Source organism: Littorina saxatilis, linkage group LG2 (assembly GCF_037325665.1).
Source record: "Littorina saxatilis isolate snail1 linkage group LG2, US_GU_Lsax_2.0, whole genome shotgun sequence".
NCBI lineage: Eukaryota > Metazoa > Mollusca > Gastropoda > Littorinimorpha > Littorinidae > Littorina > Littorina saxatilis.
This window is the reverse complement of record NC_090246.1, coordinates 22,018,023-22,089,786: the sequence shown is the minus strand read 5'-3', so window position 1 is coordinate 22,089,786 and position 71,764 is coordinate 22,018,023. Positions and strand designations below refer to the sequence as shown.

At 41.6% G+C, this 71,764-nt stretch overlaps 5 protein-coding genes across 17 annotated transcripts in view; 2 read left to right on the top strand and 3 right to left on the bottom strand.

Moving 5' to 3' along the window:
• LOC138958489 (SPARC-like) overlaps nt 1–5,092 on the top strand; it is a 62,145-nt gene extending 57,053 nt beyond the window's left edge. The window contains exons 8-10 of the mRNA XM_070329660.1: nt 2,233–2,351; nt 2,705–2,853; nt 3,941–5,092. Coding sequence (XP_070185761.1) covers nt 2,233–2,351; nt 2,705–2,853; nt 3,941–3,999 — 327 coding nt within the window. The 3' untranslated portion in view covers nt 4,000–5,092. The remainder of the gene's footprint in view (nt 1–2,232; nt 2,352–2,704; nt 2,854–3,940) is intronic.
• A 354-nt stretch (nt 5,093–5,446) lies between these two features.
• On the bottom strand, nt 5,447–20,289 carry LOC138958483 (eukaryotic translation initiation factor 4E-like). 2 transcript variants are annotated; one of them, XM_070329656.1, is made up of 8 exons: nt 20,193–20,289; nt 19,549–19,715; nt 14,107–14,170; nt 13,425–13,538; nt 12,709–12,848; nt 12,026–12,080; nt 10,751–10,838; nt 5,447–8,137 (listed from the first exon to the last, which is right to left on the bottom strand). In XM_070329656.1, the coding sequence occupies exons 1-7, from the start codon at nt 20,217–20,219 to the stop codon at nt 10,779–10,781; spliced, it is 627 nt and encodes a 208-aa protein (XP_070185757.1). In that variant the 5' UTR covers nt 20,220–20,289; the 3' UTR covers nt 5,447–8,137; nt 10,751–10,778. The 2 variants fall into 2 exon arrangements, with proteins under 2 accessions (XP_070185757.1, XP_070185756.1); XM_070329655.1 differs by lacking the exon at nt 10,751–10,838.
• On the bottom strand, nt 16,968–19,068 carry LOC138958485 (P2X purinoceptor 7-like). Its single transcript, XM_070329657.1, has 4 exons — nt 18,718–19,068; nt 18,369–18,464; nt 17,948–18,085; nt 16,968–17,207 (listed from the first exon to the last, which is right to left on the bottom strand). The coding sequence occupies exons 1-4, from the start codon at nt 18,870–18,872 to the stop codon at nt 17,045–17,047; spliced, it is 552 nt and encodes a 183-aa protein (XP_070185758.1). The 5' UTR covers nt 18,873–19,068; the 3' UTR covers nt 16,968–17,044.
• A 16,798-nt stretch (nt 20,290–37,087) lies between the features above and the next one.
• Nucleotides 37,088–64,418, bottom strand: LOC138958490 (nucleolin-like). 3 transcript variants are annotated; one of them, XM_070329661.1, is made up of 15 exons: nt 64,306–64,418; nt 61,732–61,824; nt 60,146–60,190; nt 57,632–57,653; nt 55,365–55,745; nt 54,634–54,780; nt 52,869–53,000; nt 51,414–51,587; nt 50,003–50,029; nt 48,487–48,631; nt 45,886–46,028; nt 41,694–41,826; nt 41,145–41,308; nt 40,087–40,172; nt 37,088–38,253 (listed from the first exon to the last, which is right to left on the bottom strand). In XM_070329661.1, the coding sequence occupies exons 1-15, from the start codon at nt 64,327–64,329 to the stop codon at nt 38,146–38,148; spliced, it is 1,824 nt and encodes a 607-aa protein (XP_070185762.1). In that variant the 5' UTR covers nt 64,330–64,418; the 3' UTR covers nt 37,088–38,145. The 3 variants fall into 3 exon arrangements, with proteins under 3 accessions (XP_070185762.1, XP_070185764.1, XP_070185763.1); XM_070329663.1 differs by lacking the exon at nt 52,869–53,000; XM_070329662.1 differs by lacking the exon at nt 60,146–60,190.
• Nucleotides 64,419–70,398: 5,980 nt separating this feature from the next.
• Nucleotides 70,399–71,764, top strand: part of LOC138958482 (nucleolin-like) — a 15,861-nt gene continuing 14,495 nt past the window's right edge. For all 10 annotated transcript variants that reach the window (XM_070329654.1, XM_070329651.1, XM_070329650.1 and 7 more), the window contains exon 1: nt 70,399–70,554. In XM_070329654.1, coding sequence (XP_070185755.1) covers nt 70,525–70,554 — 30 coding nt within the window. In that variant the 5' untranslated portion in view covers nt 70,399–70,524. The remainder of the gene's footprint in view (nt 70,555–71,764) is intronic.

The window sequence follows — 71,764 nt, the reverse complement described above, 5'->3', positions numbered from 1 at the left end:
GATAATCATGACACTGAAGAATCAAAAAACAAAATGGTAGGTAATTGGCACGTGTATTATTGACAAAACAAAACGTTACATTTACGTGTACGTCGACCCATAGCTGTGTATTGACATATCTCTGGTCTACCCACAGCTGTGTATTGACATATCTCTGGTCTACCCATAGCTGTGTATTGACATATCTCTGGTCTACCCATAGCTGTGTATTGACATATCTCTGGTCTACCCATAGCTGTGTATTGACATATCTCTGGTCTACCCATAGCTGTGTATTGACATATCTCTGGTCTACCCATAGCTGTGTATTGACATATCTCTGGTCTACCCATAGCTGTGTATTGACATATCTCTGGTCTACCCAATTAAGGTCTTTGGAGTAGACAGACAGGCAGACACTTATGAAACAAATTATGAACTTATCTGAAGATCGTGTGGCTACTCGCCGGCTTGCGAAATGACGGCGAAGTAAAACCTTTGGGTCGACGCTCTAGTTGATGTAACGTTTTGTTTTGTCAATAGTAAGCGTTCCCGGCAATTACCTACCAATCTAGTTTTTTGATTCTGAATGTTGGCAGTCCATCTGTTTTTGGATTCATGACACCGAAGAAGTAGAGCTAATAATTTATAGGACTCTGAATTTCCAGGACCATCAGACTTTTAAGAGAAAGCTGATGATAGGCCCTCCCCCGCCAATCCTATAACTGATGATAGGCCCTCCCCCGCCAATCCTATAACTGATGATAGGCCCTCCCCCGCCAATCCTATAACTGATGATAGGCCCTCCCCCGCCAATCCTATAACTGATGATAGGCCCTCCCCCGCCAATCCCGTATAACTGATGATAGGCCCTCCCTCGCCAATCCTATAACTGATGATAGGCCCTCCCCCGCCAATCCTATAACTGACGATAGGCCCTCCCCCGCCAATCCTATAACTGATGATAGGCCCTCCCCCGCCAATCCTATAACTGACGATAGGCCCTCCCTCGCCAATCCTATAACTGACGATAGGCCCTCCCTCGCCAATCCTATAACTGACGATAGGCCCTCCCCCGCCAATCCTATAACTGACGATAGGCCCTCCCTCGCCAATCCTATAACTGATGATAGGCCCTCCCTCGCCAATCCTATAACTGATGATAGGCCCTCCCTCGCCAATCCTATAACTGATGATAGGCCCTCCCCCGCCAATCCTATAACTGATGATAGGCCCTCCCTCGCCAATCCTATAACTGATGATAGGCCCTCCCTCGCCAATCCTATAACTGATGATAGGCCCTCCCCCGCCAATCCTATAACTGATGATAGGCCCTCCCTCGCCAATCCTATAACTGATGATAGGCCCTCCCCCGCCAATCCTATAACTGATGATAGGCCCTCCCTCGCCAATCCTATAACTGATGATAGGCCCTCCCCCGCCAATCCTATAACTGACGATAGGCCCTCCCCCGCCAATCCTATAACTGATGATAGGCCCTCCCTCGCTAATCCTATAACTGACGATAGGCCCTCCCTCGCCAATCCTATAACTGACGATAGGCCCTCCCTCGCCAATCCTATAACTGATGATAGGCCCTCCCCCGCCAATCCTATAACTGATGATAGGCCCTCCCCCGCCAATCCTATAACTGTCACTGATGATAGGCCCTCCCCCGCCAATCCTATAACTGCAGCACTCCAGGGCTGAGGTGCACGGACCGAAAGTGGGCGCCACCCAAACGGGTGAGAACAAACCGCGGGGTATGATTCGTTGAAATCGGCACAACAAACTCTCAAATTTCAAACAATCCAACACCGCAGTTGCTCCACCCAGTTGGTAAACCGGCACGGTTGGCCTAGTGGTAAGGCGTCCGCCCCGTGATCGGGAGGTCGTGGGTTCGAACCCCGGCCGGGTCATACCGAAGACTTTAAAATTGGCAATCTAGTGGCTGCTCCGCCTGGCGTCTGGCATTATGGGGTTAGTGCTAGGACTGGTTGGTCCGGTGTCAGAATAATGTGACTGGGTGAGACATGAAGCCTGTGCTGCGACTTCTGTCTTGTGTGCGGCGCACGTTATATGTCAAAGCAGCACCGCCCTGATATGGTCCTTCGTGGTCGGCTGGGCGTTAAGCAAACAAACAAACAAACAAACAAACAAACCACTCAGTTGGTAACGTTCTCGTGCACCTCGGCCCAGATAACCAAACCCTTGGCAGGCATGTGAGCATGATGACCTGTGATTTGCGTACAGGCGCAGAGAGCTGAGATCCCTGACTACCTTGACCTTCTGGAGAAAGCGCGTCACGAGGGCAACCATTCTCATGCCGTCATCTGGAAGTTCTGTGACCTTGACCAGGACCCACATGACAGGTGAGGTCACACACGTGTGTGTGTGTGTGTGTGTGTGTGTGTGTGTGTGTGTGTGTGTGTGTGCGTGCGTGTGTGCCAGTGTGTGTATGTGTGTGTGTGTGCAGTGTGTGTGTTCCATGTCACAAGTTGTATTTCGCAAAATAAACCACAACTCGCCATTATACCCATGGTGGCTTCTTGATTTTATCCACAGAGATTAACTGAGCTAAGATCATTTTGCAATAACTAACCAGGTGTTGATTTGATTTGAAAAGTGTACAGGACAGTTTACGCCGCGAGAAAGAGTGTGCCTGTAAACGTTGCAAGAACTAACCCAAGTGTTTTTTTGCGTTTTTGTTTTAATGTGTACACAGATTCGTGACTCGCCGTGAGCTGATGTACACCGTCCAGTCCCTGAAGGCGCTGGAGCACTGCCTCATCCCCTTCCTGGACCAGTGTGACGCCAACGCTGACGGCCAGATCACCCTCAAGGAGTGGGGAACCTGTCTGGGACTTCAACGAGGTACACTGAAATGTATTACTTGCTGGCCCTTTTGGGACCAAAGGTGTCCCAACATTGCACGTGTCCTTTCAACAGCCCCTTACTAGCAGGTACCAAAAGCTTGATTTTGCAGCTACCACTAGAGTAGCCTTCATGGATTACGAAGTGCATCTCTGTGGATCTGTGAGAGGTGGGTGCCCTTTGCTAGTCAGCAAAAGGGGGTCTTATCAGACGGGCTTCATGGTTTACGAAGTGCATCTGTGAGAAGGTTGAAAGAGGGTACCTTTTGCTTGTCAGCAAAAGTCTTATCAGAAGGGCTTTCATATTACAGTTGCCACTAGAGTAGCCTTCATGGATTACGAAGTCAAGTGCACCTCGATCTGTGGATCCGTTAGAGAAAATATTCACCTTTTCCCCGTGTTAACCACTATGTTAACCACTGTTATGTTAACCACTGTAATGTTAACCACTGTAATGTTAACCACTATAACATAATATCCTTTGAGTTAGAGCATCCTTCCTCTTGTACACATAACTCGCATCTCCAGCCTGGCTGCTTCCTGTGCCGAGTAGGAATTCTTAGCTGAATTAACTTTGTATAGTCTGACACCTATATCAATCTGCAAAGTTAATTATGCAAAACACGCACGCGCGCACACACACACACACACACACTCACACACACACACTCACACACACATACACACACACACACACATACACACACACACACACACACACACACACACTCACACACACACTCACACACTCACACACACACTCACAGCCAGGCTGCTGATTTTGGGTATTAGTTCAAATGGACGGATGTTCTTATTCCCTGTAAACACCTCCGGGACAACCTGTGTCTGGCCTGTCTGAAAACACCTCCGCGTGAGGGGTTTGGCTGCCAGCGCGGTGAAGATAAAGAGGGAACATTTTCTCTGCCCGCGCGGCAGCAAGCAGGATGTTTCTGAACTGTAAATGTTCAGGTGAACTCAAGAAGAAAAATACCTGTCATAATCGTTCTATTTTTTTTTTTTTTTTCATCAAAGAAATGTATTTTACAACTCCAATCTGAGACTTTCAATCTTGTTTTTTTGTATTGCAGATTCAATCCGAGATGAGTGCAAGACAATCAGAAGGGCAGCTGGACGAGAGGAGAAGTAGCTTTAAACATGCACAGACCAGCTGATTCTGTGTTGATCAGCGTCCTGCGTGCACTCCGCATCCTATGCGCCAAATACGAGTACACTCTTTCATCTGTACACAAGCAAATTCGTTAATAAAAAGATTGCAAGGAATCTAGTGAGGCCCAAACTTTAGGTCACCATTTCTCGCTCTTAAAAAGTCTATTGCACGAAACGAGCTTTTTCTCTGCGTTCCATATCGAAAAATCTTAATCGAAAGTGTTGTAGGGGTAGAAATTGCATTTACAGTTTGAAGTATGAGCAAGTAGATGTTCCTGAGATGTGTTTAATGAAAATGTGAGATGTCACAATGATGCTGTATCAGTCGAGGGCATGTTATAATGCTGTGTAAAGTGCTTTTGAGCGAGAAAAAAAAATGTAAGTTAAGATTGATGTTATAATGTCAATGACATGTGCATAGAGTTTTTGTGATTGAAACTGTTTTATAACTGTTCTTAAAACAGCTTGCAGATGAGTAACATTTCAAAGGCAAACAAAACCCTACTATGTCGCCTTCATGTAGATCCTTTCTCTGCTCCTGCCATGATAATCATGTTTGCCACTGAGTGCATAAATGAGGCAGGAATGATCGCCTTTTCGGATTCAGATGCCCCAAATACATGTATGCGCAGTTTTGTTTTTTGCTGTTTGCGCTTTAAAAATTAAAGACATTTATTAAGAAGTAAGTGTTTTTGAAATCTGGAACTCCTCATTTCCTGATTATAAGGTGCATATGTATACATCTACAGAACATCGTTGTTAAACTCTTCCAGAATACTCCACGGCAACCCCTCCCACCCACACACACAGTTATATCAATGAATCGTTTCAATTGAGCTGGTTCATTGCCTTTGATTTGTTACTCAACTGCAGACTGTCAAGGTTTTTATGATGGCTCCAGAGTGTGCTGACAAACGATGGTGCTGACTGGCTACATACCACTGCCATTTTTTTCTCTTCCGATTTCCTATGTTTTGAATGCTTGTGAGACTGTCTGCGCTTCAGTTCTGAAAACTTCATAATATTATATTGTTTGTTACAAAAATAAAAGTTCTGTTTCATTGTAAAATAAAGTGTGCTGGTGTGTATATGAGTGTGTGTGTGGACACTGGAGGGAGAGAAAGCCTGTTTAATGTGTGTGTAGTTAATGTTCATGTGTGTGTCCTGTGTGAAAGCAACAGCCAAACTATATTTTTTCCAAAGATAATTGTAAAGACATCAGAAAAGAAATGCAGCTGAACTTTTAACTGCTTCTAAGGCAAATTATATCAGTTGAGTACATCCACTGCGAGTGATTAGAACCAGTCAGTTCAAAGGCTGATATCGTTCTTTTTTTGTGTCTCATCAGTGCTTACAAAGCATTTACAAATCACAGAAAACGTACATTTTTCAGTCAAGCACACATAAAGTTCCAGGAAAGATTCAAATGAAAGCATGAAATGAAAAAGTTTATTTCCATACTTCAAATGCACTGATGAGAAACAGATACAGGATCAAAAGAACATTTTTTCAAATATAATCATCTGTACACCAACTTCGGATGATAAGTTATAAAATGTACATACATCACTGAAAATCTCGCATGCAAAATTCAAGCATCAACAAGGGTTAACCAGTTGCAATCAAAACAAGGTAAACTGTATGTATGTGACACACATTTCCAAACTAGGATGTCAAAACAGGATAAAAAGGTCTAAATTATCATAATATTTAAACTTCATTTCACAAATAAGAAGAAAACTGAGTCTGCCAGAACACTGTTTCAGTTCAGCTGTTATTTGATGATTACAACTATACTAGTCAAACAGAGTGGAGTTTTAACTAATGTGAGATGAAACAGAATAAATATTCAATAAACGTCAACTCTTATTTACCCTCAACCCTCTTACACTCAATTTCTCAAGTAACAACAGGGAGAAAATGTACCACATGTATGCAAACATCCACAACAGTTTAACATAAACCTTGTGAAGGCTTTTATGGCATCGCCACCCACAGATTCATATCTTGATTACTTACTGTCTTGTCATCTATGCATTATGAAGTAATGGACCGTCAGAATGACAATAATGAATATGATTTTTTATGAGATGAAAACGCTGACTGAAGATTACATGGAGCTATATGATATGTACAACCACACATTAACCACCAAAGAATTTTAAAAAAGTTCATTTCAACTGAACAGTGAACCACATTACCAAAAATTAAGCAATTTAAATGCTCAGAACATTCCTTTTTGCGTTCAATTATCTCATGGCTAAAACTCATAAGGAGAAATGCATACTGAAGATGCTTTACAGACTTGAGACACAGTTGCCTAAAATGATTACTTCAAGACAAATGATATTTCACAACGCCCATTTAACTGACAACTGCATCTTCATTGTATTTCCACAAACTGAAAGGGGTTGGCTGTATAACCTCTAAGGTAAATTAATTCTGACTTTTTTCCAATCTGACACAAACCTCACAGTTGAACTATGTTGTTGAACCATGTTGTTAAACCAAATAAAAAATATTGATACCTAACCTGATCCTGACTTTCTATCTTATCTTTCTTTCTTTATTTGGTGTTTAACGTCGTTTTCAACCACGAAGGTTATATCGCGACGGGGAAAGGGGGGGAGATGGGATAGAGCCACTTGTTAATTGTTTCTTGTTCACAAAAGCACTAATAAAAAAATTGCTCCAGGGGCTTGCAACGTAGTACAATATATTACCTTACTGGGAGAATGCAAGTTTCCAGTACAAAGGACTTAACATTTCTTACATACTGCTTGACTAAAATCTTTACAAACATTGACTATATTCTATACAAGAAACACTTAACAAGGGTAAAAGGAGAAACAGAATTCGTTAGTTGCCTCTTACGACATGCTGGGGAGCATCGGGTAAATTCTTCCCCCTAACCCGTGTTTTTTTCTTCTATCTTATGAACACCTCTAAACAAAACAAGCTGACACACTACATAACATACCTGACATGAATGCACTTTAAGAAAATCAAATATCTGCTGCAAATTCGCTTCATTTTTTTTTAACAATCTACAGGGGAAGTATCACACAAGCATAATACAAAATACCCTCAATTCAACCATGGAGAAAAACTCGGAGAGTGTCTTTCTAACAGGTGCATTTTGGTGACATCCTAAACTGTAAACAGTACAAGAATGCACTATTGGCAACTGTATACTATCCCTCCACGAAAGTTCACATATGTACACGTTTAAATAGAGGTACTTCCCTGTACACGACACCAGAACACATCACACACCAACATGTGACCTACAAGCCCACTATCTCACAGCAGAACGGATGAAATAGTTAAACAGCAACACAACTGAGGACATAGCAGGTCTTCCCTTACTTGAAATATGAAATAAAAATTTAGGCTATACCACCAAAACAATCAACAATCAAACATTTTTCAATAAACGCATCCATTCACCTAGAAGACATTCACAACCATTGTGATAATATAAGAACCTTATAACAACGAACCGTTCTTTTCTTGTTAAAATCATTCATCAAGTAGAGCAAAAACTGAGAGGGTAAGACAAACAAAAATGTAAGAATAGAGCTTATTTTCTTCTTTATTAAATAATGTTCTTCCGTGGTAGTTTGCCACTGAAGTTTAATAATCTCTACCTCTCTCTCACCCCTAGTCCAAATCAAAACCATCACTTTTAACTTACATTTAATCTTATACCCAAAACTAAAAGGCAGTGAAATAAATCCAAAAGAGAAGGGAAGACAACTCGTGCTTTAATCCAACCATCAACGTCAGAGTGACAATGACCCTACCAGTACACCACCAAGTAGCGAGCAGTCAGTCAATCAGAGAAGCTAGGGATAGTTACAGCAATGTGAAGCAATGGCATCCTCCCTGGTTACAAACTCCAGACGCAGCAACGACAATGACAAGTTCTCACACTCAAATCCAAGTTCCAGACACACTGCAGCACTCCCTCTTCCGGGAGCAAACGTCCATCCACGCATAGCAATTTGGGGTGAGAACACAGTCCTTGGATCTGTAGTCTCGCTCCCCAACCTTCATTACAGCTGGTAGCGGTTCTTCACTGTCGATCCTGCTTTGGAGATGGTGTCTGTATGTGCCTGCAAAAACACAAGCCAGCAACATTGGTCAGGTTTCAAGTTAAAAGTTAGAGCATCTTGTATACTGCAACTTCATGTTGTTTCATTTGTAACTGTAGGCCACAGCAGCATTAGCACAGAGAGCTGAATTTTTTTTTTTTATATATTTGGTATTTAGTATATACAGTGGAAACTCCCCCTTATACGACCTTACAAAATCTGAAAAAAAATCAGGTCTTAAAAGGGAGGTAATAAAACAAATGGAGGTAAATTTACAGAGACAATGAATAGAACCTCCAAAAAATAGGGTGGTAAATAGGAGGAATTCTTAACATGGGGGTCTTAAAAGGGGGTTGTTCCACTGTATTTAATGTCCTTCAGGAATTCCCTCAAGGAAATTCTGTCAGCTATCCCTGAGGATAGTGTGCCGGGACAGAATTGCACTACCCAATATTTTTTCTTTCCTGAATGCATGTATTTGTGTTTTCGAAAGCCCGAGACTCTCACTGTGACATTGGGGTCTTTACGGTGCGCATGCGCGCACACACAGGGGGTTGTTCGGACACCGAGGAGAGTTTGCACACAGTTGATTCGGAAAAATAAAACCCATGCCCATATCGACAACTGCTTTTAAGGTCAACACCGCTACCGACTGAGCTATCGCCCCCGCCCAGTTGTACAAAGTTGCATCCATTTTCGAATGCACATGGAGTAGAACCAGTAGTTAAGCTTTTTCAGATAGTGTTGTTCGAAACATAAAAAGCCCTGTGATATAAATGGTTAGGAAGACCAGCTCCATTTTTTCCCCTTCTCTCAAACCTAGGATTCTGGCTTGATATGAGTAAATCCGTGACACAGGACTGCAACTCTGTTTTGAACCTGCATGTGGTTACTTTTTTTCTTAATCCATTCTGTAAAGAAATGGCATTAAAGAGGTTCCATCTGCATGAACATAGTTACCCATCACCTCAACAATGTGAATGAACATACCCATCACCCTAACAAGTTCAATACTGCTCTGCTTGAAACGGTGTAGCATTAAAGAGGTTCCATCTGCATAAACATACCCATCACCTCAACAATCTGAATGAACATACCCATCACCCTAACAAATTCAATACTGCTCTGCTAGAAACAGAACTGCAAAAAAACAATTATTAAATAGTTTGACAAAGAAACTGCAAGTAAAGTTGAATAGATCAGCAGTGGCCAGCAATTATGCCCTGGATTAAAAGTGAAGGGGTTGTATGGTGTCCTCTGTTTAACTACTCAGCAGTAACCCGTAAGCAACACATGGATAAGAAATAAAGGGAGTGCACTGTATGTTTTATCTAACAAATCGGCAGCAACCGCAGGCTATGTCCTGGATTAGAAGTAAAGGGAGTACACTGTGTCTTATGACTAACGAAGCCATTTTTGTGTAGGCAAAGGCAACTTCATGAAGTCTGCTTTGCAAAAACTGCTTCAGAAACTTTCAGTCCTGGTACCAGCCAAAAGGGAAGTAACTCCATGCGTACACCTATGCATAACTGGCAGTTGTCTGGAACAGTGCAACATTTATATCCCTCTCGATTAGTTTACATCACAAATTGTACTATAGTACGTAAGAAAATGTGAAATATAGTACTGTTTAGCCAGTTCAGCACCGTCTCAGCTCGTGGTGTGAATATTGTGATTTTGAGTGGGATTCAAAAGGTCATAACGCTGGAGCAAGAAATACTAAGAGTAAGTACTTATTTGGTGTAATAAGGGTCAACTAAAGGCTGGTGAACAAATTGATCTATTCGGCATAGAGTCCGAGTTCTTCATAGATCTTGAAGTGAACAACACTCTTCTGCCAAAGAGGGGAGAGAAAAAAGACGAAGTTGCATCTTCGGAAGGCAAAACCTGTGAAGCGAAGTTGCTCATCAAAGTACTTCACCAAACTTATGATTTCCCATCAAAAAAAGACTTTGTGATGTCTACTTCGGGCTTATTTAAGGACTGCCTTTATCCTAATCTGACCACAAAACCAATAGGATAAAAAAAAACTGACTTGACTGCACCAGACCCTGTTTGGATGTGTCAAGTCTAAAATTAATATCAAGCATCAGTGTCCTGCCAGACCTGCAAGAACAAGAAAAGCAAATGCTCATACGACTCACTTTCATTATAAATAATATGAATGTCTATACTAATAATCAATGATAAATTGTTCTTCTATAGCGCTATTCACCACCACACTGCGGTCTCATAGCACCTTACAATGACCAGAGCAGCAGACACAAGTTATCTGCTGCTCTAGCTCCAAAAATAATTTCATTTTTTGACCCAAACTGTGACCTTCAAATTTGACAACGGTCAACCATATTTGTGTGATGCCTGAAAACCCTACAAATGTGTAAAATTTTAAAGCTCTAGCTTCAATAGCCTCTGAGAAAATCTTCACGTTAAATTTGTTTGGTTATGCTGCTTATTACAAAGACTCTTCTGATTACTCAGACAAGTCAAAAAAGTATCTCACAAACACCAAACACCTGGTGGTACTTCACCACTACTGGCCCTCCACCCAACACAGGACTTGCTGGCCGAACTCCTGCTGAAAAAAACCTTTTCTATGACTGTAGTCAAAGCTGGACACATGCGAAAGATTACCATGCGGCACTGTCAAGAAAAACAGCCGTCACATCTCAAATCTGTTCTTCAGTGGTGCCCTTCCCCCAGCTATTGCGTCCACGTGGGCCTAGGAAACACAACACGTTCACACCATTAGAAAATTACATGTGCAACCCTGATTCCCAGTGCTTACCCTATACAATCCGGAGTTAACAAAAGAAAAAAAAAGTGTGTCCCAAAGCAACCAAAATCCTGTGCTGACATTATAAATATTTTCAGCTGTTCATCCTTTCCCTTAAACTGATAATCATCATTTCCTTGTAGCATTAATCAATGGACTGGAGAACGAAAGAAGCATCATTTTCATGAGCAACATTTTTAAACAGATTAGGCAGGAATCTTGGCATCAGCGCAGGCCAATAAAGCCTGCAAAGAAACAATAGATTAAAATAAGATTTCAATGTTAGCTTACTTGTTCGACCCTCCACCAAATATTGACAAGAGTATATATATATATTTACCAAACCTAACTTTCCAACTTTACTTCTCTGACCAAAAAATATTAACTACATGTAATAGACAAAAAATGCCATTCAAAATCCAATTGCAGTGTTCCACATCACGTACAGCCAAAGGTGCAGTACTACTTGATTCCAAAAGTTAGGTAAACAGTTTAGTAAAGAGGTACAACATTTATTTGCACAGAAGGTATGAAAACAAAATGTACAGTGTTTGTGCTTTGGAGGTATGAACCTCAATCTGTGCAGCTGACTAAAGCGTGATCTTAAAATACAAGGCATCCACTCATATCAGGTCCTTGTAATTGTACAAGGTATTGGTACTAAACTTCTGTTGCAGGACTCCTGAGGCAATCAACTTAAAATGTGTCTTTCTTGTCTTATCTGTATGGCTGATCGCTAATTTCTGTCAATTGTCATTATCGGGACAGTGCAGCTCCCATATACCTGCACAGATCCAAATTGGCTTTCAGTCATACTTCAGGCTTCTATCCATTTAAAAGATTGCCAAATTTCATTGATTTCCTCGCAACGAGTTAAACACTGCAACTTTGAGACAAATTATTTTTTATCATTGTACTGGACGGTTAATGCAAGACGGAAAAAAACCGGGAGTAAGCAAGGCGGAATTACCCGATCAGGTCCCGCACATGGACTAATTGCGCCAAAAGCCAACACGGAGGTCGAGTAGTTCATAAAAAACAAAACCGTCCATCTCTTGTCAAGAAGTATGAAACCTCTACATATTTTGAGGATGTGGAACACTGAATATGTGAAATATACTTTGTTACATTACCTGGTATCCCATAATGCAGCTTTTGGGCATGTTCATTCGCTCTCTTAACGTTCTCCTGCAAAAAGAAATACAATGCACCTGTTAGAGGAAACACCAAGGACAACCTGGCCCACTGACAAGGTTTCACCATAGAAGGATAATCCACGACGCTGCTTTCTATTCTGACAAACTACAAAGTGTGCGTGCGCTTTTCTGCATGCACATGTTATGTGTGTGTCTGGGAACAGAACACTCCTATCTCAAAACATCTGAGCAGCAGCTGGGGGAGGGGGGATGGAGAAGAAATGGAGGAAACAATGAAGATATCCACACTGAAGCAGACAAAAAATACACCCCCTCCCCCACTTATACAGTCTTTGATTAAAAACCATACTTTTTAAGGGTCTCTATTGTATACATTAAAACACAATTTTAAGACTTCATGTTTCAAGACATGATTATCGGAGATTGTCTCTGGTTTAGGGGGTAACGCTGCAACAGGTCCTGGCTTTGGTCAGACAAACGTAAAGAGGGATAATGTTCCTTGATTTGTATGACAACATTTTTTAATGAACCAGGGAGAAAAATACACACAAACTGTGACTAAAACGAAAAGATCAGTTGAAGCTGCCAGTCCACCTCAAGTAACTCTTCAAAGCCAGTCCCATAACTAATGTTACAAAAAGTCGTATCAGGAGCCTTACCCAATTTTGAGGATGGAATCTTGTCGGTTGAAGTCTCTCGTCCAGATGCCCAGTTTGTCTCCCTTGTTTCGGATATTTACAACAGCACCACAAACATCGTCACTTTGCTCTTCAAAAGCCTCCCCAATCAGGCACAGCAACTGTAAGAATAATGCACATTTTTAAACACGCTAAATTGTTACAGAAACAAAGGCTCACTCTAAACTCAGAAGCAGAAGTGGTTATTAAAACACCTTTATTGTTTTTAACCTCAGAAATGAAGGATATTCCCATCTTCACATGAATAACTCCAGTGCACACAGGAGAAAATAGCAATAAAGGTTTCTACAGCTGCCTAAACATTAAGCGACACATGAGATAATCTCAAAGAGAGAGAGCTGTTTCTCTTTGGGCCAAGGAATTTGAACCTAGAAATTTGTTATTTAGGCTGATCAACACGACATCCAAATCATCAAACTGTGATGCAAGAAATAGTTACACAATGCAGTAATGATCAGCTTTGACCTAATGCACACTTCCAGCATGTCCAATTCCAATTGTTCCAGTAAAACATATCCTGTGGATGAAGTATCTCCAGGTACATGAATAATAAGGTGTTCAGCCTCACTTTACATTGAGACGGTTTTTCTTTTGTATGTCTGGGAACACCACATTTAAACTAAAGGCGGTCATTCACCCATGGTGACTCACACATCAGTAAAGCCAGGTGTTCATACCATTTCTTGCCAGACGTTGTCAAGGTCATGATGCCTCTGGTTCTTGTTCATGTTCACCAGCCAGCGGCCGCCCCTCTTGTTCTGTTCATCTTCCCACATAGGCTGGATACCATCCTGCCATGCACAAGCACACACAAAAACACTTATGCTGTAGAGATAAGGCCAATTAACCAAGGAATACTTAAATACTCTGAAGCCAGTATTAAGAACTAGCCTTACTAGGTTAAACCAGTCTCCTGGCAACAAATACTGAAGAAGATACCGGCATCCTACTGCCTAGAAGAAAACTGTATGGACTACAACAAATTCAAAAGCATCATTAGTTACACTAATCTAAAACAATGAACTGAATGTGAAAGAATTTCCTGTGGATTATTATGTAACAGTAACAGTAACAGAAAGCTGAATATTTCTGGTACTGTAAATCAATTCTTTGTCAAACTCAAAAAGAAACTAAAAAAGACAAATTATCATTTACTGGCAAGCAATCTTAAATCTTACATCTTAATCTATGGGGTGTTTAAAGATTAATAGCTGTAATGTAAAAACTGCGCATTGTACTTATAGGTTGCCTAACGGAGATGCATACAGGAAAAGTACTTATTCTTTTATTAAATAAGAAAGCTCTAGAGCTGGAAAATCAAGGGAACAGAACTTAACATTAACAAGTAACTCAAGTCACCTTGAAAACAGAGTAGTCACATCCAGAAGGCAATTTGCTTGCTCTTTGTATGTGGTTGTACAACCTGAAACAAATTGAAAGTGTACATCACTACATGTATATCAATGGTCATAACTTGAACTTGACGAAGTGCCAGAAGTATTACTATCACTGATCAGAATCAGTCACTTATCAGGATTGTAAAACATCCACACACTGAAAGAGATCTGCAGATTCTCTGCTGGTTTCTTTAAAAAAGGAAAGCAGCAAGTCATTTAAAATGAATGAATAGTAACAGCTATTGTGTTTTCAGTGTAGCAATAGGGCCCGATATTGAGACGAGACAAGTATAATGCCGACGAGTCGAATTATACTTGTTCGAGTCTAAATATCGGACCCTATTGCTACGATGAAAACACAATGGCGTTTATATAGCTATTCTGACATTAAATTCTGTGTTAAAATCATGTTTTTGTCAGCAACAAGTACCAGAATGGTCCATGTCGTTGATTGCAGACGACGGTTCCCTTTCCGCATGAAGCCACGGAAATAACCGAACACTGAAAAACCCACGGACATGTATTACGGAGAAAACTCGAGATAACCGGATGTTTAGCATTTCATCAATATGCTAGGAATCATATGACGTCATGACGTATCATGCTTGCCTACGTATATTGTATGTTCGAAAGTCTGACTTCTGTTGGGAATTCGCGTGGTGAAGACTGCGGTAAATCTGTAGATGATAAGAGAACAAGGATTGTCTCAGAAGAAACGACTAAATGTTTCAGACCAGTAACTTCATTTCAACATTGCACTATACAATGGACGTTCTATGTGACAGGAGAGTTTGCTGATTTTGTGTTAAACATTGGAGAGATCGTCTGTTAGAATCAGAGATAGGTCGCTTCAGATTGCAGCTTCTGGAAATTTGCAAGGTTTGTTGCCTGTTAAAGTGCATCTAAACCCAAATTTTCAAACAAAAACTCTTATTACCAATGCAAACATACACTCATATGTGTTCCATCCCCACCACTCAAAAGGCCCAAAGACGCGAGTAGCTCACGCAGCGAGTGGGAAAACCCCGTCAAAGCTAGCAGCGTGCCAGCCTTCTGCTGAAACAAAACGATGATGCTAAAAATAGATTTTCTCCACTGATGACGTAGTAAGGGGAGCAGCCGCCACAGCTGCGAGCACTTGGTCTTGGATCAAGCTGCCAGTGGTGTTGTTTACGGCTGTAATATTACCTCGGCAAACAAGCAAGGAATAATTAAAGTACTCAGGGGTTTTCTAAAGTCCCTCACTGACATAAGGAGAGCTTGGATTAACTTTGTGAAAACTTCCAGAAAAGATTTTTCACAACCAAAAGACTACCAAGTTGTATGCGGACAGCATTTTGCCGACGATGCATTTGCAGACCAGTTCACAGCACCCTTGTTCGAATTCGAACTCGGTTATCGTCCAAAACGGAGGTAGAAGGAGGATGCTGTCCCGTCAGTGATGCCACTAACGTGCATCGATGTTCAGAAGAGATTGAATGCAGCAAAAAAAGACAGTGGAGACGGTTGACGTAGAATCTAACCGGAGAAAGAGGCGACGGAAACGAGAAGTTATGAAGGCAAGTGCGGCTCGATTTTTTTGTGTACCCCAAACACACCTCCTTCTCATATACTTGGGAATGTACTGCAGGTAAACAATGCTCTTCTCTAAAGATGGGTGAAAGTATGAGATAGACAGAGAGGGTGAGGGAGAATCAGAGACAGGAGGGAAGAAAGGGTACATTATTTATAATATATGAGGTTATACATGTATAAATGTATACAAGTTTTGAATTTGAAAGTCATTGATTCAGTGCCTTTGAATTGTTGTCGTGTTTTCAGGCTGTTCCTTGCAGCTCTGCATTACAATGAAAATGGGGACATAGGTGATGCGCTTGATGAACGAGGAAGGAAATCCACATGTGATAATGTATATGAACATCTAGGGTTGTTTTCAGTATTGTTGATAACATGTTTTGTTTGATTAAGGGTATTCAGCTGGTATTTCCTTGTTTTTCACTACCTTTTTTATTCATGTTTTTGATATGCCTTGACCGACGAGGTAATTTTATAGACGAAAAGGAATCGGTGTTTTATTTGTATAACTGTGTTTTAATTTTAAATGTTTCAAGCGCAAAAAGCATAATTGTAAAGTTATGATGTTTCGCTATATAAATGCTCATTTATTATTATATTATTATTCCCAAAAGCAAAGAAAGGAGAGTACAGTGTGAGAAAGTCCAAAGGGCCACCAACTTACGGTAAGTTACACGCAGGGTAACTACAGACTGCTGTTTTTTAGCACACACACACAAGTAAAGATACTAATCTTTTCTCATACTCATATTTTTGTTCAGAATTCTGGAAATGTGCACAGTATGTAAACACACACACACACACACACACACACACACAACTGCAGAGGGGAAAAGGCACAGAGAGAAAGATTACATTTACAGACTATCAATATTTTCCCAGTTGGGTATCCCCTATAACTGCAGCATTCTTCTTAGTTTATGCATTTCTGCAAGCATAAAAACTGAACTTGGTTCAGTACTGATAATGTCTTTTCACGACTATCTCATCCTGAGCTATTCATCGTTACATTTACAGGTTACGTGTCAAGACTGTGTCAACATCTCTGAGAAGCTGACCGAGAATCCAGGGGACTCACAAACTTCTCTCCCTGCGAAATTTCGTGACATACCTGACTCTTTGGCCGCTGCATACCACCACCCATTCAGAGAAAAAGCTGCTGCAACCTACAGTACAAGATACCCTAATTAACTGATCCCACATTTTCCCACCGCTGTTGACATCAACCACATACAGAACAAAATTCACTTGAATGGGATTACTGTTTTATTTTATAAGTGATGCATTTTATTCTAATTAAAACATACATTTTCATTTTACTATTTTCATGGAAGCTCGGGCCACTCAAATCCTCTGTAAGTATCCTCGGAAGGAAATGCATTTCTGATGGCCCGTACCGCACATGAAGGTAGAGGTATCCTGACTTTCCTCCCTAGCACACCATGACACCACCTCACCAACTGTCGGTATCCTATGTAGCGGTTCTTCCTGGAAAATAAAAAAAAGAATCTGTGACATTAGGGTTTGTTGTGTACTCCAGCAGAGGGTTCTTAAAAATCGTGTGGAGAGTGGAGGGCGGAACACTTGTTCCTTGTGTATACAGGATTGACTAATGAGGGAATGGCTTGTTTCATGGTTGTGTGTGCGTGTATGTGTGATATTGTCTTTCATGACAAGATCCCTGTAAATCTTTAATTTTACCTCACTTCTATGTTTATAAACTAATAAAGATATTTCCAAAAATGGTGTTTTCTTTCCAGCATTAAGTTTATCTTGTTTCACACAAAGAGTATAAACACTGATTCACTTGTGGACTTCAGTGTGGAAAGATCTCAGGATACAATTTTCATTTTTACTGTTGATACTGATGAGTGTTGTGTATACTATTTCTGCACATGTTTGTTTGTTTTATAATTTGATTGTTGTTGTCCTTGTTTTTGTAATTGACCAACTTCCAACTTTGTCATTTATTAAGAGACGAAGATCAAGGATTGCTTTACACCTGCTAATTTAAACAAACAATCTTCTGTCACCTTCTTCTTCAGGCGTGTGAATGAATGGATGAATATGTTTGTATGTCATGTGGAACAAACCTAGAAGTGTCTGCCACAACATTTTAGAATTTCCAGAATAGTTTTTACAATGTCACAAGTAGAAATAACGTTAATCCCAACTCATGAAATTAAAAAGCACATGTTTGGTAAAGAAAGATAAGATTTGTCACTTACTCCTCAAGAGTAGCCTGGAAAGTGCCATGCTCCTGTCGGTACTGGTAATATGCTGTCTCCAGCACATCTGTGTTCAGGCAGACGCTTTGAAAGGCTGGGAGCTGCGTGATGCATGTAATGCCAGGGTCTTTGAGAGGTCTGCAAATATAACACTATTGTTATAACTTATTTTTAACTATAAATTAAGTATAAGAATTAAACTTCTAAACGCCACGATGAAGTTTAAAGGCTTTACAGACTAGTACATGTACTAGTAATGAATAGCCATTAACCTCTACATCTATATATATGTTAAATTTACAAAAGAGTCACACCTTCCCTTTGCTCTTTTCATAACATGTTATAAAAAAATTAAATAATGATACTTTGATAGCCTCATTCTTCCAAATCAATAACATGCCCAGTGAAAAGATATACATACCTGCGACTGTTCAGCTTCTCCATGATTTTAGTAGACTCAGTGCAGCAGTTGCATTCCTCCACTTTCTCCATCACCACACAGTTGCCACATTCACACCTGAAAGTAGCACAAACTTCACTTGAATCATTCGTCTCCATTCTTCGACTAAGTATTGTGAATGTGCACATGTGGGAAGTATTCTTAGATTTCACTTGAAAGAAACAATAAGATTAATTCCAAAAATGTAACTTGCCACTGCTCTCTTCAGAAAGAAAAAAACACCGCTAGAAACGTAAACAATGAGACTTTCGCCTTCGTATCATCGTATGACTTACTCAATCTACACGGTAAACGTGAATTCGTTACTCACCAGTCTGTGTTCCCAAGGCGATATACGCCGTTGTTGTCAGCAAAATGATTATTTTTCTCCACATTCCTCTCATGTTCTTGTGCTGGAGGCTCGAACTGATACGGTACAACGCGATTGTTGTTCCACAAGTTGCCTGCACCACGAGTGTCCGCCATTTCGCTCTGTTCCCCTCAGTACGTCACAAGTTACCAGCTGGCGCTTCGGTAGTTCTCGGGTTTTCTCGGCAAAGTCCGGATTAGCAAATTTAGCTCGCATGTCGGTGGGCGTTTCCTTGCGAACGACTAAGCGCTGAGCGGTTTCAGTGCCGAAAAATGCCATAACTGGAAACCCTATTCACACACTCAAAACTTTGTTTGGAGGGTTTAGACGCACTTTAAAGAACTGGATTTTACACGTAATGTATGTCATGTACAGTAAGCAACAACAAAAACACACACAAAGCAAATGGCATCGTCTGTCGACTAGTCACAGAAACAAACCTGGCGAGGTATGCGTGTACTTTATACACGTGGAAGAAACCGGAACCATGCGTCTTTGTTATTGACAATATCATGAATATGCTTTTGGATATTGAGAAAAATGGCCGACTTCCGTAGCATTATGCTTTGATGATCGGAAGAGACCATCTAATCACAGCCCCCGAATTCCCCCACGTGTTCATCAGAATAGCTATATACATGTATACTGAAACGAATCATGCCCATGGATCACTCATCAGCCAATAAAAAAAGGCATGTGTTTGTTCTGGTTCTGGTATGGTACGTCACAGGAGCCAAGTTGACTATATTTGTGAGTGAATACAACTTGTAACTTTTTTAACATTGAACTTACGCCCAGAAATCCTCAACTGTGGAGAAGGTGGTTATAACACGAAGGTTATCACACCAGTCCTTTGCTTTGTCATTTTTGAAGAACCACATGGCCCATCTGTTCTGCAGTGGATGTTTGATTAAATCCTCTGGTCCTGCTAGTGCCATCTCCTCCTCCACGTCTTCTACCTGCCATGAAAACCCAGCATTTTAACTTTATGATCACAATCTTCAATGAATGTTTTTGTTCTATCGGTCACGTTGTCCAATAAGCTAGTCATGGTAACGCCGTTGGAAAAGTCCGCCTCGGACTCGAAGGCCACACACAAACCATGGCCGGTCTGGTGTTACGAATGATCTTACAAATTAAGAACCAGATTATTTTCAACATCAGAGTAATTTCTTCTTTTCAAGTTCCATCGATCAGTGCAAAGTTTAATCGTGACTGTAACTTAGTAGAAGTGGAACCTTGAGTCAATGTGACAATGAGTGGCTTTGACTTCAGTTGAGTAAAATGTAGCCATACTGACGGCAATTTCACCAGAAAATCTGATATATACCGAATCAAGGCCGCATCAGAATGATACGTAGTGTAATAATGATCAAACCAATCTTAATAAACCATAACAAGTATCTGAGTGGTGAAAATCTTAGTCGTCGTTTTACCTCCTTAGGTGTGTCGCTTGAAGCCATGTTGCCTTCCAAATGTAGTAATGGCAGGATGTCACGTGGGTACCGGTAAACGACAACGAGGCTCTGTTTGGTTGGTTCACCCAGAGATCTGTAGCAAGTGTGGTTCACCGATAGCGCATGTATGGAACACGAAGAGGGTCAAATGCTCGAGCAAGTACTCGCGCATTTACTCGAGCACTTTCGAAACTGCTCGAGTAAATGCGCGAGTACTTCTGAAAATGCTCGCGCACTTTCGAAACTGCTCGAGGAAATGCGCGAGCACTTTTGAAAATGCTCGAGCAGTTTCAAACTGCTCGCGCACTTTCAGAACTGCTCGAGCACTTTCAAAGTACTCGCGCATTTAAATGCGCGAGTACTTTCTCGCGTATTTCCGAGAAGTAACGAGCGGGTAAAGCAAAAACTTGTCGCGGAATGATTATACGTTCTAACGTTGCCATGCGAGCGACCTCTTGAGACACCGTGCACATGAGCCGAGGCGAGCCAAAGCCAAAAAAGTTAACAATTTGAATTTAAAAGTACACTGATACTTACCGATCGACCATCCCAGTAGGTCTGTCCGCCAATTCCCTGATGCGATCGTTAATAATCCCAGCGACCGCCCTTCCCGCCTCCATGACGACTACAGATGCGTCGTTTCAGTAAATTTTCCGGGTCAAGTTTTCAATAAACCCAACCAATGACTTCGGTACAACTCGGGAATCTCCGATTCAAAAGTACTCGCGCATTTACTCGAGCAGTTTCGAAAGTGCTCGAGTAAATGCGCGAGTACTTGCTCGAGCATTTGACCCTCTTCGTGTTCCATACGCATGTATGTTCTTCTTCTTCTGGGTGGAAACTATCCTTCGCGGAATATGACATTATTCGGTTACACACACACACACACACACACACAGACACACAATTAAAGTCTGTTGGAACACTGTGTTGTCAAACTCGGAACACATACAAACACACCCTGACTCTCTTTCTAGCTCTGTCTGTGTCTCACACACTGACACAAGGCACACACTCTCAGGCTCAGACAAACAAGCACACATTGCCACACACACAAGATAAATAAATACGTCATAACATTTTGATTAAGCCATTTTATGTAAAAGTCTTTTTTTCAACATTATATTTTGATTTTTACCAAGGAAATAACAAATCGGATAACAATTTAAGCCTTAAATGTAAAACAAAAAAGATAAATAAGGGCTAGGTCTAAAAAGGACTGAAAAACAAAACCTTAAATAAAAAGAAGGAAAAAATAGGCAAAGAACCGATTTCGCAGACAATGTCCTTTGTCTTCTACTGTCAGCGCAGTCATCGTGTGATTACTGTGTGCACTTCTGGCACTATAACATATCCTCAGGGGAGTTGGTGCCACACATGAAGCAGTACCACGAAATTTCGCAGCTTCATTTGTACCCCTCTTCTGGTGACAAATAGATATAAAAGGGCTACCTGCCCCGCAATTGACTAAATGTAAAAATCATTACGCATAAAGTCTCAAAGCAAATAACTAAGAACAGATTTAAGAACTGATTTTGCAGACACACTAAAATTGCTAAGTAGGCCTACATATTTCGAAGTCCTTTTGTCCGCTGCTGTCAGCGCAGTCCTCGTGTGCCCACTGTGTGCACCTCTGGCACTGTATCATGTTCTCAGGGGAGTTGGTGCCACACATGAAGCAGTACCAAGTGCTTTCCCCCGGGATAGAACGCATCGTCGAGAATGATGTTCTCCTTTTTTCCCTCTGATCAGAAGATATTCCCCTCTTGTTTCTCTAAGCAGAAGATTTTGTAGCTTCATTCTTTCCTCTTTTCTGTTGACCTGCACGCCTTTTTGCAAGTGAAATCTCCAGCTTTTGCTTGTAAGGAGAAGATTGTTTTTTCGTGATGATCTCTTCGACGAGCTTGTGGTTGTGCGTGGCAGGACATCAGCAGCAGGTAAACTTACATTTGCTGCTGACACCAAGCAATCATAATGACCAGAATCTCCATGTACAGTGTACAAAACAACGATGGGGGTGACGTTGGCAAATTTATTTCAGCTTCAAGAATGCTATTGATTAGTTCTAGTTCTATCTCTGGTGTTAATGTAGAAGGTCTTCCTGTGAACTTTACTTCTTCTTTTGCAAATTTGTTTGTTTCCTTCTAAATTACTTTTAAGAGTTGTGATAGTAACACCATATGCTCTTGATGCGCAACGCAAACCCATATCTCCGTTTTTCACTGCCGACAAAGCGCAGCCCATTTCTTCTGGTAACCACCGCCGTTCGGGTCTCATAATACTGTCAAACAAATCAATCAATCATTCAATAAAACTTATAGAAAGGAAAAACACAACAAAACCGAAAAGAGAATTGAATACGTGAATAAAACAGCAGTGTTCTGTTTATTGTTTGATGAGGGTAAGATGGAACAGAATGCGGCAAAGCTGGAACACTGTTCCATGTTTGCCCTCTCTTATGTGTTCCATCATTGCCGCATGGCACCTGCATGGATTTCGCGTTTTTCTGTTGGATACACGTGACGTTTCAAATCTTTTTTTCCGTTCAAGTTATTGCAAATCTATGAAGGTTTATCACAGCAATCAACATTTTACGTGAACGTATATAGATAAAGAGTAATAATACGAATTGTAGACGGTAGAAATAAGAAGAAGAAGGAAGAAAAGTTTAAAAAACGTACCATTTTTTTTTGTTTTGCCGCGATAGTCATTTTTTTTGCTGGAATAATATCAAGGAATGTCACTAGATATTTCTGCAAAACAATTGTTCATGAATTGTTCCCCGTTGATCGCATATTGAGGTGTTCCAAGTTGGCCGACTGTTCCGGGATTGGCGACTTTCCCTTAAGTGTCTTCATAAAAACACAAACTATGACTTTCACACTGATCTAAGCTAAAACTGATAGGGGAATAATTGCCGGTTTTCTTTGTAGACAGCTAAAAACGTCTTTTGCATACCTGGTTAATTGACAGTGGCCGAATGTAAGGCGTGCATGCGGGTTTTTTTAGTGAAAAATGAAGGTTCAACGTAAATTTCTCTCAAACATGGATTTGAACTACAAATATTCCTCTATTTTTACTTTTTTGCATATCAAAACAGTGGAGGCGAATTCAGTATTAGAGCTCACAGTCCTGTGTTATAGCTGCCTTGTTTTGTTTAGCGTGTGCACACTAGCCCCTGCTCGTCAAGCGTTAAACGGTTTGTCTTTCGCCGCTAGCCTGCAGGCGAGTTGGCGTTGTTTATCTCTGGTGGCCACTGTTTATAATTCAGAATCTCGGAACCGAGTCTCAGTAAAAACTCTTGGAGAAGTCTGCAAAGCGAAGACCAGAGCTTTTTTGCTATGTATGTGGGGGTTTTGCAGACGACATTTTGAAGCATACGCGTTGCCATGACTGCATCAAAATGTTGTATTAAAAACTTCGATAAAGTATCTCAGTTGCACATTTTAGCAAGGTCAATCATTATGCTAATTTAAAATCGCTTCAAGCACTTATTGATTAAAACCAAAACTGTGAAATATAATCTGCTAACACTTTCTTTTATCTATCTAGAGAGTATTGCCAGGATGGTCACGTGCTTCCGTCTTAAATAAACGGGATTATGTATGCCACAGTATGGATGAACCGAGTTGCATTCACTGAAGTGGCCGTAACACAGGTTAAATAGCAATCTGTTTAACAGAGCTCTGTAAAGCACACAATCTCCCCCCCCCCCCCCCTCCCCAGCCCCCCAAACAGATTAACAAAATAAAAGAAGATGATTTTAGAAACAGCAGCCGGAGAGAGGCCCGGGGGGGGGGGGGGGATTAAAGATTGGAATTTAATTATAATTGGATAGATCCGCCGCACTGCCAAGAAAAGTGTACAGTGTTTCACCCACTTTCCCGAAAATATATGCATCTGTGTTAAAATTGTCAAAATGGAGTTCCAACTTATCATCAGTGATCAGACATAATTATGTAGATAGATGATCAATGTAGGCTATATTATATCTCTGTTATCATGCACTACTGACTCAACAACACAAATACTTGCTGAATATAATATCTCTATTTGAAAGCATATCCAAAGGAACCTTTTGTCTCTGTTGATAAATATCGAAGTTCATTGCATTATCTTTACTCTAGACTTGTATTCAGTTTCTCTGTCAGAGCGGCAAAGTATCGTCTGCTACAGACACCGACCCAGCAGTAAGAAAGCATAGGCTCTAGCTGAATACATTTTATTTTTTTCTCGTCAAAAGTAGAAAATACATTCATTCGTAAAGAAGAACTAGGGTTTAGATGAAAAGGTTAGTCAGTGTAATCTATATATATATACGACTTGTGTCTGTGTGTGTGTGTGTGTGTGTGTGTGTGTGTGTGATTGATCGCCATGCACGGCCAAAGTTCTCGATGGATCTGCTTCAAATTTGGTGGGCTTATTGACAGAGACCCCGGACACAACCTGATCGATGAGATATTTCAACACGTGCTCTCAGCGCGCAGCGCTGAACCGATTTTCGTTTTTCACTGCACGTTACTATTTTTAGATCTCCCTTCCTTCGTGCGCTGGCGTCAATCGATATTCCCGTTTGTACGTTTATATTTAGAAGGTCACTGCACGTTACTATTTTTAGATCTCCCTTCCTTCGTGCGCCGGCGATGCCGGCGTACACCCGGCAAAGCCGGGTCCCCGGCGACGGCCGGGTATTCGGCTCTACTTCTTCCCGGCGAAGCGGGTAATCATCTAGTATCATATATATACCAATAGATTAAGGAAGATTTTTTCAAGAAAGTGCCGATTGTGTTTTTTGTGGTTAGGCCTATCTTTTATCGCGAGTTCCGACAGTAGCGGCTCGGTTACTGCGGACCAGCATAACTGAGTTCACACAGAACTATTCTCAGCTGCACTCAACATGGAAAAAACCCTGTGTTAATTGTTTCAAGACAACCACATTTTGTAACACTACTTTGAAACTTCTGCTTCTTGTCATCATTATAATCATTGCAAGGGCTCCAGGAACTGAGAAATGTTAAACACACTTAAAACCACGTAAATGTTACAGGAAGGCGCCTTTACCGCCTATGCATGGTGCCACAGATTTCAGCAGCTAGCGGCCGCCGTGACCTTGCAAGGCGGAGCATCGAAATTTGCGCGGAATATTCAAAAAGCTTAAACCACACTCACTTTTTTTTCTTGAAAACAGCATAAATATTGTTTTAAGCGTAATAAGTTTAATCTGTATGTATGCTGGAGGTGTAAATGCACTAACATGCATATTTTGTTGCTTGTAAGATGTAGTGTTCACTTACAGTTACAAAACTTTGACAAGTTTGGTCTTTCGGTTGGCGGTGTAGGGTAGGAAACAGCAGTATTTAACTGATTTCTTCCGCATTGAATGTTTCTTTGTGCAATCAGTATAGAAGATTGCAGAGAGTGTATTCTGATGATTTAAAATGTGTGTTTTATTATTAAGCAGCCCTGACGGTACTGACTATGTCTCTTTCTACTAAACTGACTCAGTGTGTGACTTCTTAACTGTGCACATTTTCAGCCAGAAATTCATTTCTCTTCCTTGTCTTGCTTGCAAATTTGTTCTTTCCTGGCCGAGCGATAACATAAACACCCTGCCAAGGGTTGTGTTCTGCGATGTTTTAGAGCTCGGAAAGGCAGCAGAGGGCTTGTCATCAGCTTTTTCTAAATGGATTGCTTGAGGGCTAATAAGGATCGGATACTGCTATATCAGTGGTGGTTGTTGACATCTTGTATATATACAGCTTGCTGAATCCTAATGCATGGGCCAAAGAAGGAAATTCGGCTCCACTGATTTGATATGGGTAAAGCTATGATCATCTGTATCAATTGCGTGCTTCAATGCGTCCTCATTATGTCATAAGAAGCAACCAAAACAAGCAAGTGGTGTACGTACGTTTTGTTCCGCGCTGGGCCCCCTGCATTTGTCTGTGTTCCGCGCTGGGCTTGCTTTTGTTCTGGGTGTCCAGCGCGGAACAAAACTCGACTGACATGGGTTTTGGTTTTACTTCTCGTGCCTCAACGCCTCGAAGCAGGTTCGGGAAAATGCATCAGCATAACAGCAAGAAACTATAGAACCAACTTATGATACAGAAAAGCCATAACATGATACCGTTGCCCAACGAATGGTTGTGTGATGCGCCCGCAGCGTGTTGGCATACATACATGTGCTTGTCACATCCCGCTTTCAGCCTTCACCGCTGGCTAGCCAAGCTGCTTGCAGCACCGGCGAAAAAGAGAGCAGCCTTGCGTAAGTCTCTCCCTGCCAGTAAGCCTCTCCACAACAAGTCCTATGCAAGCTTTAAAGCAACCCTCCACGAGGTGTTGGGTGGTAACTGGGGGCCTTATGTCCCCAGGCAGAATTGCAAGGGCGCGGAGGAGGTTTGGCCCCGAACATGCGGCAGTGCAGGCCCACCGGTGCGTGGACACGCCCTGGCGCCCATGAACCAAACCCCCAGGTATGGGTTACCTACAAAGACTCTACGTCCCAACGGCTGACCAGGCGGACGAGGAGAGTGTACTCCCAACGGCTGTGAAGGCGGAAGAGGACCCTTAGTCTCACATCCCAACGGTAAAACAGGCGGACGAGGAGCTCCCAACGGCTGTTTTAGCGGATGAAGATGCCCCATGTTTTTGCTGCTTTCACAAGCGCCGGGTTGGAAAGACTCGTCAGCCCTGATAGGCAGCTTTCCTAGGAGAAGGACACTCGGAAGTCAAACCCGGCCAGATGAGGGCCGATAACCGTGTGAGGAAACTTGTCTAGGACAAGGAAAAGTCCAAAATCACACCCACGAAGGCCTACCGAAGACGGAAGACACTGACCTTCAGGGTGAGGTGAGAACCGAGTGTCTACGCATCACCGACAAATATGGTTGTGTCTACATCATTGAAACGTGATGGTGTCGTCTCTGTGGGCAGCCAGGCAGAGACGGTGCCGGGCCCCCAGCCTCAAAGGGGCCCACCCTCAGCGACTGGTATCTCTGACCCCCATCATGTAGCTGGTACGGGGCAGAGTAAAGCGACCGGCTATAACCTCAAGATCTGTCAGTGGAATGCTGAGGGAGTCCGAGCCAAGAAGCTCGAGCTCCAAAACTTCCTCAAGAACCAAAACATCGATGTCTGCTGTATACAGGAGACTCATCTCAACCCAAATCATCGCTTCTCCATCAGAGGCTACGAGACCTTTAGAAGAGACCGAGATAATGGGCCAAAAGGAGGACTTCTCACCCTGGTAAAGAACACCCATCCAGCGGCGGAAATCTACTCTGCAGGCGAAGACACAGAAGTCCTTGGAATTAAACTTCTGCTAGAAAGCAAACCATTGTCCATTTTCAACATCTACTCCCCACCACCAAAACAGGTCCGACTCCAAGCTCTTCAGCCTGAAAGAGAAAGGTGGATAATTGTTGGAGATTTCAACAGCCACTCTCCCAGTTGGGGCTACCCGAATCTTGACCACAAAGGCGAAGAGGTGGAAGACTGGATTATCACCAATCAGATGGTGCTCATCAACCACCCTGATGACCCCCACACCTACTACTCCAGGGCGTGGCGAACAACAAGCTGCCCAGACCTTGCCATCGCAACGGACGATGTAGCCAAAGTCACGCGACGACAGGTGGAACAACAGCTAGGAGGAAGCGACCACAAACCTGTCACCCTCCACATTGAGCAAGACTCTAGGCCTTCCAGCAGAAAGCAGTGCCCAAGCTGGAACTACAAAAAAGCAAATTGGACAAACTTCCAAAGCAAAGCAGAAACAAACTGCAAAAATCTCAACTTCGGGCAACATCACCTAAACAGCAAAGTAGAGTTCTTCACTGCAGCCATCCTGAAAGCAGCAAAGGACTCAATACCTAGAGGCAGAAGGAAGACCTACACCCCTGGTTGGAACAACGAGCTCCAACAACTCCACAACACCGTCACCGAACTCAGAGAGAACATGGAACAGTCCCCTACAGACCAGAATACAGCCTCTCACAACAAAGCCAAAGCAGAATACACACGCCAGAAGCTTCAACAAACTCGCGCAGCATGGCATGAAAAAACCTCTTCCCTAAACCTGGAAAAAGACACAAACAGGCTGTGGAAGCTCACCAAGCTGCTGAACGAAGACAACCCAGAACGTCGGCAAACTGTCCTAGAGTCAGACGGGGAACTCCTCACACAAAAGAAAGCAGCCAACCACCTGGCACATCACTACCAACATGAGAGCAGTGTCAAGCTTCCACGAGAACGGACAAGACTGGCCAGAACACAAATACAGGAGCGGCAGAACCAGAGACCAACGGATAGATGCATGCAAGAAGCCATCAGCATGAATGAAATTGAAGCCGCCATCAAACAGCTTAAACCCAAAAAAGCACCCGGACCGGATGGTGTCACCAATGAAATGCTAAAACACCTCGGACCTCTTGCCAAAAGAACACTACTGAAACTCTTCAATGAGTCATGGAAAACCGGCAGTGTTCCAGCCATATGGAAGAAGGCAACCATCATCCCTATCCACAAGAAGGGAAAAGAAAAGAAGAACCCAAACAGCTACCGACCAATCAGTCTCCTCAGCTGCCTGGGCAAACTCTTGGAGAGAGTGATCAACAGAAGGCTCCTTTACTTTCTTGAAGACCGTAACATTCTGTCACCAACACAAACTGGATACAGAAGGCACAGAAGCACAGAAGACCAGCTAGCCCTCATTGCCCAAGACATAGAAAATGCGTTCCAGGAAAAGAAAAAAGTCGTCGCCGTGTTCTTTGACCTGACGAAGGCTTTTGACAAAGTGTGGAGAGAGGGCCTTCTGCTGAAGGTGCTTGAGAGCGGGGTTTCTGGAAGGATGTTCAGATGGATCCGGGGCTTCCTGCATGAACGATCAGCAAGAGTCAAGTTGGACGGACACTTGAGCCACAGTGTGAAGATGAGAGAAGGAGTTCCCCAGGGAGGCGTTATATCACCAACTCTCTTTCTCCTGTACATCAACAACATCACCACTGTTCTCCCCCGCCATGTCTCCAACACTCTGCACGCAGATGATCTTGCCATCTGGAGTACAGCAGACCTGGCCACATCTGCAGCATGCAGGATCCAGACAGCTGTGCACGACGTACACCAGTGGACAGAAGACTGGGGTCTTCAGGTCAGCGAAGTCAAAACTCAGGCTACTGTGTTCTCCCTCTCCACCACCAAAGAGAAAGTCACCATCAAGCTCGGCGACAGAACCCTGCCCCAAGTTGCGACTCCCACTTTTCTCGGGGTAAAACTGGATCCACGTCTCTCTTGGAAGCCCCAGATCGAAGACATGGAGAAAAGGGGGATCAAGAGGCTTGCCTTGATGAAGAAGCTCTCGGGAACACATTGGGGGGCCAACTCCAAGATACCGAAGACTGTGTACACAGGAACAGTTCGCCCAGTGCTGGAGTATGGGGCAAGTGCTTGGGCAACCGCAGCCAAGACGCACACCAACAAACTGGACCGGGTCCAAAACTTTGGCCTCAGGATAATCCTTGGGGCCATGAAATCTACTCCTATTGCCGCAATGGAAAAGACAGTTGGAGTTGAACCCCTTGAGAGCCGACAGCGAAGCAAGCTTCTTGCACATGCCGAAAAGATGAAGAGGCTACCAGACCACCCCCTGCATGACAAACTAAAAAGCCTGACAAAGAACAGGCTAAAACGGAAAAGCTTGAACCATCTTGTCAAGGAAGAGCAACGCATGCAGGCTGACATCTTGACGGCAAACATCGAACTGTGCGAGAAACTTGATCCAACCAACTGGCCCCCAAAAACCCTTAAAGCTGAAGTCAGAACCACCATCCCTGGCATTACTGTGAAGGGAGACCAGAGTGACGCTGTGCTGAAAGCTCTGACAATGGAAGAGATCGACAAGCGCTACCCTGCAGCTAGATGGACACACATCTTTACCGACGGATCAGCTGAAGACGCCACAAGAAACGGAGGATGTGGCGTATTCATCAAGAAACCAGGCCTGCCCCCAGTCTCGGTCTCAGCATCCGGAGGGAGATTGTGCTCCAACTACAAGGCTGAAGTTCTGGCACTCCACAAAGCCACAGAGACAGTCCTGCAGTGGGAAACCCGTCCCAAGAAAGCTGTCTTTCTTTCAGACTCTTTGTCAGCACTCCAGGCCTTGTGTTCGGGCAATCCAGACTCGACCATGGAACACCTGATGCAAAACATCAACACACTGGCCCAAACCACAGCGGTTGTCCTGCAGTGGATCCCTGCACACACGGGGATTGTGGGCAACGAAGTGGCGGATCGGCTGGCAAAGGAGGGCAGCAAAACTGAGCAGCAACCCTCTAATCTCACTTACAGTGAAGCCAGGACCCTAATCCGAAACAGGCAAAAATCCACCTTCAAAAAGAAAAACAATGGATATAATCCACACGAAGATGCCCTCCATCAGCTCACTCGTCACGAGCAGACCATTGTCTTCCGCCTCCGGACAGGCCACTGTGGACTAAACAGCCACCTAAAAAGGATCGGCATCAGACAGTCGGCCCTGTGCCATTGTGGAAAGGCGGACCAGACACCGGACCACTTCCTGCAGACCTGCCAACTCCACTGCAGTGAGAGGAAACATGTCTGGCCCACAGGGACATCGCTGCACACCAAGCTATGGGGCAGCACTCAGGACCTGGAAATGACAGCCCACTTCGTCAACATCACGGGCCAAAGAATCTAGACACAGCCATCGTCGAACGCTGAAGAAGAAGAAGAAGATACCGTTGTTTATCATTTCTTCATTTTGATCAGCTTTTGTGCCCAAAAACCGACAACCCGCACGTATTTCAAGCCGATGCGGGTCACATAATAAACCTAGTCAGATAAAAAATTTAAAAAACACCAATAGAGAGACAAATTACTTAGGTTAGTGCTAAAAACATCCGTTTCAGGAAATGAGTTTTTTAGAAGACATAGTTAGTACTTTAGTGTAGACACTTCCGTTTGCATGACACCAAGCCCCAGCTGAAAACGGAGTAACAACGAGCCCAACTGAAATAAGGCGGGACACAGTCCCCGGTGTGAGTTATTCTGCGGTGAATAAAGTTATTCAGTCCCAAAAATGTGATCACTGATATTATATAACATTTAGACAGAGCTGAATGATCTCTTTGCCATTGTACAGGGTGACCAAAAAACAATGCAACCCACACCGGCAAATGCGAATAACTTCTATATCTGTTGACCGAATCACTTTATGTATGTTTAGGGAACATATAGATCAAATGGTCTGACTTTTGTGCAATTTAAAAATAAGTTGCCAAATTCAGGGATCGGCCCGTCAAAACTGAATAGCCTACGAGATTTGAAATTGAGCGGTAGCCAAACTAACGCGATTTAAGCCCTTCAGATTGTTACCTTTTGGGTAATTCGAATGACATAGCCTATACCTTAATCAATATTAGACAATCAATGACTTGAATACAGCAATTGCATGCAGGACCAAGGCATCTCCCATTGATGAATGCGTTCATGTCATTGATGACTTTTGTGCGACATTGCGCAAGTGTAACTTTCAACGAATGGGTTAATTTATCCAGTCACGTCATTTGAGTTTAGCAAATATTTTCATACTTGTTGTGCATAAACATCAGTTCGTCCTCGACCATTCAACTAAGTTTAGAGTCTGTAGGTAAATTGTCCGACATTTACCTTTTCTCCAAAATATGTTCCAAATTACACCTCCTGAAAATTGTCATTAGCACGAAAGCTTTCCTGTATAGGGGTTCCCCTGAATCTGTCTGTTACGGCTTTTTTTCAGGTCACCGATGCTCTAAGGGGTGAAGGGGGTCTTTGTGTATACTCAGACATTCAGATAATCCCAAAGGTAAAAGTCTGGAGGGTTTAAATCAGGTAAGTATTGCTACCGCTCAATGTCAAACCTCGTTCTGTTGAGTCGATCGCCGAGTTTGGAAACTTTTTTTGAAATTGCACAAAAGTCAGACCATTTGATCTACACATTTGCCACATTCTGGAAGGGTCATGCGTAGGCTGAAGTTTATGTCCCCCAAATATAAAGTGATTCGGTCAGCAGATGTCGAAGTTATTAGCATTTTTGAGGGTTGCATTTTTGGGGGTCACCCTGTAGTTCTATTCCTTCCTATACTTACTCGGCGCGGGAAGCGACGGCGTGGCGTGCATACCTGTCAGTTACAATCAAACCTGTCTATAACGACCAGTCAAGGGACCGACCAACACTGAGTGGTCGTTATGGACAGGTGGTCGCTATGGAAAGATGAATTATATAGGTAAAGACTTGTCGAATATATCTCTTTTGTGGTGGTCACGACGGACAGGTGGTCGCTATGGAAAGATGAATTATATAGGTAAAGACTTGTCGAATATATCTCTTTTGTGGTGGTCACGACGGACAGGTGGTCGCTATGGAAAGATGAATTATATAGGTAAGGACTTGTCGAATATATCTTTTGTGGTGGTCGCGATGGACATAGATGTGTCTATACATATCTCTGCGATGGACAAGTGGTCGTCGTCGAGAAGTGGTCGACAAGGCAGGTCCGACTGTAATAGCCAAGCTTGGTCGAACCTTTATTTTTTTATATTCTTTTGCAGGGAGCGTTCGGGCATAAAGTATCCTTAGCGGATGATGACATTATCTGGTTATCCCACGGAAAAACAGAAACGCCGCAGAGAAACAGTTTTGTCTGCGGAATAACCGAAGTTTTGTCCTCACCTGCCGCAGCAATTTTTTTCCGAAGCTTTATTTCTTTATATTCTTTTGCAGGGAGCGTTCGAGCATAAAGTATCCTTAGCGGATGATGACATTATTCGGTTATTCCACGAAAAAACGGAAACACCGCAGAGAAAGTTTTTTTCAGTGGAATAACCGAAGTTTTGTCCTCACCTGCCAAAGCATTGGGGTTTTTTCCGAAGCAAATAGTGTTTGGAGCTTTTTCCGCGGCTTATGTTGCTTTCACTGTTTCTTTGGAATAACTTGTTAACATTTTTTCCGCAGAAAAAAAACAATGCTCAGACAAAGAAGCGTTCAAACCTCTTTTGCTTTGGAAAAATCGATGCTGAGGCGAATGATGACAACATTTGGTTAAATTCTGTTTTTTCGCGGCATTTCTGTTATTCCGCAGTAAAACTTTGTCTTCTTGTTAGTCTCGATGCCGGGTTTCTCTGGATGCTCAGTCGTCAGCCATGTTGTTGTTATGCTTCATGCTCTTCCCGCTGTTGTTTTTACCCAGGATGCTCTTTCTGTTATTACCCTTCATGCTCTTCTTGTTTTTATCATCCTAGAATCTCTTCCTGTTGTTACCCAAGACGCTCTTCCTGTTGTTGTTACTCTAGATGGTCTTTCTGTTGTTACCTTAGATGCTCTTCCCGTTGTTGTTTCCTTAGATGCTCTTCCCGTTATTACTCTATAGATGCTCCTCCTGTTGTTGTTACAGTGTAGCTTAGATGCTCTTCCTGTTATTATACTCCAGATGGTTTTCCTGTTGTTGTTACCTTAGATGCTCTTCCCGTTGGTATTATTCTAGATGGTCTCTCTGTTGTTGCTATCTTAGATGCTCTTCCCGTTTTTATTATTCTAGATGGTCTTACTGTTGTTGCTATCTTAGATGCTCTTCCCGTTGTTAATCTTGTGTCGATACTATTTAGTTCTGCCTTGTTATTAGCCATTGAGTATAACTGTTTTATTATTATTGCTTTGTTGTTGTTCTTTGGCCATTTACGTTGAATGACTTGTTACACATCGACATTGATAGTTTTATTCTTCTTCTTCGTCGTTCGCTAGATAGTTTTATCATAAGAGCAGTGTTTAAATGTCGAAGCTGCTTTTCCCATTTTTACCCAAGAGACCGACTCTATATTGTGTTATTGTATTTGTCAGACTTGATTGTACCAAGTCCCTACACATGTTGTAATGCGCTTAGAGCCAAATATTTTTGTTTTTTGTAAGGGATAGGCGCAATATAAATACACTTTATTATTATTATTATTATTATTATTACTCTAGATGGTCTTACTGTTGTTGCTATCTTAGATGCTCTTCCTGTTGTTGCTATCTTAGATGCTCTTCCTGTTGTTGCTACCTTAGATGCTCTTCCTGTTGTTGCTACCTTAGATGCTCTTCCTGTTGTTGCTATCTCAGATGCTCTACTGGTGATGTGTGACATGATGACTAACATAAAAGTGAATGTATCTTTTAACATTGGCAAGTTGCAGTTTGTTATCATTTAGAATCTATGGAGTACATGTATGGTGTTCTTCAAGTATTCTGTTGACTGATTTGAATACTGGGCAAAAAATAATAATTGTAAAATGTATTTTGCAATGCTGTTGCATCTTTTCTTGTCTTTTTCATCTTTTCTTTGTCACCACACACACAGTGTATTTCTTGCTTTGTCATTTCCATCTTTTCTTTGTCACTACACACACACAGTGTATTTCTTGCTTTGTCATTTCCATCTTTTCTTTGTCACTACACACACACAGTGTATTTCCTGCTTTGTTATTTCCATCTTTTCTCCGTCACTACACACACACAGTGCATTTTTTTTGTTTGTTTGCTTAACGCCCAGCCGACCACGAAGGGCCATATCAGGGCGGTGCTGCTTTGACATATAACGTGCGCCACACACAAGACATAAGTCGCAGCACAGGCGTCATGTCTCACCCAGTCACATTATTCTGACACCGGACCAACCAGTCCTAGCACTAACCCCATAATGCCAGGCGGAGCAGCCACTAGATTGCCAATTTTAAAGTCTTCGGTATGACCCGGCCGGGGTTCGAACCCACGACCTCCCGATCACGGGGCGGACGCCTTACCACTAGGCCAACCGTGCCGGTACACAGTGTATTTCTTGCTTTGTCATTTCCATCTTTTCTACATGTATGTCACTACACAGTGTATTTCTTGCTTTGTCATTTCCATCTTTTCTACATGTATGTCACTACACAGTGTATTTCTTGCTTTGTCATTTCCATCTTTTCTACATGTATGTCACTACACAGTGTATTTCTTGCTTTGTCATTTCCATCTTTTCTTTGTCACCACAGTGTATTTCTTGCTTTATTTCCATCTTTTCTTTGTCACCACACACAGTATGTTTCTTGCTTTGTTATTTCCATCTTTTCTTTGTCACCACACAGTGTATTTCTTGCTTTATTTCCATCTTTTCTTTGTCACCACACACAGTATATTTCTTGCTTTGTCATTCCATCTTTTCTATGTCACTACACACACAGTGTATTTCTTGCTTTGTCATTTCCATCTTTTCTTTGTCACCACAGTGTATTTCTTGCTTTATTTCCATCTTTTCTTTGTCACCACACACAGTATGTTTCTTGCTTTGTTATTCCATCTTTTCTACATGTATGTCACTACACAGTGCATTTCTTGCTTTGTTATTTCCATCTTTTCTACATGTATGTCACTACACAGTGCATTTCTTGCTTTGTCATTTCCATCTTTTCTATGTCACTACACAGTGTATTTCTTGCTTTGTTATTTCCATCTTTTCTACACGTATGTCACTACACAGTGCATTTCTTGCTTTGTCATTTCCATCTTTTCTACATGTATGTCACTACACAGTGCATTTCTTGCTTTGTCATTTCCATCTTTTCTATGTCACTACACAGTGTATTTCTTGCTTTGTTATTTCCATCTTTTCTACACGTATGTCACTACACAGTGCATTTCTTGCTTTGTCATTTCCATCTTTTCTACATGTATGTCACTACACAGTGCATTTCTTGCTTTGTCATTTCCATCTTTTCTACATGTATGTCACTACACAGTGCATTTCTTGCTTTGTTATTTCCATCTTTTCTACATGTATGTCACTACACAGTGTATTTCTTGCTTTGTTATTTCCATCTTTTCTATGTCACTACACAGTGTATTTCTTGCTTTGTCATTTCCATCTTTTCTACATGTATGTCACTACACAGTGTATTTCTTGCTTTGTCATTTCCATCTTTTCTACATGTATGTCACTACACAGTGTATTTCTTGCTTTGTCATTTCCATCTTTTCTATGTCACTACACACACAGTGTATTTCTTGCTTTGTCATTTCCATCTTTTCTTTGTCACCACAGTGTATTTCTTGCTTTATTTCCATCTTTTCTTTGTCACTACACACACACAGTGTATTTCTTGCTTTGTCATTTCCATCTTTTCTTTGTCACTACATACACAGTGTATTTCTTGCTTTGTCATTTCCATCTTTTCTTTGTCACTACACACACACAGTGTATTTCCTGCTTTGTTATTTCCATCTTTTCTCCGTCACTACACTCACACAGTGCATTTTTTTGTTTGTTTGTTTGCTTAACGCCCAGCCGACCACGAAGGGCCATATCAGGGCGGTGCTGCTTTGACATATAACGTGCGCCACACACAAGACATAAGTCGCAGCACAGGCGTCATGTCTCACCCAGTCACATTATTTTGACACCGGACCAACCAGTCCTAGCACTAACCCCATAATGCCAGACGCCAGGCGGAGCAGCCACTAGATTGCCAATTTTAAAGTCTGAGGTGACCCGGCTGGGGTTCGAACCCACGACCTCCCGATCACGGGGCGGACGCCTTACCACTAGGCCAACCGTGCCGGTACACAGTGCATTTCTTGCTTTGTTATTTCCATCTTTTCTTTGTCACCACACAGTGTATTTCTTGCTTTATTTCCATCTTTTCTATGTCACTACACACACAGTGTATTTCTTGCTTTGTCATTTCCATCTTTTCTTTGTCACCACAGTGTATTTCTTGCTTTATTTCCATCTTTTCTTTGTCACCACACACAGTATATTTCTTGCTTTGTCATTCCATCTTTTCTTTGTCACCACACACACACAGTGTATTTCTTGCTTATGTTTATTGGCATTACAAGAAAAGCATTCCAGGACACCTATCATGTGAAAAGAGACGATGACATGTTCAGCACAAGACATAAAACCAATTATTTTTTAAAAGAGAACATGTTATGAGACGATGACATGTTCAGCACAAGACATAAAACCAATTATTTTTTAAAAGAGAACATGTTATGTCGTAACCTACACACCGTGTAATACTGGGGTCCTCATCTCTATGACTTCCCAGTTTAAAACCTCAATGGCCGACAGAATAAATTTGAAGCCAAGTTACTCAATGAAAGAGATTTTCATTGTACATTTAATAAAAAAAAACAATTGACAGAACTCATAAAAAGTTTACTTATATAATGTCTTACTCATAAACAGTAGAATAAGAAAATCAGGTAAAACAAAGAACTGGAAACATTAAAAAATAAATAAAAATAAATAAAAAACATATGAACACGAAACAGAAAGCCAAGTACAAGATTTAAAACATAATAAATTGATTTTTTAAATCATCCAATTTAATAGTCAATGAAAAAGTAATGCCCTTCATGGGGACCATAACTTTGAACAATGATACATGTAGATATGAAACAAATCTACAACCCATTTTGCATGGATGCAATTCAGCAGGCCCGAATTCATTCAGTATCTGCGTGTCACAACATTTGCAGTTTAAGTTACTGCTGCAGGACAATTTTCGAAAAACATTCATATTCTCAGCTACATGATCAATAAATGGCCATGCAAGTAATACAATGCAAATTTGTACAAGTACATCTTGTCTCTCACTTGTGAGGTGAGGTGAGCATACCGAGGCAGCCCATCTTCCAGCTTTAACTACAAATGCTAGCAGCGAGACCCCCACAAGCGTACAGAAGGAAACAGAAATGTCACCATTCATTCATCTCGCTCAGTCCTTCTAGTCTCTGTAAAAGTCATTTTCTGTCTCAGCTTTGTATGCTGATCGTGATGGTTGAACACATAATATTTCATATTGACTCCTTTGTCTTTCAAACAAAAGCATTTCAAAAGGTTGTACAGGATCAGACAGATTAATCTTCATCATCATCGTCGTCATCATCATCGTCGTCGTCATCATTGTCGTCGTCGTCATCTTCATCGTCGTCGTCTTCGTCATCATCTTCCTCATCATCATCGTCCTGTTATGAAAATGAAAATGATTGTGGTGAAAACTGACATGTTGACATCATGAAAGATTACAATCTCAAAGAAAAAAGTGTATGCTTAGATACTGCCGAGTTTTCTCCCATCTGAACCCTTTTTCGCGGAAAATTTTGCCTGACCTAGCATAATCATCAGTGGGAAATTAACGTGGTCAATCTTTGAGGTTGAGATTTTGTGTTTGCTTCTTTCTTTCTTTGGTGTTTAACGTCGTTTTCAACCACGAAGGTTATATCGCGACGGGGAAAGGGGGGGAGATGGGATAGAGCCACTTGTCAATTGTTTCTTGTTCACAAAAGCACTAATCAAAAATTTGCTCCTGGGGCTTGCAACGTATTACAATATATTACCTTACTGGGAGAATGCAAGTTTCCAGTACAAAGGACTTAACATTTCTTACATACTGCTTGACTAAAATCTTTACAAACATTGACTATATTCTATACAAGAAACAAGGGTAAAAGGAGAAACAAAATCCGTTAGTCGCCTCTTACGACATGCTGGGGAGCATCGGGTAAATTCTTCCCCCTAACCCGCGGGGGGTATTCTTCTTCTTCTTCTTGTCGATCACTAGACTTTCTATTCATAACCTCTGTAAAATCACCCCCATTTTAAGACCCGATTATCACAGATGTTTGGAGGTTTTAAAAGGGGGTTTCACTATAGACGATTTTTGAAAATGACTCTTTTCAGGAATTTTTTTCAGCGGTTTGGAAGAATAAGAGCCCCTTTACCTCGGACAAGCTTTTCACAACATCCAGAGTATGTTCTACACTTTCGATGGGCTTTATCCTGCGATCATGATGAACAACTTACTCTGATGCATTTGTTATGCAGCCTGGGCACAATATGATACACTTTTCTTTTGAAAATCAGAGTCCACAATTTGTTGCAGAAATTATCGCTGGCATTTAGTTTTGGTCAGAAAAATGTTAGGAACAAGGTATCTAGTTGATATTAACTGGCAGGTACAATCCTGTGGGCAAGTCCAACAGTAGTAAATTCGGGCTGCAGCAGGGATGTAAACTTGACATACCCTTGCCATCTCTTAACAAGAAGAGCAAACGCTCGATCGAGTCACTTTCGCAGTTCTGAATATTATATGAGGCATCAGATGGACAGGAAGAAATTGCTATTCACAACACAATACAGATGTAAATAATTTGATGTAAAGAATAATCCTATAAAGTTTGAATCAAATCCGATGAATAGTTTCAGAGATATGATATTTCAATTTTTTTCCTTCAAGACATACCTGTGACCTTGAAAAAGGTCAAAGGTCACCAAAGCAGACGTCAAAGTGTAGAGGTCACTGGGAGTCACGTTCACATAAAATTTGAGCCCGGTCACTTTTATAGTTTCCGAGAAAAGCCCAACGTTAAGTTGTGTGTTGCCGAACAGAAAAGGCTAGTTATCTCCCTTGTTTTTCTGATAACGTTCGTAAAAGGCTACAGATGTAAATACTTTGATGTAAAGAATAATCCTACAAAGTTTCAATCACATCCGATGAACTTTGTCAAAGATATAAAATGTGTAATTTTTCCTTTGACGCTGACCTGTGACCTTGAAAAAGGTCAAAGGTCAACGAAACCATCGTTAAAGTGTAGAGGTCATTGGAGGTCACGACTAAACAAAATATGAGCCGGATCGCTTTGATAGTTTCCGAGAAAAGTCCAACGTTAAGGTGGTGTCTACGGACGGACGGCCGGCCGGCCGGCCGGCCGGACAGACTAACACTGACCGATTACATAGAGTCACTTTTTCTCAAGTGACTCAAAAACTTTCAGTGATCAAATTTTAATAGTGCTTACCTCTTCATCATCATCATCATCTTCTTCGTCCTCTGTCTTCTTTTTGACTTCTAATTTGGCTTTCTTTGCAGAAGACCCAGCTTTTCCTGAATGAGAAATATTGCAAAAAGCATGAAAACAATCTACTGTTTCTTCAATCCCTAAAAAAAATAAAAATAAAAAATAAAAAAGAAGAAAAAGACTCACAATATAAAGGCAAAGGTGAAAAGGAAGACAAGAAATAGGTGAATCAATCTTCTTCTTCTTCTGCGTTCGTGGGCTGAAACTCCCACGTACACTCGTGTTTTTTGCACGAGTGGAATTTTATGTGTATGACTGTTTTTTACCCCGCCATTTAGGCAGCCATACGCCGTTTTCGGAGGAAGGTGAATCACTTATTCATGTAGGACATAACTGTATAAATGCTGTTATTTTGTTACCAACAGAATGATTTAAAAATATGATAGTTTCATTTTGCTAAGAGCAGTGAACTAACTACCAGTTCTTCTTCTTCATCGGCTGAAACTCCCGTGTACACTCGCGGGTTTTTACGAGTATGACCGTTTTTACCCCGCCATTAAGGTAGCCATACACTGCTTTTAGATGCAGGCTTGGTATTGTTTTTTGTTTTTTAACAAACCGAACTACAGGACTACAGGATCTTTTCCATGCGAACGTGGTCTTGTGTTTGCATGTACACACGAAGGGGCAAAAGGCACATAAGTTGACCTAGGAGATTGGAAAAATGTCCACCCTTAACCCACCAGGCGCTGCCGTGATACCAACCCACGACCTTTCGCCAGTGTCTTATCCACTAGGCAACTGCGCCCGTCAAAGTTCATATAAATCTATTCCATTGTTAGATATTTGTTTATGTCGTAAAAGAGAAGAGATAAAATATTAAACACACAAAACAAAATAAAAGAAAGAAAACAAAATAAAGTAATGATAGCATGACTAAATGACATAGAGACTAAAAGAATCACAAATAAAAAAAATAGAAAAAAACAAATGAAATTAAAAAAACAAAAACTAAATGAATGAATGAAAAAAATAAAAAATAAAATGATGTCTCTCACCGTCTTTGCTCTTCTCAGTCAGTTTCTGGTCTTTCTTTTTCTGGTCAGTGCTGCGTTTTTTGGCGTACAGAACAATCAGGGAATGGGCATGCACCTTAGCTCCTTGACCCTTGTCGTGGGCAGATTTGCACTGTTCAGGTGTGGCGAAAGAGGCAAAGGCATACCTGATAACGAGAGGGGAACAAATCAAAACACCTTAAAAAACTACAACTGTCGTACTGCAAACCTGGCAACAACAAAAAATGTTTTAGTGAAAATCCAGACAGGGATAATTTAATATCATCTACATATGACAACCAAGAAATGTATTACTGTAACAAGACCTTAATTTGAAAACTTCTATTTTCTCTGTCTTCCGCGCTACAGATGAACCCCCTTTTTACAGCCTCCCATTTAAACCCTTTCTTTTCCAGATGTTATGTTCATCACGATTGTAAATTTACCCCCACTCTATCTATGACTCCCTCCTTTTTAAGAAGAGATTTTCTCAGACATCTGAAGGGGGAATTGCACTGTATCATTCTTGAACCACTCCTCTGTCAAGCTTACCCAGTGGGTGTGTTGTCTTTCTTCCTTTTCGGCACAACGATTTCTTGCGCCTTGGGGAACAGTTTGTACAGGTCAGCCTCCTTGATGTCCGAACCAAATCCCGTGATGTACAGTCGCAAGGGGTCAGGGTCCACTAAAGAGAAAGAATAAGAAAAAAGACAGGGTCAGTAAGTGTTAGAGGATTACATGAAGTCTTGATCAAAAACTCCCAGTAGTTTTAGAGGGACAGACACTGTTGTGAGGCTCTGGTTTGTCCACAACCCAGAAAGCACGGTGAAGGTTAAGACCAGGCAATTTCACAATTTTTGCTCATAACAACTGTAATGTTACCTCCTTTCTAAGACTCCCTTCTTTTTACGACCAGATTTTCTACGAATTTTGAAGGTGGTAAAAGAAGGATTCCAGTGAACAAGGAAGAAGCTGAGTTGGCTGCATGTGATGAAAACAAGCATCCAAAGTATCTTAGCATAGTTCTGCACAAACCTGCAAACACCTATGATATTGATAAACAGCTAAAACTTGTTCAAGCGCAAAAAATCATCTTTCACAGCTCATTTTACAAAGTGCGACATGTAGGATGCACAGGCCCAGTAAATCTTACCATCCAAAGACAGTTATATGTGAACTGAGTTATTTCCTGTAGCGGCCATTAAGGAGGAGAAAGAGAACGCAACATTTCAGTCTCCGAAGACAGACCACGTTATTATCCCACCGTTGTATTCACATCCAGCCACTATCAGGCAGGAAATGCCAAGAAAAGTGGACAATTTTGTAAGGGTTCCCAAACCAGCCAGTGTATACGCTTCCCATAATAGACGTTTTCTGGAAATAAATCTGTCAGGATTTTCAGCGGTCTGGTAGCGGTCTACCTTGGCCAAGCTTTTCACAACATCCGGAGCATGTTCTACGCTTCCGATCAGCTTTATCCTGCGATCAACAACCAACTATGCTGGGTATGCTTTGCAGCATGCGCTAAATATGATATCATTTTCTTTTAAAAATATAATCATCCATTGCACTAAGGCCCCCCCAAAAATAGTCTGTTAACGGTAACATAGGCCAAAAAAATTGGGTCGGTAGGTCGGGAAAATTTTTCTTTTCCCTTCCAAAAAAACATATTTTTTAAGTTATTTTGATAAAAAACAAAGACTTTATTTTTTTTCTTCCCCCAAATGCCAAAAAAGTCTAGGGTCGCGCGAAAAAATAGGGTCGGTCGGGATACCGTAAACACACTATTTTTTTTGTTGTGCCTAAAGTGGACAGTGTTGTGGACATCAAGGAGGAGAAAGGGAACACAAAATCCCAACCTCCGAAGACAGACCACGTTAATTTCCCACTGATGTATTCACATCCTGCCACTTTCAGGCAGGACATGCCAAGAATAGTGGGCAGTTCAGGCACAGTACATACATTATCCTTAAATGTCCTTTATCCAAATTCCAAATAAACCATTAAAGTCTCTGTCCTCCTCTGACAAAAAAGAAAGAAAAGAAGGTTTGGTTGTGAAATGAAATCAACAAATGTTACCCACGTTGACCACAGCAACACCCTAGTTACTTCTGGGATAATGTTGATGCAAAGAGAATGTGGGGCTAACAGACAAAGTTTGAAAATAACACGTCAGGATTTCTAAGAGTGGTTGAAGAGGTGACAAACAAACAAACAATAACACGTGGTCGAAAAGTTAAAACCATGATTGCAACGAATAACTGACTCCGATGTGTATAGTATGCAGTGTCTTTTTGTATGTTAGTTCATGGGCTGAAACTCCCACGGCTTTTACGTGTATGACCGTTTTTACCCCGCCATTTAGGCAGCCATACGCCGCTTTCGGAGGAAGCATGCTGGGTATTTTCGTGTTTCTATAACCCACCGAACTCTGACATGGATTACAGGATCTTTTTCATGCGCACTTGGTCTTGTGCTTGCGTGTACACACGGGGGTGTTCAGACACCGAGGAGAGTCTGCACACAAAGTTGACTCTGAGAAATAAATCTCTCGCCGAACGTGGGGACGAACTCACGCTGACAGCGGCCAACTGGATACAAATCCAGCGCGCTACCGACTGAGCTACATCCCCGCCCACTATGCAGTGTCAACTCGATATACCTTTTTCTTTAGAAAATCTGTGCAATCGGAGTCACGATTCACTGGCGATGATCTGCAGTGATCACTAAGCATGTGCGTTTCCAAAACTCCCAAGCAAATCTCGCATGACCTCAGGCAAAACACGTTGTCGGTTATCACTCGGGGCAAGCGATCATTGCCTCAACAAATATACACTGTGTATATTTTTGAAATAAATGGGGTCATATCGAGCGAGCACGGCATAACATACACCATGGAGTCAGTTATTTGCTGCGATTGTTGTCTTCACTGGGCGACCACGTGTTATTGTTTGTCTCTCCTATTCCACATCGCTTGAAAATCCAGAGTTATTGCCGGAAATTGTCTATTGTCTTTCCACTCCTGGAAATGATTAAAATTAACCAACTGTACCTTTAATTGCACTAAAGTGGACAGTGTTGCGGACATAAAGGAGGAGAAAGGGAACACACAATCCCAACCTCCGAAGACAGACCACATTAATTTCCCACTGATGTATTCACATCCTGCCACTTTCAGGCAGGACATGCCAAGAATAGTGGGCAGTTCAGGCATAGTATTATCCTTAGATGTCCTTTATCCAAATTCCAGGTAAACCAGTCTTCTCACTCCTGGAAATGATTAAAATTAACCAACTGTACCTTTAATAAAATTAATTGCACTAAAGTGGACAGTGTTGCGGCCATTAAGGAGGAGAAAGGGAACACAAAATCCCAACCTCCGAAGACGGACCACATTAATTTCCCACTGATGTATTCACATCCTGCCACTTTCAGGCAGGACATGCCAAGAATAGTGGGCAGTTCAGGCATAGTATTATCCTTAGATGTCCTTTATCCAAATTCCAGGTAAACCAGTCTTCTCACTCCTGGAAATGATTAAAATTAACCAACTGTACCTTTAATAAAATTAATTGCACTAAAGTGGACAGTGTTGCGGACATAAAGGAGGAGAAAGGGAACACACAATCCCAACCTCCGAAGACAGACCACATTAATTTCCCACTGATGTATTCACATCCTGCCACATTCAGGCAGGACATGCCAAGAATAGTGGGCAGTTCAGGCACAGTATTATCCTTACATGTCCTGTATCCAAATTCCAGGTAAACCATTGCATGTGTGCCTTAAGTAAAGTCACCGTCTGCCTCTGACAAAACAAAAACAGAAAAAAGAAAAAGGTTTGGTTGTTAAATAAAATGTTACCCAAAGTGACTATAGCAACACCCTATTTACTTCTGGGATAAGGTTGATGAAAAGACTATGTTGGGCCAATCGCCTTTCCACTACTGGAAATGATTAAAACTAATTAACTGTAACACTCCCACCTCCACTTGAAGGCTGTTGATTCATGGTGTGTTTATAACTGGAAGGGAAGCTGTTTAAATCCTGGATGGATCTGTGGTCATGTTCACAAAATATGGGAATATGGCAATAACACATTGAATTCTGTACACCCATATTATGGCTGAAAATGCAAGAACCGGCATCCCAAATCAGCCTGTGTATGTCCCGTTTTGTACTTTCAACTTCACTAAAGTGGACAGTGTTGCGGCCATTAAGGAGGAGAAAGGGAACACAAAATCCCAACCTCCGAAGACGGACCACGTTAATTTCCCACTGATGTATTCACATCCTGCCACTTTCAGGCAAGACATGCCAAGAATAGTGGTTTAAGATTGCCATAAAAGACTGCAGGCTATCTTGGTGTTTAAGAAGAATCACTCCACCTATCTTCCCATTTGGAGGACACAGTCACCTTCTCTGTACTTAGTGGCCCAACATGTGTTAAGCTTGGGTATGCTGAACAACCACTGCATTTACCTATGTTCAATAAGTTTCATATGTGCTGGACAGAAACATATCAGAACAAGAAATTTCATACAGCCAGTTAAAAACACATTGCAGAGACACAGGCAAACACAAACGCTTCATCTCCTGATCCAAGTCCCAATATGATGCAGAAACCTTCCTGTACAATGCACTTCTCCTCACTTCACTTAAGTTAATATTTGTTCTTGCGAACTAAAAAATAACAAAAACCTCACCAAAGCTTCTTTTTCTTCTTCTTTTTGTTTGTTCTTACCTGATTCTGTCTTTTTCGGGGCGTAGCTGCTCTTGTCTCCCACGAAGTCCACAACCAGTTCGCTTTCCTTGACCTTGGCCCCCTGCAGTACCTTGTAGTTCTTATCTGCCTGTGCCTCCGATGCAAACTCTACGTACGCAAAGCTGCAAAAATATGTAAAGCAAAGTTCTTGAAAAGAAAGAACAAGAAGGGCAAAGCCCATACGACTCACATGCTTTACACATTTTTCCTACCAAAATACATGTGACCTTGACCCAAGGTCAAGGTCATCCAAGGTCATGCAACACAAAGCTGTTAATTCAAGACATAGGAAGTACAATGGTGCTTATTGGCTCTTTCTACCATGAGATATGGTCACTTTTAGTGGTTCACTACCTTATTTTGGTCACATTTCATAAGGGTCAAAGTGACCTTGACCTTGATCATATGTGACCAAATGTGTCTCATGATGAAAGCATAACATGTGCCCCACATAATTTTTAAGTTTGAAACAGTTATCTTCCATAGTTCAGGGTCAAGGTCACTTCAAAATATGTATACAATCCAACTTTGAAGAGCTCCTGTGACCTTGACCTTGAAGCAAGGTAAACCAAACTGATATCAAAAGATGGGGCTTACTTTGCCCTATATATCATATATAGGTGAGGTATTGAATCTCAAAAACTTCAGAGAAAATGGGAAAAATGTGAAAAATAGCTGTTTTTTAGGCAACATTTATGGCCCCTGCGACCTTGACCTTGAAGCAAGGTCAAGATGCTATGTATGTTTTTTGGGGCCTTGTCATCATACACCATCTTGCCAAATTTGGTACTGATAGACTGAATAGTGTCCAAGAAATATCCAACGTTAAAGTTTTCCGGACGGACGGACGGACGGACGGACGGACGACTCGGGTGAGTACATAGACTCACTTTTGCTTCGCATGTGAGTCAAAAATGATGATTTTAATGCCAATTTATAAAAGACGAACTAGAATACTTATGGAACACATAATAAACACTTTATACCCTTATGTCTGACAATGCAATAACAGGGTTCCACAACTAGCCTGTGTATGCGCTAGGAAACGAAATAGTTTGTTGAGTAAGCCTCACCCAACAAAAAAACAAATTAAGAAGCATGGCCACTCTTACTAAACCTTGTCCTTCTAAATCTTTCTGAAAAATAGACGAATAACTGGTTGCAGCCAACATGACATCCCTTGACCAACTTGCAGGGATGTCGTTAGGCGTCGGACATCGGACAGACCGATTAAAAGACTCAAATGTCCGATTAACATAGCCACATGGCGGTCAGATTTCCTATCGTTTTGAACTGAGAGCTGTCATTGTCCGATAACAACTCCATTCCTTCGGATAGTGCGATAATTATTTTCCTTTCAAGACACACATTTTAAAAACGCGACCGAGCACTCTCGCGTACGGGTGCACTGAAGTTGTGCAGTGCGGATCTTGCTTTTTCGGGAATTTTGAACTGTTTGTGACATGAGCCGTTTGGGCAGCACACTAAAGTTAGGAGTACGGGAGACAACTCCAACTGATTACAAATCTTACGTCTGCTTTTGGTTTTAGTTCGAGACATTTTGAAGAAGCGCATTGAACCATGACACTGAAATAAAACTTAGACCCCCAAAGATCGACAAAAGCTGAACACCTTTGTCTTTCAACGGCATCCTGTGCTACGTTTGGGTCAAAAACAGGTGAAAACACGCCGAGCGTCATTCTTGAAAATGACAGTGCCAATGACAGTGTCGCCGCTGAAACTGACACAACTACCAAAAGAGAAGTGTTGTCATTTGTACAGGACGTGGTGTCGGCACAGCAGGAAATTCGCAGAAACGGTCTTTGAAGTATTCATGGCCGACCCTGTTTAGTTGGTAAGACCTTGACAGCAAAGACACCATACTGCTTTGTCAAATCTGTGTTGAAACGGACTTCTTTTTTCCTCTCAGTATTTCATTTTCTAGTCAAATCTTGCAGTTTGTGAGACAATCAAAAAAAGAGTGCTGAACGTTTTTGTTGCTTGTTAGTTGTTTGTTTCTTTTTGTGTGTGTCCTATTTGAAACGAAATTAATAAAACAATGTATGCAAAAATGGTCGGTGAAAATACTACATGTATATATATGTGTGTGTTGAAGCATGTGTGTGTGAGTGCACATGCATTTGGAGCCAGCTAGTCCATGGACAGTGTTTTTCACAAAATTACGATGTCCTATTGAAATTTCTGAAAGCGGTCAAATGTCCTATTGATGCTGAAGAGCTCAGAACATTTGTCCTATAGGTGTGAATTTGTAACAACATCCCTGAACTTGAAGAAGAAAAAAAAACCCAGCTTATACACAAAGACAACAGAAATCCTGTAGTTGTACTGTCTGCATTGTATTATATTTTTACTACATCTGGAGAGGTACACTCATGACAATCATGATTTCACTCCCACAGAACAAGAGAAGAAAAAAACAAAAACTGCAAAAAAACTGACTCTACGGAACGGCTCACTACAGAAGAAAATGTCTGATAAGAAGATGCCAGTTTTTCGAACTTTGATTTTCACAGAAGCGTGATATATTCCAAACAAAAGATGAAACAACAAAAACCTCACCAAAGCTTCTTCTTCTGTCGGTTCTTAGCTCTGACTGTGATGCGTAGCCGCACTTCCTTGATATCCTTCGACAGCGCTTTGATTTCTGCTACGCTGATGACAGGGGGAAGATTTTTCACGAACAGAGTGCACCTGTCTCTATCCTCTGCAACAACACAACAAAACATTAAACTATACTCAAAATTAAGCAGGTGTCACCACTTTTCTGTATTACAATACGACCCCTGCCAGCTTTTAGACCCCCGAATGTAAAACTTCCCCCTTTTCAAGGCATTGACTTGTTTTGGATTTGTTGATCATAATCTCTGTAAATTTATGGCATTCCGTTTGTCAAATAATTATTTGGATACTTTTTCATGTTTTTTTCACCAGTTTTAGCTAAATAATCATTATTTAGAAGCTCATGTGCTAAATAAGTAATTGTTTATAAACAATGTAAAAAAAATTCTAAATAATTTTTTTTTTACGTAAACCATTCATTGTTTACCTAAACAATTCATTGTTTACGTAAATAATTCATTGTTTACGTAAATAATTCATTGTTTACGTAAATAATGTATTGTTTACACAAATAATCACTTATTTCACAAAATAATATTTTTGGGGTGGATAAAGTGAGCAGTTGCTAAATAAATCATTGTTTACCTATATAATGCATTATTTAGCAGATTCGCTAAATAATGAAAACTGCTTTCCCTAAACAATTCATTGTTTAGGGAAAGCAGTTTTCATTATTTAGGGGAATCAAGAATTGACTTCTAAGCTTCATTTTTTTTCTTTGTGTATATACTATAATTCAATACAAGGTATCTCCAAGACCTTGTATTCAATTATAGTAATCACTGAAAGACATAAAACTTAGTTCAGAAGCGAATCCTAGAAACCCCTAAATAATGGAAAATGTGTTGGCTAAACAATTCATTGTTTACGTAAATAATTCATTGTTTACGTAAATAATGATTTATTTAGCAACATTGCTGATTGTTTATAAACAATGTAATATAAGTCTAAATAATATATTGTTTACGTAAACAATATATTATTTAGACGTATTTTACATTGTTTGTAAACAATCAGCAATGTTGCAAAATAAATCATTATTTACGTAAACAATGAATTATTTACGTAAACAATGAATTGTTTAGGTAAATAATGAATGGTTTACGGAAACAAAAAATTATTTAGAATTGTTTTACATTGTTTATAAACAATTACTTATTTAGCACATGAGCTTCTAAATAATGATTGTTTAGCTAAAACTAATGAAAAAAACATGAAAAAGTATCCAAATAAATATTTGACAAAAGGAATGCCATATAAATTAACCTCCATTGACGACTCCCTCCTTTTAAGACATTTGTTTGTTTGTTTGTGTTAACCATTTACTTCACATTCATTTGCATTTAATTCTTGTTGTCTACAGCTACAAAGACATTCTATACATGTAAATGTATCAACAGCAAAAACAAGATCACTTTGTGCACAAGTTGCACCATAAAGTCTTATCAAAACCTACCTTTTCGTTTTGCATCACCACTGGTATCTGCAATATAAAAGAGAAAAATACAATAGCTTCCATCTGTAAAAGCACATGCACATACAATTCTATGGCAAATTAATAGTAAAAGATAAAGCGTAACTTTGACGTTTACAAACAAAATGATGCAGCACTAACTGAAGAAAAGCAAAAATTCTTCAAATTCAGGGGCGGGCGGGAGTATGTATGTATGTGGGTGTCGCCCAAAATCAAAACTTTACACCCAAAATGGCGCAATCTGACCATATCTATTGTTTTCTCTGTTATATATGTCTCTGTTAGGCCAAAAAAAAATAGGTGTGGTTACGGTAACATAGCCAAAAAAAAATAGGGTAGGTAGGTAGGCAATCACTTTTTTTTTTTTAAACTTTTTTTTCTAATGTGTACAAATTAAACCTACTTGACAGGGAAATGGGTGTGCGACTCGGGCGCTTTCGCTTTCATTGCGTTTTTTGCACTCGTTTTTTTTGTTGGTTTTTTTTGTTTTGACAAATGTAATAAAAAGTTATAGGATCGGCCCCTAAAAATAGGGTAGGTCGGGTTACCGTAACCACACCTATTTTTTTTTAGGCCTTATCAAGTGGGTACAAGGTGAAAGCTTGGAGCGTGCTCACGAAAAACAGTGCATGGACTTCAGCCAATGTCACCGCCTGAGCATGTGTGTGTATGTTGTCTTTTGAACATACTTTCATTCTTTCCATGTAAAATCCAAATAAACAAGAGGCGAAGCCTTCAAGGCTCACGTAAGAAATAGACAAACAGTAACACAAACTCAATCACTCCGTCACACATACACACCCACACACACAGTAAGCTTAGGTGACGACTGTGCAAGAAAGAGAGACACTAGATCTAGATCTGTCTGTGTCTGCATGTAGCCTACTTACAGGGACACGACTGCCAAATAGTCTCGGCCCGCTCAAAATAACACTGACCGAGACCACACACACCACGCGAGAGAGAAAGACTACAGGGAGGCATGCCGTCATGATGCATTAATTGACGTCAAACACTTTTGACCGTGACGTAATCTTATGCGAGCTTTATCCATAGTCTTGGATAACCACTCACACATAGACTCGGAAATGTTAAAGTTTCTACCACAGACATACACACACACGCACACACGCACAGACAGACAAAGTTACGATCGCATAGGCTACACTTACGTGAGCCAAAAAATTAGAGGACAGGAAGAAAATGACATGCCTTCAAAAAAAGCACAGAGAAAAACGCTGAGAGCAGCATTTAGAATAAAGCTGGTATGACCATGATTGTGCTAGTTAAGATAGCCCGCTGTGTTTGATTCCACGACTTGTAGGTTTCTTTGATTTCAAATTGGGACTTGCAGTGCAGAAAAGCTATTTATTATCATTATATATGTACCCACCTGGAACAACCGTTGATTGAGCTTTCTGTTCTGGTTGTGTCTTGGCTTGTGACTTGGGCTGCTTCTGTTTCTGCTGTTTCTGAGCTTTGTCGTTCTGCTTGGGGGTTGCTGCTTGCTTCTGCACAGGCTTGGTGGCCTCTTTTCTTAAGGACTGTATGTTTTTCAGGATTGCATCTGAAATAGGATCAACACGGAAGTGAAGAACTAGAACCATGATAATTTATCTTAGCAAAAGAAGAATTACATTTTCATGCCCCAAACAAAACATTCGTCTTCTTCTGCATTTGTGGGCTGAAACTCCCACGTACACTCGTGTTTTTTGCACGAGTGGAATTTTACGTGTTTGACCGTTTTTTACCCCGCCATTTAGGCAGCCCTACGCCGTTTTCGGAGGAAGCATGCTGGGTATTTTCGTGTTTCTATAACCCACCAAACTCTGACATGGATTACAGGATCTTTTTCATGCGCACTTGGTCTTGTGCTTGCGTGTACACACGGGGGTGTTCGGACACCGAGGAGAGTCTGCACACAAAGTTGACACTGAGAAATAAATCTCTCGCCGAACGTGGGGATGAACTCACGCTGACAGAGGCCAACTGGATACAAATCCAGCGCGCTACCGACTGAGCTACATCCCCGCCCCAAACAAAACATTCATTCCTGTGTGATTTCATTCAAATTGTCTATGCCGTCTAAGGCACTCTCTATCTACCACACCTATCAGTTCAAAGATTTCTTTTCTTTATTTTCTCAACCTGACAAAAAATGTAAGATACACATTAAATAATAGAGGAAAATTTAGGCACAATTTAGCAACTTTTACACTTGAGGAGAAAGTTAAATCAATGATCTATCCAGTACAATTTGTTTTGTTTAGCTACCTTGCCTATTTCTTGTTATGCCATTCCTTCTGGTGCAGGTGTTGATCTTTCTTTCTTTATTTGGTGTTTAACGTCGTTTTCAACCACGAAGGTTATATCGCGACGAGGGAAAGGGGGGAGATGGGATAGGGGAAAGGGGGGAGATGGGATAGAGCCACTTGTTAAGTGTTTCTTGTTCACAAAAGCAGTAATCAAAAAAATTGCTCCAGGGGCTTGCAACGTAGTACAATAATCAATATATGACCTTACTGGGAGAACGCAAGTTTCCAGTACAAAGGACTAAACATTTCTTACATACTGCTTGACTAAAATCTTTACAAACATTGACTATATTCTATACAAGAACCACTCAACAAGGGTAAAAGGAGAAACAGAATCCGTTAGTCGCCTCATACGACATGCGGGGTGCAGAGAAATAAGGATGTGGAAAAGAAGACTTTTGGTAAGTGAAATAAAGGTGATGGATCCAGTCAGGTAGAAATAAGACAACAAGAAAAGAATTGGAAAACTGCAGGGAATAGTAGAGAGAGTTTTCTTGGAAGGAAATATAGGTGAAAGGACTTGTAAGGCATACCTTCATCATCATCTTCATCTTCATCGTCATCTTCATCATCATCTTCACTGTCGTCGTCGTCGTCATCAGCCTGCTGCATCTTGGCTGCCATGGCAACTTTTTTCGGAAGTGCAGCCTTCTTTGGTGATGGTTCTACAAAATGTGAAACAGAAATTATTATGTTGGACAACATGAGGGTCACAGAACAGCAACACAACTTCAAATAATGTCAAGCCTACCACAAAAATCAATACAACATTATTCCCCAGGAAAAGCCAAAATTCAGACAAACACATCAATCAATCAATCAATATGAGGCTTATATCGCGCGTATTCCATGGGTACAGTTCTAAGCGCAGGGATTTATTTGTTTTATTTTTTTATTTTTTTATTTTATGCAATTTATATCGAGCACATATTCAAGGCGCAGGGATTTATTTATGCCGTGTGAGATGGAATTTTTTTACACAATACATCACGCATTCACATCGGCCAGCAGATCGCAGCCATTTCGGCGCATATCCTACTTTTCACGGCCTTATTATTCCAAGTCACACGGGTATTTTGGTGGACATTTTTATCTATGCCTATACAATTTTGCCAGGAAAGACCCTTTTGTCAATCTTGGGATCTTTAACGTGCACACCCCAATGTAGTGTACACGAAGGGACCTCGGTTTTTCGTCTCATCCGAAAGACTAGCACTTGAACCCACCACCTAGGTTAGGAAAGGGGGGAGAAAATTGCTAACGCCCTGACCCAGGGTCGAACTCGCAACCTCTCGCTTCCGAGCGCAAGTGCGTTACCACTCGGCCACCCAGTCCTTATCAAAAAATTGCTCCAGGGGCTTGCAACGTAGTACAATATATCACCTTACTGGGAGAATGCAAGTTTCCAGTACAAAGGACTTAACATTTCTTACATACTGCTTGACTAAAATCTTTACAACATTGACTATATTCTATACAAGAAACACTTAACAAGGGTAAAAGGAGAAACAGAACCGTTAGTCGCCTCTTACGACATGCTGGGTAGCATCGGGTAAATTCTTTCTCGTCCCAACCAATATGGGACTCCCCATAACCCGCGGGGGGGGGGGGGGGGGGGGGGGGGGTGTTAGTCGCCTCTTACGACATGCTGGGGAGCATCGGGTAAATTCTTCCCCCTAACCAGCGGGGGGTATCAAAGGAATGTCGACTTGAATAAAACATAAAAAGCATGACTTTGCATGCATACACACACATTTTTGTAACAAGTACTGCCAAAGTTTGCTTCACCACATACAAAAATAAATGGCCTGTTCATGCTGTTTTCTCCAGACAGCAATAATTGCAGACATCTCTCAAAATGGACCGGCACGGTTGGCCTAGTGGTAAGGCGTCCGCCCCGTGATCGGGAGGTCGTGGGTTCGAACCCCGGCCGGGTCATACCTAAGACTTTAAAATTGGCAATCTAGTGGCTGCTCCGCCTGGCGTCTGGCATTATGGGGTTAGTGCTAGGACTGGTTGGTCCGGTGTCAGAATAATGTGACTGGGTGAGACATGAAGCCTGTGCTGCGACTTGTGTCTTGTGTGTGGCGCACGTTATATGTCAAAGCAGCACCGCCCTGATATGGCCCTTCGTGGTCGGCTGGGCGTTAAGCAAACAAACAAACAAAATCTCTCAAAATACACTGCCAGTGACTGGACATTGCTGTAGCACAGCAGTCATCAAATTACCCCAGTTTACATATAACCCATGTGCGTCTTTATTTCTGCATGCCTCAGTTTTCTGCTCTTTGTCCATACCTTCATCATCTTCTTCATCGTCATCATCTTTACCATCGTCGTCATCTTCATCATCATCTTCACTGTCGTCGTCGTCGTCATCAGCCTGCTGCATCTTGGCTGCCATGGCAACTTTTTTCGGAAGTGCAGCCTTCTTTGGTGATGGTTCTACAAAATGTGAAACAGAAATTATTATGTTGGACAACATGAGGGTCACATAACAGCAACACAACTTCAAATAATGTCAAGCCTACCACAAAAATCAATACAACATTATTCCCCAGGAAAAGCCAAAATTCAGACAAACACATGTGAAAAGAGGAATGCTGCATAAGAACAAAAACAAAAACATATCCAAAAAGGTTTGGGATGCCCCATGACACAGATTTTGAAAAGCACACGCGCATGAGGGACTAGTCACATGTGCCGTAAAAGCTTCCAAAACAATCAAAACAAAGAACGGTTAAATTTCTGGAACGTTGAATTTAATGTCTGCTTGTTCTTCTATGAGAAACCAACACAAAAGAAACTAATACTAAGGCAGATTTTAAAATCTATGTTTATAAATTACCACCTGAAAAAAAAAAGCCTGGAAAGTATATTGAGTAAATCTTAAGACACAGCCATATCCATGTGTAACCACTGATTTTTCTCCATTAATACTGTGGGTGGTGGAGCAGGAGATTTAGAATGGATACAGAAACAATAGGAATTATTTTATGTATACCGCTGCACAAGTACGTTTACATTACCTCCATTTTCTTCATCGTCATCATCCATGTCCTCTTCTAGGCTTTCATCATCATCATCTTCACTGTCCATGTCCAAGTCTTCAAAGTCATCATCATCATCCTCATCATCATCCTCGTCATCAACTGGCTTCTGAGGGGTCTTTTTTCCTCCTTTGCCAGCTGAAACCGGTGTTTTCGCTTGTGGCGTCTTCTTTCCCTGTGGCGTCTTCTTTCCCTGTGGCGTCTTCTTTCCCTGTGGCGTTTGTGCTTTAGCCAGCTGTGGTGTGGCTTTTCCTTTTGCTACAGCGGCAACCGGTGTCTGTGGTTTCTTGTTGCCTTTGCCGGGTGTCTGGGTCTGCAGGCTAGTGTCCAATTTGCGCTTGTCACCAGGCTTGGGTGTTCCTGTAGACATACGAAGAAGCCTAAACTAAGAGTTAAATTCAGCACTAACAATACCGCAGACTTCCACTAACTCGCGGTCCACTAAATCGGCTATATCGCGGAGACCTCTTGGACCCCGAAAAAAACAGGACTGACCTTTAAAAAAAAAATTTTAATTTATTTTTTACAAAATTAGTCACGTAAAGGCCAAAAAATAGTACAGATCATGAAAAAATGTTCTATCATAACCACGCTATCTCTCCCTGGGTCCGATGGCCTTCATAACCACGCTATCTCTCCCTGGGTCCGATGGCCTTTCATCATGCAGTAAATTGTCATTTCATCTTATCAGTCTGTCTTTCTCTCCCCCAGTCTCTCCAAATAGTGTTCTACGCGTGTGTGTGTTTTCAGGTTGTGTACATTACGGGTTGATCAAGACCTGCCAACAAAAGAAAAACAAACTTTCACGCGCACGTGCCCCACTCAGTCAAGAACTTTCATGCCACGATTGGTATCGTCAAATTGGCCACGTGCCTATAGAGGTTAAGTGTCTGACCAGTCAGTATGGCCAGTCAGGCGTGCAGTTGAACACTCTGCGCTTCAGTCTTCTGCAATCTAGTCAGGCATGCAATTTAACACTCGAGTTCCGCTAATCGCGATCTCAGCTAGACGCCCCGGATTTTCTTCAGGCGCCATGAAGTGCTTCAGCTTCTTGCGTTATAGCAGGTTGTAGAAAAAGCAAACAATCAAAGAAGAAATCTACATGCTTTCTGCCAAAGACAAAATGCGTGTCAACTCAGACTCACACAAAGCAAAACAAAACGTGCGTGCGTGTTGATAAAGTAACAAGTGCGCGTTTCCAAACGAAATAAAATAATGTGGTAATTCACCATGGCTTGCGTTCTGTTCATTGTCAGTTAATGTGTGTGTGTGCAGCAGTGAGTCGCTATACGCGTACAGTGTACGTCTGTGTCTGTCTGCGTCTGATTAACTAGTAAGTTTGTGACGACGTATGAGTCGGAGAAAAAAGAAAAGAAATCGTCATCTGCTGATAAAAGAAAACGTATCATCGCAGTTAATCTTTTGAGAACTTAGTTGCCAACAGAAACATCACACTTGCGAGAAACGCAGTAACACATACACATGACAGGCATGGGAATTGAATAAAGTAAAAACGGCTGAAAATTTGTAAGTACACTGTAATATCAAAGTCGACAACGCGAAGTGCTTAGCCTTACTAGGGGGGTCCGGGGGTATGCCCCCCCCGGAATTGTTTTTCTCCAAAGAACCCAAATTGTGCAATTTGGTGTCATCTGAGCTCCAAATTTGCCATTAAATTCAGTTTTCAGAACCATTTTTGCCTCTCCCATTTATTTTTTCGGCGGACACTTTTTCGGCGGAACAAAAAAACATTTCACCGGAAATTTGCCTTTCGGAGGACAATTCCCATGTCTGACATGAACATTGTAGCACAACCACATGCCAGGCGTGCGCACATACACGCCAACGTGACGCTCACAGGCTTTTTGTGACCAACAAGGGAAAAAAAACGCGTTTTTCTCTGACTCAGAAGAGAACGCGGTTTCTTCCCTTTAATTGGACCCCAAACTGCATCACGAATCAGATATATCGGGATCAAAAATCTTTGGACCCCAAAGACCGCGAGTTAGTGGAAGTCTGCTGTACTTATAAAAAATAATAATCTCAAACCTGTGCTTTTTTTCTAATCATACATGTAATAAATCATAATCAAACAAAGAGTCATCATTGAACCCCACTCTATCTCTCTCAAACACACACACAGAGGCAAGAACACACACACACACACAGAGTGAGATAAAACAACGAGTTCACAATCTAGATGTATTACTTATCCTTACCAAGTTTTGCAAAACAAATGATCTTACCTTTTCCTTTTCCAGGAGTACCCTGAAGAAAAAAACAAAAACATTGATTAAATCAACTGTAATTGTTGAAATTGTGTTATGGGACAAACACAAAACTAAACAGGGATGGCCAAATCGTCCGCCCGGGTGCCAGGAGGGAGTAAAAAATCCGCCGGGCTAGTAGAAACCACAACGGCAACTCGCCCGGCTGACCAATGAAAATTCTGGTCAAATGAGACCCTTTCGTTTGTACTTTAGAGTTTTAAAGCCATATAAACACTGCAGATCAACTGTGGTATGTACCGGGCCAGCAAAATGTCTGCCGGGCTAGTGACTTCCTTGAAGTTACTCGCCCGGCTGGCAAGTTAAAATTTTGAGATTTGGCAATCCCTGCTGAACAAAAACCAGGCAAAGCCTTTACGGAGCTCTCTGTTCGGGTTAATCTTAAATTTAAAACAAAACCACACCCATAATTGTTGAGAAATGAAATGGCTGTCATATCTGCCTTTCTTAAAGTTCAACAGACCATTCCATTAGCGTTCGGAGTTGTATTATGTCACCACACACCAGGAATATCTTAAAATAAGTGTTTGAGTGCTCTGTTATTCAAATTTGAAACGGCAGTGTTGGAGTGGTGTTTAGAGACTGGGATTTTTCACTAGGTGTCTTCTTCAACCGCTTTTGATATCCGTCTTTAAACTTGCACCCTTGAGGGAGCTTTGGGGTTGAACAGTTAACACCCAGCACAAGGGATACCTCAGAATTAGCGTTTTTAAAGTTCTATAACTCAAATCTAAATGCAGTGTTAGGTAGTCTTTCGATACGGTACACATTCTGAAATGGACAGTGTTTACGCTGCGTTATGCCTTTTATCTATATATATATACGACTAGTGTCTGTCTGTCTGTGTGTCTGTGTATCTGTCTGTGTATCTGTGCGCGATGCACGGCCAAAGTTCTCGATGGATCTGCTTCAAATTTGGTGGGCATATTCAGGTAGACCCGGGACACGACACAACCTGGTCGATATTTCAACACGTGCTCTCAGCGCGCAGCGCGGAACCGATTTTGGTTCCACCTCAGCTATTTTGGTTCCACCTCAGCTTACCCGGGCCCCCATACCGACACACCATAGCCGCTACACCACATCACAACGCCAAAGTTCTCGGTGGATCTTTTTCAAATTTGGACACCGTATTCAGCTACACCCCGGACACAATATCATCGATGAGATATTTCAACACGTGCTCTCAGCGCGCAGCGCTGAACGCATTTTCGTTTTTGTGTTCATTTCACCATTATAAGTAACTCTTCCTTATCTTCTCCAGTGTTTGGCGTTTATCTCCCTTCCTTCGTGTGGCTTTCCCGTTCAGTTGTAAGTTACTACACTGCGCTGTCCACTGCGCTGAGCGTCTTCGGATATTCCCGGCGTTCTGTTACTGTTACCTATTTTTAGAAGGTCAACGCAGTGTACAGAACGTAAATTGGACCCGTAAATTATCCTCACTGTAAAAGTGCAAAGGTCGAATCAATTTATAGCCACGCGAAAAATACACTGTCATCTATCTCTCTATAGATACGGCTTCTCTGTGTGTGTGTGTGTGTGTGTGTAAGTGTGTGTGTCTCTATGTAAGCAACACCTGTGCATTCTTCAGTTCTGTTTGTGATGTGGTCTGGCGGCTTTTGTGTAATTTTATGTACTGGCCTTCCTTTGATAAGCCATAACTTGCTCAGTCCTGTTTGAGTGGAGTTCGCCTCCAAAGGAGATTAACACGGTTACATTCGTCGACAAGGATGGGACTCGATATGGTCAGGAATGGCATTATGGCCACTGAATCATTTTCGTGCTGTTCCCATTCCACGAATCTGGGAGGGACCTAAGCTTGGCGGGTCCATAGTTCGGACCCGGCGAAGCCGGCGTACGGCTCTAAGTACTTCTTCCCGGCGAAGCCGGCTACCCGGCGAAGCGGGTATTCATTCTAGTATATATATATACGACTAGTGTCTGTCTGTCTGTTCGCGATGCACGGCCAAAGTTCTCGGTGGATCTTTTTCAAATTTGGACACCGTATTCAGCTACACCCCGGACACAACCTCATCGATGAGATATTTCAACACGTGCTCTCAACGCGCAGCGCTGTGCGCGCTGAACCGATTTTTTGTGTGTTTTTGTCGGGATCCACTTCCAGTAACTCTTCCTTATCTTCTCCAGTGTTTTCAGACGCGATTATCTCCCTTCCTCCGTGTGGCGTCAATCCATATTCCCGTTACTACGTTACTATTTTTAGAAGGTCACTGCACGTTACTATTTTTAGAAGGTCTCCAGTGTTTTGCGCGTTTATCTCCTTTCCTTCGTGCGCCGGCAAAGCCGGCGTACACCCGGGTCCCAGGCGCAGCCTGGTATTCGGCTCTACTTCTTTCCGGCGAAGCGGGTAATCATCTAGTCCTACATATATATGTGAAAAAGACCACTCATGTCATAACTAAACCATATCTTCCTCAAACAATTCTTTACACAAGCAAACATCTCCTATACCTGTCCATTTGTGAAAAGTTTCCCTGTGACTGCCTTCATGGACACCTAAAATTCAAACAGTATGCACAATTTACTAAATAAATACACGTAACATGTCTTAAACTAATGTACACATCAAATGTTATGTCACAAATATGTGTGCCTTGGGACACATTTCAAGACGATGCTAAGACTTACTTTGAAGTCTTAATTTCACATAACAGGAAAACACAATTGAACTTTAGAATCAAATTGGGTTTGCAATGGGTGATTATATCTTACTGCTGTTCAATCACATTAACCTGTAGCAAAATCACTGCCTAAAGGATCTGTATTGAAAGCATGCCTTGCATTTAGCACTTGTAGTACGCAGCAGTGTGTCCATCTTTTTTTGGTAACGTTGAGCCTTATAAAGAACTCCTAAATGATGGTATGTCTTTCATAAATTTACAAACTACAAAGTCTTGGGCTTTGGAACATCTTCACTCCAAGTCAAAACCTGATTCCATCCAAGTATTCTCCCATATGCTAGGAATCACCCCTCAGATATAAGATCTTTTTCACTGTCTAATATTTGCCAGACTGTGGCAGACAAGAAGTTAGACAAGAAAAATGTAAAACAAGAAGGGCAAAGCCCATACGACTCACATGCTTGACCTTGACATGACCTTGACCTTCAGGGTCAAGGTCAAATAACTAAACCTAGCAATGACATCATACACGAATAACTGCTTTACACATTTTTCCTACCAACATACATGTGACCTTGACCCAAGGTCATCCAAGGTCATGCAACACAAAGCTGTTAATTCAAGACATAGGAAGAACAATGGTGCTTATTGGCTCTTTCTACCATGAGATATGGTCACTTTTAGTGGTTCACTACCTTATTTTGGTCACATTTCATAAGGGTCAAAGTGACCTTGACCTTATGTGACCAAATGTGTCTCATGATGAAAGCATAACATGTGCCCCACATAATTTTTAAGTTTGAAACAGTTATCTTCCATAGTTCAGGGTCAAGGTCACTTCAAAATATGTATACAATCCAACTTTGAAGAGCTCCTGTGACCTTGACCTTGAAGCAAGGTAAACCAAACTGGTATCAAAAGATGGGGCTTACTTTGCCCTATATATCATATATAGGTGAGGTATTGAATCTCAAAACCTTCAGAGAAAATGTGAAAAATGTGAAAAATAGCTGTTTTTTAGACAACATTTATGGCCCCTGCGACCTTGACCTTGAAGCAAGGTCAAGTTGCTATGTATGTTTTTTGGGGCCTTGTCATCATACACCATCTTGCCAAATTTGGTACTGATAGACTGAATAGTGTCCAAGAAATATTCAACGTTAAAGTTTTCCGGACGGCCGGCCGGCCGACTCGGGTGAGTACATAGACTCACTTTTGCTTCGCATGTGAGTCAAAAACCCGACTATTTCACCCAGTTACAAAAATCTTGTAAATCTGCCAAACAATTTTTATGTGACACTGACACTAAGTAACAGGCAAAAACTATAGACTGATATGAAAACTTATGCATGCTAAATCTGTCTAAAATTCATAGCTTCTTCACAAAAAGTATTAAGCGTGTCCATGTCAACTGACCTCACTAGGTCCCTTTTTGTTCTTCGCAGGACCAGGTGCGCTCTGTGGTGTCTTGTTTCCCAAAGCCTTTGGGCCGCGCTGTGGCTGAGGAGTCTGAAAAAAAGAGATTCAGTTATAGTTATAACTTATACACTATTCTCAGGACCGTCTTCACACATTTTTTGGACATTGTGCAGATAGTTTTCTCAAACAGAAAGGCAGATCAATTGACTCATTTCAAATTCAATGCAAGAATTATTTCTGCATGTCATCATTTGTCATTGGCATGCTGGTGAAGCAAACTATCAGAATCAAAACCTGAAATCTTTGCTTGCAAAAGTCTCTTATGCTCTGTATTTCGAAAGCGCTCTCCACTTTTTAACAAGAAGAGCAAACGCTCGATCGAGTCACTTTCGCAGTTCTGAATATTATATGAGGCATCAGATGGACAGGAAGAAATTGCTATTCACAACACAATGAGTCACGTTCACATAAAATTTGAGCCCGGTCACTTTTATAGTTTCCGAGAAAAGCCCAACGTTAAGTTGTGTGTTGCCGAACAGAAAAGGCTAGTTATCTCCCTTGTTTTTCTGATAACGTTCGTAAAAGGCTACAGATGTAAATACTTTGATGTAAAGAATAATCCTACAAAGTTTCAATCACATCCGATGAACTTTGTCAAAGATATAAAATGTCTAATTTTTCCTTTGACGCTGACCTGTGACCTTGAAAAAGGTCAAAGGTCAACGAAACCATCGTTAAAGTGTAGAGGTCATTGGAGGTCACGACTAAACAAAATATGAGCCCGATCGCTTTGATAGTTTCCGAGAAAAGTCCAACGTTAAGGTGGTGTCTACGGACGGACGGCCGGCCGGACAGACTAACACTGACCGATTACATAGTCACTTTTTCTCAAGTGACTCAAAAACGCTAAAGTTTCATTCAGTAAAGGAGATGCAGTGGTTAGGAAATATACATAAGTGGAATACTATATTTGAAACTTATGAGTTATCTAATACAATAGGCACGGTTGGCCTAGTGGTAAGGCGTCCGCCCCGTGATCGGGAGGTCGTGGGTTCGAACCCCGGCCGGGTCATACCGAAGACTTTAAAATTGGCAATCTAGTGGCTGCTCTGCCTGGCGTCTGGCATTATGGGGTTAGTGCTAGGACTGGTTGGTCCGGTGTCAGAATAATGTGACTGGGTGAGACATGAAGCCTGTGCTGCGACTTCTGTCTTGTGTGTGGCGCACGTTATATGTCAAAGCAGCACCGCCCTGATATGGCCCTTCGTGGTCGGCTGGGCGTTAAGCAAACAAACAAATCTAATACAATTCAAGAACAAGCTCAATAAAAAACCTGGAATTGGAAATGTTGAATATGTTTTTTTCAGAATTGTTTTTCTTTATTTGGTGTTTAACGTCGTTTTCAACCACGAAGGTTATATCGCGACGAGGGAAAGGGGGGAGATGGGATAGGGGAAAGGGGGGGGGGGGGGGAGGGGGGGGGGGGGGAGATGGGATAGGTAAGTGAAATAAAGGTGATGGATCCAGTCAGGTAGAAATAAGACAACAAGAAAAGAATTGGAAAACTGCAGGGAATAGTAGGGAGAGTTTTCTTGGAAGGAAATATAGGTGAAAGGACTGGTAAGGCAGAAATAAGACAAAAGAAGAGAAGAAACAGAACCGTTAGTCGCCTCTTACGACATGCTGGATAGCATCGGGTAAATTCTTTCTAGTCCCAACCAATATGGGACTCCCCCTAACCCGCGGGGGGTTCAGAATTGTGTGACTGATACCCGTTGAAGATGAAGAAAATCCAGCACTCTCTCAAATGCAGTACTGATCAGCTTGGTCGGGCATCAAATACTTCCAGCACATGTCTTTTCATGCCAGTTCAATTTTTAATGTAGTGTACACATCATGGCTGATGACCTTTTTTTCTTCAAATTAATAGGTGCTTCAGAATCATAGAGGTTCGCTCCCAGACTTGAGTGAATGGTCTCTCTTTCACAAATTAATTATCTCCGTTAAAACATATTGCAGTTGTACACAGCAGTCAGCTTACATTTTTAGTAAATTTACCACAAAAGACATAATTATTACTTGTCATGCGGGTACATCTGAGCCCATTTGCTAAAGCCTTGTGTGCTTATCCACACATAAATGTACACAACTTGAATAACTTCTTCCTTGGTACACCACTCGTATACTGTGCAAGACTAAGACTAAGAGTAAGAGAACTAAGACCTCTTTAAATATATTTTAACGGGAGCTGTACGTGCACGGGAAAGCTAGACGGTATAAAATGATATTATCAAAATCAATTGAATGCAATATCAATCTTCTCTTTGATAGCTGCAAAGACAACAGACCAGCACACTAAAGTTCAACGTTGTACGAGCATAACAGTCCTACTCGGCATACCCCGTTTTTTTCCATGAACTGATGTAAGTTAGTGATGAAGACACACGTGGTTAAAATCAGACGCAGTCAGAAAGTCCTACTTTATAAGCAATTTTCCAAGCAAAACTACAAGCGTCATTAGTAAACATGTTGATTATTCGGTTGGACAGTTTACAAAATGCAACATCAAACCTTAGATTTCTGTTGGATACCCATATTTGTCTGGAATGCAACAAATGAAATGGTGATCGCAGTGGCTGTCAACACGTGGGGGAACTATTACAATAGTTTTCACCGGAAACACGTCCTCGATTGGTCTGCTCTCATTTGGCCCAAAATACTCGCGTGGAGCGCCATTTTGAATTCGAAGCGATTCACAGAGCGCGGCGCGCTGTGCAGCGCGGCGATTCACAGAGCGCGGCGTGTTGTGCAGCGCAGCGATTCCCAGAGCGCGGCTATTGCTCTCACCAGCGCAGATTGTTGACGCGCTTTATTTTTGTACATGTATGATTATCAGCAACATTTTTAACAACAATTGATTGCACCTACCTCTATTATATTATCTCAAGTGAATCTATACACCAGTTAACAGTTCCAGCGCTCACATGGAACGAAGATCTACAAGGAGACTTGCCCACTCCCGAAGGATGTCCTTATCCATCCATGGACAACATCAAGGTCACGGACGAGGGTGTTTTCAAACTTCTCGCGAAGATAAACCCTCACAAGGCTTCCGGTCCTGATGGCCTTCCAGCTGAGTTCTCAAAGAGTGCGCCCACCAGCTTGCACCACTCTTAACTGTAATCTTCAACAAATCACTAGAAGAAGGGGCAGTCCCCGAGGATTGGAGACGAGCGAACGTCTCCGCCATTTTTAAGAAAGGAAGCAGGCACGACGCAGCCAACTACAGACCAGTTTCACTCACCAGTTTATGTTGTAAGCTCCAGGAACATGTTATTACCAGCAACACCATGGCCCATTTAGAAAAGCACAAGATCCTAACAGACGCACAACACGGTTTCAGAGCACGCCGCAGCTGCGAAACTCAACTTCTGACTCTCACACACGAACTGGCCGCTAACTTAGATTTAGGTAAACAGACAGACATGGTAATATTAGACTTTTCTAAAGCGTTCGACCGTGTCCCACACCGTCGACTCCTGGCAAAATTAGACCATTACGGCATTAGGGGGACCACCCACAAATGGATTGATGCATTCTTATCAGGCAGAACTCAACAGGTAGTTGTAGATGGTGAAACATCAGACCAAGTCCCATTAGTGAGCGGAGTGCCACAAGGAACAGTAATGGGGCCCCTTTTGTTTCTCCTCTTCATCAACGACCTCCCAGATAAACTCATCTCTAAAACCAGGTTGTTCGCAGATGATTGCATTGTCTACAGGGAAATTAAAGACATACAGGATTGTAGACTCCTTCAAAGTGATTTAAACACCTTGTCACAGTGGGAAAGGACTTGGGGTATGGAATTCCACCCACAGAAGTGTAGTGTTTTGACTTGCTCCAGATCACGCAAGAGAACCACCTTTGACTATGTTTTGAAAGGTTTCACGCTAGAGCAGACAACCAGCTCCAAGTATTTAGGTGTAGATATCTGTAGTGACCTTTCATGGAAGTCCCACATCGACCGTGTTACCAAGAAAGCAAACGGCGTTCTCGGATTCCTGAAAAGAAACCTACGCACAACCAACAAGAAGACCAAGTCCAACGCATACTTCACGCTCGTACGACCACACTTAGAGTATTGTAGTGCAGTTTGGAACCCGCACACCGTAGAGATGACCAAAAAGGTAGAACAGATTCAACGTAGGGCAGCAAGGTATGTGACACACGATTATAGTTATGAAAGTAGTGTCAGTTCCATGTTGCAGTCACTCGGATGGGAAACCCTAGAAAGTAGGCGCACCAAGACCCAACTCACAATGCTCCACAAAATCATCAACAACCTGGTAGATATCCCCCAGACCCCTACCTCACCCCTGGCACTGGCAGAACTCGATCCAACCACAATCGCCAAATCAGTTTCCGCCCGTACAAACTATTTTAAATACAGCTTCTTCCCGCGTACCATCCCCGTGTGGAATTCCCTCCCGGCAGCTGCTGCCAAGGCTCCCTCTCTGGTATCTTTCAGAGGGGAGCTCTCCAAACTCTCATTCTAACTCCCCACTCCTTATTTTGTTTCAAAGTTAGAGTAGGGTCTCAGTTATATTCAGTTCCTCCTTGATCGTTTTGTTTCGTTTGACTACTTCCTTTATGCTTAAGTCTTTTCTATCCTCAGTTACTTTTTATTTTTTCTCCGTCTTTGTCCTCTTAAAGAGCGCTAGTCGCTGAAAGCCAGCAATTGACGACGTGACGAAAATATTCTGAAATTCTGAAGAAGGAACCCGAAAGAGGAGAAAAAACAAACACTCGAAAAAACCGATCTGCGCATGCGTTCAAATCAACCAGAAAAACAAGAAAAATCGCATATTTGTGTGCCCGATGTAATCCTTAGACCCTTTACACTCTTTCTTTGGATACTCAAAAGTAACTTCAGGGCTGCAAGACTACAAAATTGCACTTTCTGCAGACTGAATATACGCGTTCTAATCAACGGGAAAAAAAAACACGAAAAAAACGATCTGCGCATGCGCGAATTCCAAAAGGGCTGCTGAAGTGTTAACTGGTGTTACACCGATTAACAGCGGTTCTGCGGCACTGTACTCGGATACTTGTTTAAAAACGTCATCCCAGTTTAAAAACTCAGCTGCTTTCCATATAGTAGAAGCCATTGCAATGACATGTAGTGATATGACTGCCAAGTATTCAAGGCCGGAACTTAGGCACGTTTTACATCGGCGCAGCAATACATGGTGAACTCAGTTGAAAGAGTGAGAGAGAGAGAATGGAGCTCTGTTTTTCGTTTTATTGAGTTTTATTTCTCAAATAGATCAGATAGATGTAGATGTTGTAAACTTTGCGATTGTGAAGAAAATGTAACAGCAGAATACATCGCGCGTCGTGAATCGCAGCGCTCCTCGTAGCGCCGCGCGTTGTAAATCGCAACGCTGCACAACGCGCCGCGCGCTGTGAATCCACTTCGTTTTTGGCAAGAAAATGTAACAGTCAAGTCAAGTCAAGTTTTATTCCGATAAAACCCCGTGAGGGTACATGGAAAATTAAAAAACACAATAAAAACACATTTCATTCAACACCAAATAAAAGGAACTAAAACAAAAAGAAATCAGACTATGTACAGAAAAGGGAGTTGAGGGGTGAGGGAGAGCAAAAACAATACAAGAAACAATTCAACAATAATAATAATAATAAATAATAATAATAATAATAATAATAATAATAATAATAATAATAATAATAATAATAATAATAAAACACACAAAGTAATTACATACATTTCTTTACTATGGGAAATGGGGGGAAGGGGGAGGGGGGGGGTGATGGGTGAGTTAACATAAGGACAAAGATACTATTACAAACAACACAAAACAGATAACGGAGTATAAAGCTAAAAGAGAATTAAATTTTACTCGCTTCTCAAACAGTCCATGACAAGTGTCATGAACTTTGCGAGTTTTAGCAATAAACTCTTTTTTGTAGTGGAAAAAAGCTCTCTGAATTTAACTGAATTGGGGCGGGCATAATAATAGCACCGTAACAACTGTTTTCTATAATTGGTAAAAAAAGGACATACAAAAATATAATGGAACTCGTCCCCAAGGTCACCTGATGAACATTTGTGACAGATTCTGTCTTGTCTGGGAATACTAAGAGTCCTACAGCAGAATACATCGCGCGTCGTGAATCGCAGCGCTCCTCGTAGCGCCGCGCGTTGTAAATCGCAACGCTGCACAACGCGCCGCGTGCTGTGAATCCACTTCGTACTTTTTATGCAAAGCACTTTGGTTTGCGAAGCAGCATTTGAGGGTGGAGGGTTGGAACATCACAAACGGGGCTAAGTGGCGTTCGCCATTCTTCGATTATGTGCAGGTCCAATCAAGTCAATTGCACGGGTGCGGGGGATTGGAGGGGAGTACGGGGGGGTGTCGGACCAAGTCATCTCAGCCGTGCAGGGGAGGGTTTCCAACACACAAACACACACACACAGACACACACACAAACATGCACGCACGCACGCACGCACACACACACACATACCCACACACACACACACACTCTCTCTCTCTCCGCTCTCCCTCTCTCTCTCTCTCTCTCTCTCTCTCTCTCTTTCTACTTTCTCTCTCTACTAGTCTGTCAGTCCGGCGTCCGTCACCGCCGCGCCGTGAGTTCCGGCGTTCGTCACCGTGCTGAGTCCGTCTGTCTAACTGTCTGTCAATCCGTCTGTTTGTCTGTGTGTGTGTGTGTGTCTCTCTCTCTCTCTCTCTCTCTCTCTCTCTCCGAGTCTCTCTCTCAGTCTCTCCGAGTCTCGAGTCTCTCTCTCTCTCAGCCGTCTCAGAGTCTCTCTCAGCTCTCCGAGGCTCTGACGCCGCTCTTTCTGTGTACCAGCGGCATACGACTGAGAGGCGCAAAAATAAGGCCTTTAACAAATAAGGCCTTATTTTTTTAAGGCCTTATTTCCAATATGACCTTAGTGAAATAAGGCCTTATAAGTTCTGTTAAGGCCTTATTCTAAAATAAAGCCTGAAAGAAATAAGGCCTTAAAAAAATAAGCCCATAAAAAATAAGCCCTTATTATAGAAATAAGGCCTTATTTGTTGAAAATAAGCCCTTATTTCAGAAAATAAGGCCTTATTCATTTATTTTTTAATTTTTTACCAGAACTTTATCTGCCTGGTGTTTTAGTTTAGTTTATGGGGACAAATGAAGTAGGCCAGGCCGTGAGCGGCCCATAACTGAATGGGCACATCAATGTTTGTTCAACATTTTGTTTTATTAGATCTGAATAACTTATTCAGGATATTTAATTTATGTTGAATTCATTCATCAAAGTCGAATTTCATTTTCAAAATGTGGTTGTCATCATCCAACCGATTTGAAGGAGTTATAATGCATTGTGCTTTTTTAACAGATGGTGCAATAAGTGCAATCCAAAGGCCGGGGGTGCGGTTCTGTTATCAGTAAAGTAAAAACATTTTTTCTTTAAATTGATTTTACTATGCTCAATAAAAATCTTATTAATATCGTTTCTGATCTTATCATATTCGGTAAAACTGAATATGTTTTTTTTCACTTTCAATTACGTCAACTTTATTAACAATTTTAAACATCTAAAATAAATCACCTCTAAGTCTTCCAAAATTTGAAGTCTCTCCATTATCCCTTGTACCCTCTCCAGGGCAACTGATTGCAGTTTAATTTGTTTTGACTAAATGTAAAAACGGGGACCATAATTATCAAGTTACCATATATTCCAAATGTGGCCTGATTAGCTATTTACACAATTTCAAAAAAGAGTCTTTATCCAAATAAGCATCGATGAAGCATTAATTAAGAGATAGGTTTTCCGAGAAGTTCTACGATTGCCGCTGACCGACCCCCCACCCCCCCTCGCTGGCTCCAGATTCATGTGTGTGTGTAAAGACTGATTATCCTACATACGTGAGAGAGATACTCATGAGATAATAATCGTTCAAATCACACGTGTGTATATCATGTAAATGAGGTCATGTCAAGCAAGTCTGGCAGGGACCTGTTTTTTGCCACTACTAATGATGCCAAAGTCACCGAGACAAACGTCATTGTAGGGAAAAAAAATGGCCTCGTTAATTCCCCTCGATTAATTGTTAGAACAAACATGTCACGCCACACTTTCCAGAGTGACGTTTCTTTGCTTTGACGTAATAGATTGCACAAGGCTTTAGAAGAGATCGAGGTTCGAAATCAAGCGTCTTCAATGTGGCTGCTTCGACTGCGGGACGTTTTGAGTAAAATACACGTAAGTACAGTATGTAGGATAAACAGAATACTACATGGCTTGCTGTGCCGTACCAGATTTACACTCGTTGCTTTTTCAAATAGTGAACAGCTCGCTTTCGCTCGCAGTTCAATATTTAAAAAAACAACTCGTGTAAATCTGGTACGACACAGCAAGCCATGTAGTATTCTCTATGTTCATGTCACTCCTTGGCGCTCCTTCATCAACGCGAGTATTTTTCTCATAAATGATTGTTCCGAAATGGTTTAAAGATCGCGTTATCGTAATAATTTGGTCAAATACATTTTTTATTTTACATTTTGTCGTTCATACATCATTAAATCTTGCAATTAACTAAAAGCTGGTAATCATTTAATAAAAGAAAGAAAGTTTTGTATTTCCCTTGAGGTCCGCGTGGAGTCTCCCATCTCTCTTTCATTCTGCGCAACCATCCACAGACGAAAGGACGTGGAAAGACTTAGCTCGTCAATTTTGCAAATTTGGTTTGTCTGAACAGCAACATGCCTTCTAAGACCGCTTCAAAGAAAAAGGTTGGTACTCAGAGATGTTCGAAGTAAAATTGATAGTTTGCGTGGTCTGATTTTATTACAAAAAAACGATATTGAATCAAGACTTAGCCACATTTTTAGCCTAATCAGCAATCAGGAAGTCGAGCACGTGGTCCTTCGTCCATCGCACAACACAGTTGCAAATTCTACACTTTACTTTATTACGATGCCGATACATGAGTACAATGAAAAGAGTTGATTTGTTTTTAATACTAAACTACGAATTGAAATTATTCACGCCAACATATCTCAAAAGTATCCCAGACTGCTTTTAGTTGCTCAACCTGCTCATAATGATAATCGGGGGACCACGTGGTCGACCATTTACAATTTATCATGGTGCTTTAGCATACGGTAGTAACTTGAAGAGAACACATATTGCAACTAATTTATCAATAACATACAGGTACATTTGAGCATGAGAATGTATTCCATCAATTTACATAATATTTTCGGTGAAAAAATCTTTGAATCTTGTTTGTGGCTATGAGTATGACTAAAAGTAAAAGTAAAACTAGTAAAAGATGGGCATATTGAGTTGAAGTTAGGTTGATGTATGAGTTGTTCACAGCTCTTGGATGTATCCAACCCTGCTGTTGTGCGTGAGCGGGGTCTTGCGGCAGCTAGATCTTGGTGTCCAGATAACCTTGTCTGGGGCTCCGAGATCCTGTGATGCTTCCAACGTCTGGTGGATGAATGGGAAAACCTAAATCCCTGTCATGCGACAGGGATTTAAATAAGATTTGAGGCAAAATGTGGGCTAAGAGACACTGGTGTCGGGGTCTGAGCGAGTGGAATGCAACCTCTGGCGTCAAGAGTTGCAAAAAAAAAAAAGGCAAAGTTGGTTATCTAAAATGCGAGTCCTGGGCATGGACTGACACAAAGAATGGCACATGTCCCTGGCGGCAGGGGCAGACTTGACACGGTGGCAAACTGCAGTCCGAGTTGTGACTGAAGGCAGCGGCGTCATGCCGACCCAGGTGATGTAGTGGAACGTCAGAATGCAGCACACACACTATGGTGGACTAAATGCCTTTGACAGGCAGCAGCTCTGGGCTGATGATAGTGATGTTTTTTTGACTTCTGCACATACCTTGGGTGGACTAAATGCCTGGTGACCCAAAACAAAAGGCAGCAGCCTCTGGCTGTCCTTGGTGATCCTGTGTGCGCACACTTGATCACTCAAGGTGGT

Bases quoted from the DNA above. Each gene is read 5' to 3' on its own strand.
- LOC138958490 (XM_070329661.1), bottom strand. From the start codon at position 64,329: ATGGGTATCCAACAGAAATCTAAG. The intron at 55,746-57,631 runs GTAAGATCATTT...GTATGTCTACAG, and splicing joins TACTCCTGGAAAAGGAAAAG to GAACACCCAAGCCTGGTGAC. The intron at 40,173-41,144 runs GTGAGAGACATC...TTTCTCATTCAG, and splicing joins GACTGAGAAGAGCAAAGACG to GAAAAGCTGGGTCTTCTGCA.
- LOC138958483 (XM_070329656.1), bottom strand. From the start codon at position 20,219: ATGGCTTCAAGCGACACACCTAAGGAG. The intron at 12,849-13,424 runs GTATGAACACCT...TTATTCTTACAG, and splicing joins ACAACGTCTGGCAAGAAATG to TTGCTGTGCCTGATTGGGGA. The intron at 10,839-12,025 runs GTAATGTAACAA...TGTGTTTCCTAG, and splicing joins GCTGCATTATGGGATACCAG to GCCCACGTGGACGCAATAGC.
- LOC138958485 (XM_070329657.1), bottom strand. From the start codon at position 18,872: ATGGCGGACACTCGTGGTGCAGGCAACTTGTGGAACAACAATCGCGTT. The intron at 18,086-18,368 runs GTATGTATATCT...TTATATTTGCAG, and splicing joins GAGAAGCTGAACAGTCGCAG to ACCTCTCAAAGACCCTGGCA. The intron at 17,208-17,947 runs GTAAGTGACAAA...TTTATTTTCCAG, and splicing joins TTCCAGGCTACTCTTGAGGA to GAAGAACCGCTACATAGGAT.